Source organism: Urocitellus parryii, chromosome 4 (genome assembly GCF_045843805.1).
Source record: "Urocitellus parryii isolate mUroPar1 chromosome 4, mUroPar1.hap1, whole genome shotgun sequence".
NCBI lineage: Eukaryota > Metazoa > Chordata > Mammalia > Rodentia > Sciuridae > Urocitellus > Urocitellus parryii.
Window position 1 is genome coordinate 5,134,546 of NC_135534.1, and position 61,987 is coordinate 5,196,532.

Below are 61,987 nucleotides of genomic sequence, written 5' to 3' on the forward strand. Positions count from 1 at the left end.
CCTTACCCTAGGCCAAAAAGTCACCTACATGGTCTCAATTAATCCTCATAATAATCTTGAGAGTCGAATGAGAGGAGTCCTAACCTGAGCCACCGATGGTGAAATTTCCTGGCTAGAACCACACACTGCTGCACTAGGGCACGTCTCAGTTCGCGCTGCGGAAAGTGGGGCCCAAATGCCATGAAATTCAGAGAGGAGCTGGATCTGAAGCCAGACCCACTCTTGCATCCTCCGCCCTTGCCAAGCTCCTTTCTGCTGTGTGTTTGGCATCCTCTGTGAGATCAGGACCACCACACTCAAGCGCCAAGAAACAAGGCGGATTCGCTAAGGCGGTTAGCTCTGGGAGGCAGGACTGCGGCGGGGAGGCCAGGGAACCCGGGCGCCGGGCTGCGTGGCGCTCCAGGGCGAGCGCTGGCCCAGCGCAGGAGGGTCTGGGTTCCATCCCCAGCGCTGAAAAAAAAACAATAAATAAACAAAATTTTAAAAAGTGACACTAGATTTTCTGAAGCGAGCGGCCATCAGGCCCTAGCTGATCTTCACCTACAGGATTTCTGGCAAAGGTCTGAGTCGTAAAACTGGTAGGAAGTTGGGGGTGTGGCTCCCTGATAAGGCGCTGGCACAGTAAGCGCCAGGCCCTCCGAGGTCCCCAGCATCAAGCAAAATAAAAATTAGAAATAATAAAGTGGAAGAAAACAGAAAAACTTATTCATATTCCATGTGACTTTCATCTTATAAATGTGCACAAGATCAGAAAAAAATAAAAATTAAAAAGCCTTAGTGGCCCAGACAAAAGACAAAGGAAACGCAGAGCACGTCGAGCAGATAAGGAGATTCCAGGCGGTTTCGGGCCTGGGTTTCTTGGCTGGGCGTTTCCTGTTTTCCCAGAGGCCAGGTCCCTTGTGTCGGGACGGCTGGACTGCCCGCCTTGGAAGCGAGCACCTGCTCCCGCCCCGACGGGTCGGCCGTCCTGGGGCGCGGGGCGGAGCGCGGGGCGGTGCGAGCTGCGGTGTGGACCGGGACCGGCAGGAAGCCGCGCCCGCAGCCGAGCGCAGGCCCGGGGCGAGGAAGGGCTGGCTCCGCGGTGGGGCGCGCGGGGCGGTCCTCGACCCCGTCGGGCTGGTGGGATACCCCGGCGGGGGGGCACCCCCACCTCACTCCCAACGCCGCATGGGGCCAGGGGGCGACTTCACATCCCCGCAGGGTGACTGCGGGGTGACACGGGGTCAGTAAGGCCGGTGCCGCCGCGCTCGGTCCAGTACGACCTTGGCCAGCAGCGACCTGCGGTTGGGCGGGGGGGTGAGAGCCCCGCGGAGGCCGCTGGCCTCCTCCCCCTGCTCCCTCCTCCACCTTGAGCTCCGAAGAGGCCTCCTGCGACCCTGGACGCCAACCCCGGCTACTGCAGGCGCCCAGAGGAGCCGGAGAAGCCGGGGACATCCCGGTGCCCGCTCCCCAAGCCACTCTCACCCGAGGGAAGGACCTCCCCGGGGCTGCGGGGACCCCGAAGGAGGCCCCTCAGCGCCCGTGCAGGCAGTTGGGGGTCTGCAGCCTTTGGATCGCCCAGACACCACTAGAGGAAACGGGGCAATAGGACCTTTTAAAATTTAAACTGCTCCTCTTGGCTGCGGGTCTGCTCTCCGCCCCACCTCCACCCACGCTCCTGCCCCAGGGGACTGTCACTTCCTCCACCCACCCACTCCCACTTCCCAGGAACTTGAAAATTCCCAGCTCTTCCCGCCTCCCTTAAGGTCAGTGCCCTCCAGGAACCAATTAGCCTATCTGGTGGCGAGTCAGCACCTACCCATCCCCTCCTCTCCATTGCACAAAAGTTCTGGTGGATTGGAAAATCTCAGGGCCCTGAAATCCGGCCCTGCGAAGCTCCTGATCTGGAGTGGGCGAGGGGGGCAATGCGGGACTTAGAAAGGCAGTGTCCTGGGGCGGGGCCCTGTGGGAGGCCGCGGAGAAAGGGATTGCCAGAGCCTGGATTGGGTTCAGGTTTGCTCCCACCTCCCCGGGGGCATCTCATCCACAGCTGCGCGGCACACACAGGAAGGCATGAAGGAGATGACGTTCAGGGTAGAGAGAACAGGTGCCCAGGGGCAGAAGGAGGTGGAGTGAGGTTGGAGTGAGGTCTTGAGCCGAGGCAGCACAGTTAGGAAGGCCCATTAGCCCAGGCTGAATGCTCCCTCTGGAGCAGATCTTGGAAGCTCTTTCTGGCCTGCCCAGAGCCAGGGCCAGCTTCACCGACATGTGACTGGTGCAGTCACCCAGGGCCAGAGCTTAGAAGGTTCCAAAATTGGTTTAATGCTCTGCTGTCACTGTCTGAAATTTTTTAATAGGTTTTGAACAAGGGTCTCCACATTTCATCTCATTTTGCCCTGACAAGTTATGTAGATCGGTCTATCTGGAGGCCACAGAATGCAAAGGTGTTGAGACATGAAGGTGACCATGAAGGAGGACCCTCAGGAGCCAATTGGGGGTGGGTGAGGGCCTGGGGAGGCAAGGCCAGAAGGAAGAGCACCAGGCAGCTTAGTCTGTCATGTCCCCATCCATCCATCTGTCCTTCCACCCTCCTATCCATCCATACATTCATCCATTTATCTCTCCATTCACCCACCAATCCATTCATCAACCCACCCATCCATCCACCCATCCATCTGTCCTTCCATCCACCCATCCATCCATCTGTCCTTCCATCCACCCATCCATCCATCTGTCCTTCCATCCACCCATCCATCCATCTGTCCTTCCATCCACCCACTCATCCATCTGTCCTTCCATCCACCCACTCATCCATCTGTCCTTCCATCCACCCATCCATCCATCTGTTGCTGAGGGCCATTGCCAAGTAGGAATGACGCATCGATATTTCCTTGCCAGCGTACCCCATGTTAAATGGACTTGCCTTGGAAATTTGCTGTGACCTTGCATGTGTGTTTGAGAAAGGTGACCCTGCTCAAAGACCAGGGCGGATCCGGGTTTAGAGATGATCAGGTTTGAGGAAGTTTCCCGCTCCTTGAGTTTAAGGCGATCCCGGTTTAAGACAAGTTTAGGGCGTTCCCGGTCTGAGACAATACGGGTTTTAGGGAAGTTGTGTTAGGAGCCACAGCAAAAATATTGATACAGGCACCTTTGGATTTTATTGACTGCCAGCCAGCAATTCACATTCATATGGTAATTGGACTCATGCTGTCCAGCTGGGCCCATTTTCAGGACTCAGGTTACTCATGTCACTCTTGTAATGGGAGAGTTCCCATTGGTTGGGAAAGGATGGTAGGAGGGTGTTCCGGGGGAAGGGAAAACCCCCCCGGCTCAGGTAGAACACACACGTGGCGGACCCACCTGTTAGGGGACGCACACGGCCTCTCTCTAAATAAAACTTTGTCTCAGTTTGACTGGCTTGTGTTTTTGTGCCCAACCGGGTTGCAAGATTGCAAGCCCGTGTGCACTGACAGCTCAGCAGGGGATCGCTCAGCAGGGGTGCCGCAGGCAGTGCTCGGCAGCAGGAGCGGGACTCAACCGGCCGGGGCCGGGCAGTTTGCGGCAAAGTTGGAGGTTGAAGATTATTGCTGCTGGGATTAGGGTGGTCCTGCTGCTTGTTCCCATTGAGTTCTTGTGAGATTAAAATGGGATTTGGAAAAAAGCCTCGTGGAGTAGGTGATTTGGGGCGGCGGCTTATTGGAGATTTCACCAGAACATGTTGGTAGAGGCCGGTGTGAGTTCGGGAATAAAGGGTTGCTGTTTGAATCTACAAGGTGTGTGGGGGCTCGTGATTCTGTGCCAAGCTGAGACCTTGGCAATCTGTCATTTAGCTAATATTCTGAGGCCCTGCTATGGATCTGTTCGAGGATCCTTCCGTCAGGAGCTTCTGTTCTCTTGAACATATAGACCAGTCTTTAGCCCTTTCCCACCCATACTCTGACCCACTCTGCTTTATTTTCTCCTTGGCTCTTTTCACATGAGTCTCTTTATGTCTTGCTTGTTTCTCCCACTAGAATGCAGGCTCCTGAGGGTGGGCTCGGGCTGGCTGCTGTGCTCCCTGGGAGCCCCAGTTTCTAGGACACATAGAAATATTAAATATCGACATATTAACTGCCAAACAAATGAAGGGAAGAACAAAATGCATGAATCTGGGTAAGACCAGGGCTGGATTCAGGTCTTTCCAGGCCCCATGTACTAAAAAGATTCTGGCCACTTCTTGTTGCAGTTGCAAAGATCTATGTTAAACTGTAAAATGAGTATTTAAAACGTCCATCAAGCTTCTCACTTCCCCTTGGTGTCTATTTGCTGCTTTCTTCAGAAGGCATCTTGTGCACACCATTTTTCTCCTGTGGTCCTACTAGGCTGGTCACTGAAGCTTGACCTCTGCTGGTGGGTGACTCGGCCGCAGAGGCAATCGAATCCAATCATTGCCCAGCCTGGGGTGGGGTCCTGATGAGGCTGGGAGGGAGGATGGTACGGAGAAGCCAGTGGAGCAATGTGGGGACCCACAGAGACCCAGGCTGGTGCCAGCGGCAGGTCAGGACCAGAAGCCCAGGACCCCATCTGAGCCGGAGCTGGGGGGCAGATGAAAGGGAACCAGGAAGGCATCTGGGAACAGGTCCAGGGGAGGCGAGAGCCAGGGGCAGAGGTGACCCCAGGGAGTGGCAGAGAGCTCCCAGGAGGAGGGGGGCAGCAGTGAAGAGCAGCAGGGAGACCCACAGGACCTGCCTTTGAGAAGGCTGCAGGGGACAGTGGTCACCCTCTGGTTTCAGGACCAGAGTGACATTGGAGGAGGAGAGGCAGGATAAGATGGAGCCAGTGGAGGCTGGGAAGCATGAGTGTCTGCAGGACGCCCACACCACCCTCCAGACCTCCCATTCTGCAATCATGTTTGGCTTGTGCCAGGTACCCAGCAGGTGCTCAATAAGTGCTTCAGACATGAATGAAAGTGATGGGCTCAGACTTTTGAGGTGTTTGCCAAGGTAGAAGAGTGAGACTGGAATAGGGTCAAGGAAAGAAAAATAAACTCTGGCATTTTTGTGGCTGGTAGAAAAGGGTGGGAGAAATGGGAAGAGAGAGGGGTTTTTGAACTAGAAAAGAGTTGATTTAGGCTGGCTCGGGACTTTAATTTTTTTTTTCTTTTTTTTTTTTTTTTGAGTTGTGGATGGACACAGTATCTTTATTTATTTTTATGTGGTGCTGAGGCTTGAACCCAGGGCCTCACAGTGCAAGGCAATCGCTCCACCATTGAGCCCCAGCTCCAGCCCAGCACTTTTTTAAAGTCATTTTTTATTTGTTCTTTTTAAATACCCATGACAGCAGAGTGTATGTTGACAGCTATACATACACGGAGAGCCTTTTCCCATTCTTGTGGTGGTGCACGGTGTGGAGGTGCACTGGTCGTGTGTTCATGCGTGAACAGAGGAAAGTTTTGTCTTTCCTATTCCCACCCCCCTTCCCTTCATTCCCCTGGTCTAATCCAGTGAACTTCAGAACTTCCTAATAATGGGAGAGGGGCTGGAGGTTGGGGGCTTAAAAGTTCTTCCACTCTTGGGAGGGGCCACCACCGAGGGGCTCATTTGTTTCACTGTCAGTCCTCCTTCGTGACCCAGGGGGTCCCTCGGGTTGTGGGGGCACATGCCTGTGATCCCAGCCACTCAGCAGGCTGAGGCAGGACTCAAGCTCAAGATCAGCCTGGGCTGGGCCATCTAATGAGACCCCGTCTCCAAAGAAAGTAAAAGGGCTGGGGATGTAGTTTGACGATAGAGCACCCTCCCCCGTATACACTCAAGGAAAGGAAGAACAGAAAACTGGTGCGTTGAGCTTTTCTCGGGCTTTGAGATTTCTGGCTGTCATCGTCTTCTTTTTTCTTTTTTTAAGGAAAAGGAAAATATTCAAATTTGAACAGAGGGCAAGAGCTTTTGCAAATGGAAAGTGAGTCTGTGAAAACTCAGCCAGTGGCTTCCTGAGTGGCCTGTGCCAGTCCTGGGGGTTTGTAGGTGTCCCTAGACTGTCATCAAAGCCCCCCCCAACTGTGCGGCAGAAATGTCAGGGCTGCGCTGGACCCACAGAGGCCACCCATCCCTGCTCACTCCAGAGCACCCCTAGCTCCCACAGAACATCAGCTCTCCCGGTGATTTCTTGCTGGGCGCACATCTGTAATCCCAGCTACTGGGAGGCTGAGGCAGGAGGATTGCCAGCTTGAGGTCAGTCTGGGCAACTTAGTGAGGCCCTGTCTCAAAATGTAAAAATAAAAGGAAAAGGCTGGGGTGTGGCTCAGTGGCAGAGTGCCCAGGCAGCACATGCCAGGCTCTGGGTTCCATCCCAGCACCTGCCAACAGAAGGAAACGGAAGAAAACAAAATGATCTCCTGCTCTTGTACCTGGAAATGTGTGTCGGATGAGATTTCCCACAAGGTAAAAATGTGGCTGAGATACACTGAGCTCATGCCAGAGATTTAAACTCCGATGGCCAAGCAAGTCAAAGGAAGACCCTAGCAGCTGAGCCTAGAAGCTCTGGAAGACAGAGAGCTGGAGTACAGTGCCTCGGAAACTGGCCGATGTCCTACTGGGCGTTAAATGTCCTACAGGGCGTGAAATCTTGACTTTGGGGAATACGCGTTTTTTCCATTGATCAGGAATTGTTTAGGTTCTGATGGACCAAAGCCTGCCATTCTCACATGACCTCCTGGACCCTGGAGCCTGTCAGCGATCCATTTCCCTAGAACACATGCTGATCCTGGATAGGTGTGTTAGCCAGTGGAACCCTGCGGGGACGTTCCGACAGCCCTTTGCCCTGCTTTCAAGTTGGGGATAAGTTTTCTTCACTGTGTGGGCAGGAGCGTAAACCCATGCTTTGGAAGGCCCATGACTGAAATGACTCACTTCCTTGCATGTGCATGTGTTTTTCTGGGGAAGGGATTTGTAGCTGTCTTCGGGCTTTCAAAAGCTCAGTGCTCCACCCAAACTTAAAAGCTATAATGACTCAAGTGTAACCTGCCTGGCCCTCCACCTCCACCTGTGCCTGCAGAGGGGAGGTTTATATCTTGGCGTGGGAGGGTTCTGCCAAGATTCTTCTGAGGGTGCTCAGACACCTGCTAAAAAAGGTGCTAGTGGAGGGTCATGTCCTCCCTGTCCCTTGGGTCCCAATGTCCAGCTGTCTGCAGTGCAGTCATGGACAAGGCTGGCCTGGCTGTAAACCAGGCAACAGAATCCACTAAGTCACTGCAGGCTCTGAGCCCCGCATGCCACTCTGTGCCCACTCTCCAGGTCTGCACTGGTGGGGACATAAGGATGGCCTCTGAATTATTCTGGCCATTTGAAAGGGCCTTCGGGAGGGCCATATGTGTCTAAATTCACCTGTGTGGATCAACACAGCCAACCCTTTTGCTTTTGGTGGCAGGACAAACAGGTCTTAGCAGTCACCGTTGATAAGCAACTGATAACTACCTATTGATCATAAACTCCAGCTGATGCCTGGGTCTGTTTATGATTAATAAACAAGGAATAAACAGGCCTCTCATTAATTGTACTATTTGTAGATAGAGGTTTTTAAAAACAGGGGCTCCACAGAGGGAAAATAATAATCATAGCTCTTGCACATAGGGTGCCTACTGTGTGCCCGGAAATGGTCTCAACACTTCCTATCAGTTACTCTGTGTCCTCTTCAAGCAGATTGTGCAAGGGGGCTGGGTGTGGAAGCACACACCTGTGAACCCAGCTTCTTGGGAGGCTGAGGCAGGAGTTTGAAGCCAGCCTGGGCAACTGAGCAAGACCCTATCTCAAAATAAAATACAAAGGACAGGCAGGTGGCGCACGCCTGTAGTCTCAGTGACTCAGGAGGCTAAGTCACAAGTTTGAGGCCAGCCTCAGTAACTGGCAAGGCCTTAAGCAACTTAGTGAGACTCAGTCTCAAAAAAATAAATAAATAAAAGAGTGGGGCTGGAGACGTAGCTTGGTGGTAAACCACCCCTGGGTTCAATCCCCAGTGCCAAATAAATAAATAAATTAAATAGAAAGGGATGGGGATATAGCTCAGTAGAGAGTGTTTCTGAGGATGCATGAGACCCTGAGTTCCATCCCCAGTACTGCAAAATACATGAATAAATGAATAGATAAATAAATAAGGGAGGACACTGAGGCTTAGAAGGAACAATGAAGGGGCCACTTGGCCGCTCCTGGTCTCTGCTCTTGCTTCCCGACTATGCAGCCTCCTCAGGAAGGTGATCCCTGTGCTGCCAGGGGCTGTCGGGGTGCTGGGCACTGGGAACCAGGCACAGAAGAAATAGAGGGGGTCCTTGTCCCTGAGGGGAGGAGGAAGGGCATCTGGACAGGACACATTCTCCATGGTCCCCTGAGTATGTGTCCAGCTGTGGGCTCAGCTGGGTACAGGGCCCGCCTACTGGTTAGGGCCGGGTTTGTTGTTGGATCGCTGTGCTGGACGTGTGTTGGATCCTCTGGCCTGCCTTGCGTCACCAGCTTTGTCCTCGTGGGCCCCTGGTGATGCTGGCTGAGCAAACACCTCCTGACGTGGAACTGCCACCATGTACTCAAAACCAAGGTTCAAGTTCGGGGGACTCCAGGTTTGGGGAAGTGGGGGAAGGGCAGCACTATGAGATTACAACATTGTTTCTTATGGGACCTGGGAGCCGATTTCCCCCAAAAAACAAAAGATTGACTTTGGGATCAGAACCTGCCAGCAGCAGAGGAGGCCTGAGATTGTAGGCCCGGGCATGCCCCTCTCAGGCCAGCCGGGTGCACACACTTTGTAGCATCTGTTTTAAGTAGGACCCTAGCATTGCACTTGCTTTAAAAAAAGAGTACTTGGGGCTGGGGTTGTAGCTCAGTGGTAGAGCACTTTGGTACTTGCCTAGGCTGCCTATGACCTGGATTTTGTCCCCAACACCATAAAAGAAAGAAACAAACAAAACCACACACGCACATGCACACACACACACACACACCCCAAACCCTTATTCTTTAGAGATTCATACTAAAGAATCCATAAGAAAACCAATAGGATATCTGGATTTGTTTTAATGTAATCAGCAGGGACTGAGGTGTGATGGCAAGCACCTGTAGTCTCAGCTGCTTGGGAGGCGGAGGTGGGCATCACTTGAGTCCAGGATCTCCAAGACTGCGTGGGCAACATAGGGAGACCCCAGGTTCAAAAGGAATATGAAAGAGTGGATGGGAGCCCTAGCTGGGTAATCGCTGAACCTGAGTTTTGGTTGTATAGGCCTTTATTACACTATTCTCATTGAACTTTTAAAAAGTTTGAAGTTTTTCATAAAAAGATATTTTTAGAAGAAAAAACAAATCTCTTAGCGATAAGAAAAATACTGCATGCATCTTTTAAGTTTCCTTATTCTTAAAAACGTCTTCTCAGTAGGCACAATATTTGATTAGAATTGGGAAAGAATTCGAAAAAAAAAATCTCCAACAGAGCTTGAGAAACATAATTCTAGTTTCGGAGTCGGATACTGGGATATTTTTGGCCCCCAGGGAATGAAGACTCCAGCTCCCCAGGGTCCTGGTTCACTGGCTCCTTATTAATAGCTGTCCCTGGGAGCTGCAGTCTGCGGGGAGGACAGAAAGTCTGCGGGGAGAGAGGTGGACCCGGGAGCAGAATGAAGGCTCCCTGGCGCGCACGAGTTGCCGGCAGGCACGGCTCAGCCCGGGACAGGTGAACGCGGCGCCGCGGCGCTCCCACGGACGCCGTCCCCGCCCTGCCTCGCCTAGCCTGCGGGTGGCACCCAGGCGGAGCGCGGGGAGGGGCGCACCGTCAAGGACGCAGAGCCTTTGCAACAGACAGGGCGCAGGGCCAATCCGAGCGGGGCGCGCCACAGGGCACTGAGTGAGGGAGGAAGTGACCTTGAGGCGGGGACCTGCCATCGCTGGGGTTCCAGGGAGAGGACGGAAGGGCATTTGAGGTGAGCAGCGCAGTCCAGCTTTCATGGCGCAAGCCGCAAAGGCCCACGAGTAGGGGGAGGAGGGCAGTTGTGTCCTAGCCCAGACCACCTGCCTCTTTGGGCCCAGAAATAATCAGGAGAGGAAACTTCCAACTTCAATCTCAAAGACATGCAAATTAAAAGAGGGACAGATTTCCCCCGTACTTTTCCCCTTTTAGGATTTACAAAGATTCGAAGAATCGATCATTGAGTCAAGACCCATTCCCACGCGCAGACGGAGGAATGGATGTTAGGAAACAGATAGGCAAGTGGCACCCTAATATCGCACGCGCCTGGGTGCTTCACTTCTAGGCATCGGTTCTCCAGGAGAACCCGGCGCTCAGAGAAGGACGCCAATGGCTTTGTAAGTTTTACTTGCACTTGCGGTGGTGCAGAAGGGGGGACACTCAATGTCCGTTGGGGGTCCAGTCGAAAGCATCACAGCATATCATATAAAGAAGTACTGCCCAGCCGGTAAAAGGAGCAGGTTGTCTATGTGCCCCCACAGAGAACTATGTCCACGACAGTGACCCACATATCGTCTTCCCTTCATTTGAAACAATAAGCGTGGAACACGCAGCAACAGTTAGCAGCAGCGGGGGGCGGTGCTGCGCGAGGCTCAACCCAGAACTTTCATTTTCTCTTCTAAACCCTTCAGCTTAACGGCTGCAGAGGAAGATGGAGGCAAACTCAGTCTCCGTAACCAGGAGTGATAGAACTCTGAGAGTGCAGGTTTTGTTCAAAAAAATCAGTGCATTTATGGAGCAGCGGCTGTATGCAGAACCCGTAGCTCAAGCCCAGGAGCAGTAGGAGCCTGGGAAGGTGGCTCACCCGGCTGACCGCTCTGCCCCCTCCTGGCTGTCCCTTTGCTCCCTTCCCCCTAAACCTAGAAGCCTGACACCGGCTAGACACCCGGCCCCTCTCCGGAGGGGTCACACTGCACCGGGCTTCAGTCACTCGGCTCCTGGCACCTATCATGTTCTAGACGCAGGAATAGTAATAATTGTATTTATTTGATGTGGGATGGCACTCAGGGCCTCGCACATGCCGAGCATGCGCCCTACCACTGAGCTACACCCTTAACCCCCAATTGTTTCCCCAGGTCTTCCCTAAGTCCTGCCAGGGAGGCATTTTCGGCCCCGCTGGATGAGGAGGCGCCCATAGCGTGTTGGCTCCAAGAGTGAGGTCCGAATTGGGGCTGGGCCCGCTTCTCATTTACCAGCCGTGGGATCTTGGGCAAGTTAGTCACCCTTTTTCTGTTCGGACTCCTTGACTGTAAAAAGGGGTGGGAGGTCAACAGCATCAGCCCCGCAGGGGTGCCTCGAAGACCACCGGGCAATGCCTATAAACCGCGGGCCTAATAAGCCGGGCGCGGCGCTAAGTGCTTTCATGTGCACGGCCCTAACGAGCTGCCCCTCTGACAGACGAGGAAGCCGAGGCTGGCGAGGCGAGGAGGCTCGTCCCGGACCCCCGCTGTTAGGGGCTGCGGTGGCGTGCGCTCGCGGGCCTCAGTTTCCTCGCCGCCCCCTCCCCTCGGCGCCCCGCCCCGCCGCCCCGCCCAGGCCCCGCCCCCCGCCGCCCGCGGGGAGCCGCCTGCCCGCCCGCGCCGCAGCCCGGCAGCCTCAGCCAATCGGCGGCGGCCGGCGTCGGAGCGATCGGCCTCGCCCGCGGCCCTCCGCCTCCGGCGCCCGCTGGCCGCTCACTCATTCCGCCGCCGCCGCGCCGCCGTCCGCCGACTCGGTAAGGCCCGGGCGCGGGCGCGCACGGGGAGGCTGCGGCGCCGCCCTGCGGGCCGCGGCGGTCTGGGCGGGGGGCGCGCGAGGGCTGCCGGGACGCGGGCGCGGGGCCGCTGCCGGGTGGACAGGCGGGGAACCCCAGCGCGGTCCTCGGACGGCGGGGCTCGCGGAGAGCTCCATCCCGGGACGTAGCTGAGCCCCCACCTTGCGCAGTGGCTGCGGTCTGGGGTCCGCGCGGGTGGGTCTGCCCGCAGCGGGAGTGATGCTCGGCCCCTGGCACTTGGCTGGACACCCTCCAGCCCGGGACCAGTGGCGCCGCTGGCCCGTGTCTGCCGTCGCTCTGTTTCTCCAGCCCGCGATGGGATTGGGTCTGGGGTCTGCGCGAGGGTCGGTCTGCCGGCGGCCGAGGCTCGAGAAGCAGCGGGAGGGATGCTCTGCTCCCGGGATGCCTTTGACCCGGGGCAGAGGTGGGACCACCAGCTCCTTTTCCCCTTCCCGACTTCTCAAATGAATTGGGTCTGGGGTCCACCCAGGGTCGGTCAGTCGGCGAGCAGGTAGAGTGCTACAGCGGGAAGGATGCCTGGCCGGGACCCTTGGCGGGTTGCCTCCACCCCCTCCCCGCATCGGTCCCCGCAGCCCCTCTCCCCGCGCCCACCCCTTCCCCGTCAGTGCAGGCCATCAGGACACGCCCTTGGCGCAGGGACTCTCCGCGCGGTGCTACGGCCGGAGTGAACTGGTCGGGGTCCTCAGGTCCGGGCTCCGACGTGTGAGCGCCTCCCACCCCCCACTGTGCTTTGAGGGGTCAAGGGCAGGTGGGTGCGGAGAGGTTGTCCAAGGTCGTGCCAGGCGTGGAGGCGGCCGACCTGGGAGGGTGGGAGGCGACACGTGACCAGGCCTCTGCGAACTTGGCCCTCGACCCCGACAGCGCGGTCGGGCCCTCGGAGCAGCCCCCTGCTCCGCACCACCGCCCGGGCAGCCAGCAGCGGGTTCCTTTCGTTTTGTTGGGGCAGGCCGAGGGTCAGCGGCTTTGTGATGTAAATTGGTGCCTGGCTTTCGTGAAACCCCAAGGCTGGGAAGAGGAGGGATGATTTTTCTATTAACCTTCACAAGAGTTAAACATTACAAGTAATTACTGGATTAAATACAGAACAAACTTAATATTCCCAGCTCCAGGCAGGGAATATTAAGTTTGTTCTGTATTTAAGGGAAAGTAGTAACTTTGTTAAGTTATCAAACAAAATGAAAATGAATTCAACCTTTTGAAACGTGTATTTTGTTACACCATTTTCTTCCACGGGCGTCTGGTTTCTGGTCATTCCAGATATTCAAGCATGTTTATTTCTGTCAAAGCCACAAGCTAAGTGAATTAAAAAAAAAAAAAAAGGCTGAATAGCACTGGCCTTCCCACTGTGCCATCAACATCCACCTTTCCAAATTATCGGAAGACCAGCTGCCTGAGTAAGGAAGTCAGAAACGTGAGCCACTGTGCCGGTGAGGATGCTGTGGTGGAGGCCAGCGGCTAGGTTAAGGGGGTCTGGACACCATCAGCATTCAGACTTGGTTCTTTGGGTTGGTTTTGCCTTAGTACCAGGAGCCAGTGGGTTCTTTTTCACATGTAAATTGCTGTTTCTTACCTACAAAGCATGGCTGGACTTGATTTTGCACTTGAACTCCATCTTACAGACGCGGGGCCAGGTTTTAGGAGCGCACATACTTTGTGTTAAAGTGGTGGCTATTGGCATCATGCAGAGGCCCCGAAAACAAGCCACTTAACCTGGAGATGAAGGGAATTAAACCTGCGTCCCTTCCGCTGCTGCTGCTCCTGCTGCTGCTGCTGCGCTCTTGGCCGTGGCCCCAGACCAGTGGTCACCGAGCGGTCAGAACTGGGTCTGCAGGGAATCTTGGGGCACTGGCCAGCGCTTACCCAATACTGGCCCCGTGCTCATTCATAAAAACACCGTTAAGTTTTACTTGGGCTTCGCAGTGAACCCCTTTCAGACCTGCTCTGGGCTTGTGTGGGCACAGTGCCAGGTGGCTGGTTTGTTGGATGCCGCATCCGACAAACGGAGCTCGTAACTGTCCCGGGGCTGAACACCGGGGCTGACACCGCAGGGCTCGGCCTACCCCCGGAGAGGTGCATTGCATTTCCCGTGCTGTCGCTGGGATGGCAGCGGCCACCCGCGCCTCGCTCCGGAAGGTCTCCGTGGGCATGGCCGGTGGAACAGGATCTGAGCGCCGGGACGCGCCAGTCCGGGGGCGGGGCTCCGGATAACCTTTCCCCTACTTTTCTCAGTCGTCACGTGACGCCTGCCCGCGGGTGGGGGAAGGGGCGTGGCTTGGAAGCCGCAGTTGCCCTTCCGAGGACGAGGACGCGCTCCAGGCGCTCTAATGAACATCTTGCAGGAATCTAAGGGCGGTGGGAAGGTGGCGCCTTGGGAGGCAGAAAGGGTGCTTGATGAGGCCGGGCCGCTTTGCACTTTGATCGTTTGCATTTTTTGCTTTTGCTGGAAAACTGTTTAGTCACTCTGCATGGTTATTACTGGCAGGCCAGAGTTCTGTGGTTGGTGGAACCCTGAACTTCCCGGAAGAATTGGTGCTTTAAGAATAAAATGGTGATTCCAAGGTGAAACGTTTAAGTGCCGCGCTTCAAATCCCAGCTACTCCAGAGGCTGAGGCTGGAGGCTCTCTTGAGCCCAGGATTCAGGACCAGCCTGGGCAACAGAGCCAGACCCCTTCTCCCAAAAAAATAAAGAAAGGAGGGGGCGTACTTGAGAAGTGGAGCACTGCTTAGTTAGCATGCACGAGGCTTGGAAAAGAAAGATCATCTCAGGCTTGAATTGGGCTTCAGGCCTCAACCGTCTTAGGCTGGTTTATGCCAGTCTTGATCTTTTCTTGCAAGGATTTTTTTGTTTTAAAAATAAGCAATACAGGCACGTGATGCAAAGTTACAAAGGCCCAATTGGGAATAGAGTGCAAGTAGCCCCTCAGTGCAGTGCCCAGATGTCCAGCATTAACATGCTCTTTGATACAGAAATTGTCTAGACAATTTGGTTTTAAAAATATCTGTTACCTAATGCAAGTGCCGAATTTGTTCCACTTGTTTATTTCAAATATTTGTTGCTGTTTGTAACCTTCAACTTTAACCCTGTGCAAATATTGAGTGGACACTGGGTTCCCACAGGCTGAGGCCAGCATGCCCTGTTTGGGTAACGTGGCAGACCCAGTTCTGAGCAATGTCCACCTTTGCCTTTCTTTGTGTGTGGGTTGTGCTTACGTCCAGGAATGTTTTTGAAAGTTAATAATGAAGTCGACTGCCGTGACCCGAGTGTCCCCCTCACTGGGGTGATTGCCATCTTGGCAGTCTGGGACATCAGTGGCTACTCTTTGGTTCCCTGAGAATCCTAGGACAGGGAGCTCCTTAGGTAACAAGGAGAGGGGTGAGACATACTCCTGATGCTGGGGGTTTCTGGTACCCGTTCCTGGATCCTGAGGGTTATCTTGGAGCCTCTCTGTCCCCTGACCCCCAACCTGTGGGTGGGACTTAAGTCCTGCTCCTCCTGCACACCCACTGTCCTCGGTGTTTCCCTGACCCAGGGCAGGCCTGCAGGCCTGTGTTGAGGAAGGACAGAATGTCGGTGCTCCCTTTCTCCCCAGGGCGCTGCAACCTCCCAACATCATGGGGCTCCTTTGGGGGCATTGTGAGTTCTGTTTGCACCCCTGGAAGTTCCTGAGAGGGCAGCTTCCTTCATGTGGTCAGGACTTCTGGACCTGAGACCAGCAGCCCGCCCCTTCCCCGCACCCTCTGCTCCCAAGGGCTGGCTTCCTCTGGGCTCTGGGGCTCTTGGGCAGTTGCCTCATGCAGAACATTCTGGGCTGGGATATTGGGCGACCCCTCTCTTGAGAATACCTCACCCCAAACTAAAAAGGCAACACATGGGTTAAGGTAAACACAGAGGAATCTTAATTTTAAGACCTAGTCACATGCCGTGACTCAAACTTTGGCTTTTTATGAAATTATCATTCTTTCCTGTAAAGAGTCACCTCTAATTTTCCAAGTGTTAGCTTCTTTAGTGTCCCAAAGTCCCACTCCCCAGAGGTTTGCGTTTTCTCCTCCTCGCCACGCACGCCCCATAGGACTCGGGGGACCGTGAAGGTGTGCTGGAAGAAATCGACTAACTGCTGGCAGCGGGGTGTCCACGTGGGGGCCGTGGCGGCCAGTGTGGCAGGGAGGTCTGGCCCCGGGTGGGACCGCCAGCAGGTTCTGAGGGCCGTGGGCAACCCGCAGCCCCCACTGGAAAGGTGCTGCGCATGTTCTTGCGTCGAAGACCTGACGCCCGCGGGCGGGTGCGCGGCCCTCTTGTGGTTCCGTGTGATGGGGTGCTGGGCTCACCTGGTGTGCCAGGGACGGTGGCCGAGAGCAGATGACATCTGTGCAAGACCCTGTGTCTGAGGAAGTGGTAGAGCTGGATTCCAACCCAGATCTGCGCTGTCCCTCCCTGTCCTGCACTGCTCCCCAGATCACGGCAGCCGGGGGACGCCCAGCACGCACCAGACTCAGGTAACTGCAGATCAGAGGGAGCTCCCGGGCCTTGGTTCCTCACCTAAGGGTCAGTGAGTTCTAGGAGGCTCCAGGGAGAGACCAGACGTGGAAACAGTCTGTGCATGTGAACGACTGGGGAGCCCCTCCTGAGCGGGGCTGCGCTGCACAGTGGCGTGAAAGCCATGCACTTGAGTAGAAGCTGCACTTGGCATTGAGTTTGGATCTCCTCCTGGGCTAGTGATGGGTGGTACAGTCTTGCAGACCTTTCAACCTGCCGTGGGCTTGTTGGGCACCCCCCACTCAGTAAACTGGAGCCTCCATAAATACAGATCCTGGCAACCAGCCTTGGGTCTGTTGGTGGGTGTTATGGACACAATTGTGTTCTGCTCTCAGTTACACCTTGTATGCTGCTGAGAGCCATTACCAAGTAGGAATGACGCATCGGAATCCTTGCCAGAGTACCCCATGTTAAATGGACTTGCCTTGGAAATTTGCTGCGACCTTGCTTGTGTGTTTGAGAAAGGTGACCCTGCTCAATCACCAGGGTGCATCCAGGATTAGGGTGTATTCCTGCAGGAAGTATCCCTGTCCTTGGGTTTAGGGCGTGACAATAGGAGTTTTAGGGAAGTTGGAGGTTGAAGATTATTCCTGCTGGGAGTAGGGTGTGCCTGCTGCCTGAGTTCTCCTGGAGAGAAAGGATTTAGGACGTGAATTGTGTGTGTGTGTGGGGGGGTGATTGAGAATTTCCCCTGAGCGTGTGTGGAAGCTGGTGTGAGATCTGGAATAAAGAATTGCTGTTTGAACCTGCAAAGCTGTGTGGTGGCTCGTGATCTTGTGCCAAGCCGAGATATTGGCATTTGGCAGTATGCAAAGGTGAGGAGTGTATGAAATCGTCCTTGTAGCTTTAGGGACATTTGTGAGAACGATATCCTGGTAGAGAGGTTTGGGATCTCTCTCCTTTTTTTTTTTTTTTTTAAACTGGGGATTGAACCCCAGAGACACTCTACCACTGAGCTACAGCTTCAGCCTTTTCTTCAATTTTAATACTGACACAGCCTTGTGAGGTTACCGAAGCTGGCCTTGAACTTGCAATCCTCCCGCCTCAGCCTCCCCAGTCCCTGGGATCACAGCCATGGCTGGTGCACCTGGCTAGGTGTTTTATAGAAGTGTGGTCCTGCGTGGCTTCCCCTCATTCTTTTTTGCTAAGATCCCATTTCTCTGTATTTATTTGATGGGCCGCTGCCTGCTGCTGTGTGTGCCCCACTGATGAGCACTGAACTTGAGTCTGCCTTATTTCTACAGTCCTCGGGTGGGTGGGAGCTGTGTTGCTTCTGAGAGCTGTTGATAAAACCGTGAGGATGTGTCTTCTCACATGGACTGACCCCTCCTATTTACCCTGTCAACGTGCGTGTCTCTGCAGGAAGTTCACGGAGGGTCAGTTTAAATAATGCAAATGTTGGACGCTCAGTCAGGGGACTTTGTAAGGGAAGCTCCTTGGTGTGGTTCAGATGTGGCTTGTCCCCACCAAAACTCATATTGAAATGTGGCCTGTGTTTGGACAAGGGGCCTTCGAGAGCACGTTAGCCTCTCTCATTCCACTGGATTAGTTTTCACCAGAGTGGATTGTTATAAAGGGGTCAGTTCCTTTGTCCCCTCCCTCTTTTCTGCATGTGCCCACCCGCCACTCTCACAACCCTCCCACCAGTGAGATGCCATCCGCCCTCATTCATGGCAGCAGGAGACCCACGCAGTCAGATTAGGCTACCTGATCTCAAATTTCCCAGCCTTCACAATTGTGAGTCAAATAAACCTCTTTACAAATTATCCAGTCTCAGGTATTCTGTCATAGCCACAGAAAACAGACTGAGACATTTTCACCTCTTTTACCTGAGACCCACTCAAAGACATCAGGTGAGTTTTGAGTCTCACATCCTTGTTCCCAAGGCGTGTCCGTCAGATGTGGGGAGGGATGTTTCTGTGTGTGCACTCACTTACTGAAGAAGTACAAGATCACTGAGACACACAAATGTGTGTGAGGAAGGACACTCTTGGGAGTGCGTAGGCTGTGTTCCCTCCCACACCAGCCGGCAGGAGCCGGGGGTTTATTTTTCCTCCCATCATTTCTGGTTCTTCTCTGCTCCCCACTTCAGAAGAGGCCTGGTCCTTGCTGCACAGCCATGCCCGTCCTAGGACAGCCCTGGGCAGGCGTTAGCTTTACAGAGCGATCCTGGCCCTTTCCACGAGTCTCTGGGTAGCAGTGCAGGGGCCAGCCTGAGTTGCGGGGGCTGGGGGGGCTGGGGGGGGTGTCGTGCCTGGCATGGGTGTGCCTTCTCCCCTGAGCCTCCCCCCCAGCAGGGAGCCCTGGGCCACCTGCACTGTGGGGGATGTGGGGGATGTGCCTAGGTAGCCGCCCTGCCTTTGCCCACAGGCCACCTGCCGCCTGCTGCAGCTTCCTCCCCGGAGGCAGGCAGGCAGGCCTGTCCCTGGGCCCAGCTGGCGGCCACCCTGTGGCTGACCTTTCCTGGGGGATGCCCAGCACGTTGTTCACTGCTGGCCAAGGTAGGTGACGGGCTACTGGGCTTCAGTGGAGGGCAGAGCTCCGTCCGTGTGCCCAGGAGTTACACAATCCTAGTGGGGAAGCGGGACACAGGAATCGCTGCGGAGCTGGCGCAGAGGTGTCTGATGTCACCGTAGTTTTACTGGCGTCTGTGATGCATCCTTCTGGTTACAGGGGTGACCTGGTGCCACATGTGTTGTGACTTCAGGAATCTCAATAGATCTGCGTAGCAGCCCCTTCTCGACCTCGGTAGGTAGGAGCATGCCCGTCGCGGGTGACCCTCTGTTCTACCGCGTGCTGGCTGTGACCCTGGGCATGTTTCTGACATTTAAACCTCGGACTTTCTCATTACTCAGTGGGTGACACTAGTAACCATTGCCTAGGCTTCTAGGGAGTGTTGCAGGTCAATATATTAATAAAAAATATGCCATTGTCCAGCATGTGCCAGGTAGTTTGGTAAAATGAAGTTTCTGGGGTTTTTCTGTTTTTATTTTCAGTCCCGGGGATTGAACCCAGGCCTCATGCATGCTAAAGAACTCTGCCACTTAGTTAAATACCCAGTCCCCACTTTAAAATATTCTTTAAATTTTGAGACAGGATCTCACTATTTTATGGAGGCTGGCCCCGACTTAAAATCCTCCTGCCTCATCCTCCCAGAGGCTGGGATTGCCGGTGTGCACCATCACACCCTCCTATATATTCTATTTTTTGTTGTTAAAAGCACAAAAACAGACCTGTGCCCCCTGTGTAGGCCTCCCTCCTCCTACCTGTTTTTCCCTCTACCTCCCCACCCACCTGTCCGCATTGTGTGCTGACTGCCAGGCTGTGTTGAAACCCTTTGTCAAGCGTGGAATTTACACACATAATTTGGTTGCTGTAAAGACCATTTTCTTGGAAGCCTGTTGTCCTGTAGCGGGTTTGCGTTTGATTTACGGGACCCAGGCCATTTCCACACCCCGGTTCTCCTGGCAGGCACTGTGCCTCATGCTGCCCTTCCTCTCCTTTCCACCAGGGCCTTCAAGGATGGCAGCGGCCACTCTGAGGGACTAGGTCTCCGCCTACAGGACAGGGGCCTGGCATGAGGGTGGCGGGTGCCCACATGGCCAGTGTCAGGATTCGCGGCCTTGCCTCCCAAGGGAAGAGGTCTCTGTGAAGAGGAATCCAGCGGCCACGTTCCAACAGCAAAGTGCCCAGCTGTTTGTTGGCTGTGGCTCAGGCAGGCGGCAGGCGGGGACGTGAGGGTGCAGGCAGTGTTGCTGGAGCGGAGCAGGACGTGTCCCAGGTCCTCGTGGCTTGGTTCAGAGAAGGAGCAAGCGTGGCATTCTGGAGAAGCTCCTGGGAGGTTGAACTCCCGAGTGGCCAGCCGTTTCTTGCAGGACTGTTGCGCTTTGGGAAGGTGGGTTGGGGGCGGCCAGGGCAGGTCCCAGGAGCAGGGAGTCGTCAGCTGGGTTGGGGAAAGGGGAACGGCAGCAGGAACAGGGTGGTGACCCGGGGCCTGGCGAGGTGGAGGTGGCCAGGAGCCTGGCTTGGGGAGTGTGGGGGATACCCTGGAGCCTGTACCCCTGGGCTGGAGAGGTGAAGTTTTAAAGTCGTGATAAGTAGGTCACGTTCTCGGCCCGGTGTCTTATTTTGCATCTTGGCAGTGCTCTGGGAGCCGATTACTGTAAGGTGCTTAAGGCTCCGTGTGGACCTCGAGGTGAGTCCCTGAGGCTGCTGTAAGGCACGGAGTGGCCCGGGGGTCGGAGGGCGCGCCCAGGTGGGTTCCAGGCATGGAGGGTGAGAGTCCCTGCTCAGGTGGAGTTCTGGGTGGGCGGACCCCTCTGTGCAGCCTCCCGGGGTGCGTGTCCATGGAGGGACTGAGGGGCAGAGGCGAGAGCCAGGCCCAGGTGTCGCCTGAGTCTCAGAAATGGCTGTGGCCCTGCGGTGAGCACAGGCCCTTCTGCACCCCCCGCGCCAGGCCCCGTGGCAGAGGGGTTTCTGCCTCTGGCCTGTCGGATGCATTTCTGACTTTCCCAGCAGCTGGTGGTCACTGTCACAGCAGCCACTGCTGGTTTCATCCCGAGCCAGTCTGAGGACACAGGGCGAGAAGTGGCCTTGTGTCAGGAACAGTCCCTGGGGGCCCTCCCTGTGCCACCTGCCAGCCCTGCCTCTGGGGAGGGGCAGCCAGCCTGTTTGCCCAGAGTGTGCATCTCGATGGCTCTGTCCTGGTTTGGAATTCCAGTCCAAGGGCTAGAAGGTTTCTGGAAGCGTTGCTCAAGGATTGGAGGGCACAGGTGAAGGGCAGCGGGAGGTCAGGCCTCGCCGGCCTCTGTGTGTGGTTCCTTCTCAGTTTTGTTTCCAGTTTTTATTTGTTTTTGCCGGTGGCCATCCTTGAACTTGGAGTGTAGGCGTATTCTCTGCCACCAGGCTGGATCCCCTGGTCATGCTGAAACCTTGTCCCCAGGGCACTGCCTCTCTCCATGCTGGGCCCAGTGTCTCAGAACTGGGGGCTGCAAACGGCTGTCCCTGGGGGTGACACACACTGCTGTGGGCAGGTCTTCTGGGAAGTCCTGGAGGCTGGACCGCGGCTGTGCCAGCTGGTATGGGGCGCGGGGCATGGGGCCCCGGGGTGGGGGCATCATGCCTCCTGTCTCGGGAGGGTCCGGTGCCTGGATTCAGCGCACATGGAGAGTGGGCAGGGGCAGGTTGGCTGCCCTGGTGAGGCAGGTGCCACTGCCGGTCAGTGGGAGGAAAGCTGGGAGGGCACAGACCTGTGGGAGGGGCGGTCAGTTTTCAGTCTTGCTGCCTCCTGGGGGCTCCGGCTCCAGCACCATGAGCTGGTGAGGGTGGCCCTGTCTGTGCGTCTGGTGACCTCAGCCAGCAGGAAGGAGAAAGTGGGGCTCCTCTTGCCCCGACCCCCCAAGTGCCCCGGAGGTGAGGCCTGGCAGGGCCCCCCAGCGCCAGGAGGAGGTGGGGGAGGTCCTGCCGTGTGCTCTCTGAACCCCTGGGAGCTGCAGCCTCGGGCACCGAGGGATGAGGCAGCAGCCAGCTGGTACAGGTGGCCAGCGTCCAGATACAGCTGGCCTGCCTGAGGGAGCCGCCGGGCTGCCGTCCCCGAGGGCCCTTCTCTTCGCTGAGCTGACACGGAGCCACGGCCCCGGTGCTAGCCTGGACATGGTGTGGCTGGAACTCAGGGAGGGCCAGCACTGGTGCCCTTGGCCTCCTGCCTTGCCGAAAGGTGGCTGGAGGCAGGCAGGGGAGGGACCTACAGGCAGGTCACACAGGGACGACCTGTTCCCAGGCCCTGCAGCCAGGGGAGAGGAGAGGGAGCGAGGGACAGGCAGGTGGCTGACCTGTGGCCCCGGTAGGTGAGCCGGCAGCCTGGGGGGCTGAGCCGGGGACACTGGAAGGTGGGCCTGGCTTCAGCGAGGGCACTGAGGGCGACGGTCTGGTCACAGGAAGCTGGACCCTGGGCAGAGCAGAGGGGGCAGACGGGGTGGGGGCACCACCCCTTTTCCTGGGCCCCATCCCGTAGATAAGGATAATGCTACGCCACACACAGGTCCTTGCCAGCTCCTTGTTTGTGAAGCTGAAAGGTGAAAGCACCCCTGGGGAGGGACGGGCACTCTGGATTCTGCAGGGCCAGAGCCGTGTGGACTGTCACAGGGCCACCTCCGGACACTGGCAGGCTCGGGGACACGAGTGTGTGCCACAGGTGGGCCACACACATGGGCATGTGCACAGGCAGAGGGGGTGGGGAGCCCAGACGCTCAGCGTGCCAGGGGAAGACTCGCCCACGCGTGGGTGTCGGGCGGTGTCGTTGGGAATTTGGCCGTGGGCATCTTGACAGGGACAGCAGGACACCCTTCTGCTGGCTCCAGGAGGGGTGTGGAGGAGCCTCTCTGCTGCCCTGTGTGTGCGGTCCCTGGAGCATTCAGGACAGACGGCTGCAGAGCCCACGGCCGTCTCGGGCCCGGGAGCCTCCCCGAGTCAGGACCAGCTTCCTCCCCCTCCCCCCACCCACCCAGCGCTGCCCCGCCTGGTGCCCTGGTGCCTGCCTGGCCGAGTCTGTGGGGGCAGGTCTCCTCAGTAGCCCAGGTCTGGACGCTGACCATGGGTTCCTTCCCTCTCACCCTGTCTTTTGGGGGTAGGGTGCTGGGGCTAGAGCCCAGTGCCTCTTGCATGCGGGACAAGTGCTCTGCCACCGAGCCACATCCCTAGCCCTTTTATTTTGAGATGATGTCTAGCTAAATTGCCCAGGGTGGCCTTGATTTTGGGATCCTCCTGCCTCGGCCTCCAGAGTTGGAGTCACTAGGATTGCAGGCGTGCGTCACTGTACCTGGCCCGCCGTGGACTTCTGAGAGCCCCTCCTTAGGCCACCAGGGAAGCTAGTGGAGCAGTGCGGGTCTGGGACAGAGTGCTTCCTGATGAGAGGTGGAGAGGAGGAGGAGGAGGAGGGGGAGGAGGGGGAGGAGGAGGAGGAGGAGGAGAGGAGGAAGAGAGGAGGAGGAGGAGGAGGAGGAGGAGGAGGAGGAGGAGGAGGAGGAGAAGGCAGAGGAGGAAGAGGCAGAGGAGGAGGAGGCAGAGGAGGAAGAGGCAGAGGAGGAGGAGGCCCACTCCGTCCTGTGGCATGTGGCACGTGTTTTGGGGGATTCTGAGAGTGATCCCCACGGAGTCCTTGGGTGCTGTCCGGGAGCTGGGGTGGTTTCTCAGATCAGGACAAAGGCATTTGGCACTGGATTGTGTCCCTGCCTGAAGACCAGGGCGCAAGGCCGCTGTGGCCGCACTTGTGGGTGCTCGGTGCGTTCCAGCTGCCTCCGGGGCTGGAGAGTGCCTGTTCCTGCCATGGCTTCCTGTGTCTGCCGGCTGGGCTGGCGTGCTGGCGGGGGCGAGGTTCCCTGGGACGGGCAGGGCACCGGGGCACCGCCGTCATCTTGGGCCTCTCAGTGAAGGCCAGGACTGTACCGTGCTGGTCGCAGGATGGTGTCACTCGTGGGGACACTTGGATCTGTTCATGAAAAGCGTGAAGTCCGTTAGGCGGGGAGGAGGGACATCAGCACTGTCCCCTAACGTGGGGGCCCTCCCGGCCTCTGGTAACGTGCTCCACTGTGTTTCCCGTCCTCCAGGTAACCTCCAGACATGGCAGAGGCTCACCAAGCTGTGGCCTTCCAGTTCACCGTCACTCCCGACGGGATCGACCTCCGCCTGAGCCATGAAGCCCTTAAACAGATCTGTCTCTCGGGACTCCACTCCTGGAAGAAGAAGTTCATCCGATTCAAGGTTTCCGATATTTAAGTTCTCTCGACACCTTCTGTCCGAGTGCCAGAGGAGAATCAGTGTTTCAGCCGGGTGGTCAGCACTGGATTCCTGTCCCTGGAGTCCCCGCACAGCTATATGAGTGGACTGAATTCTTGACCACACTCTGAGAGGCAGGGAGAGAGAGCCCAGCGGCTCACTGGAGGGCAGGTGGGGCAGCCGGCTCAGAGGGGAGTGGCTGGCCCAACACAGCAGCCCAAGCCGAGACTGGGACACACGTCTGTCCCCTGCTCGGAGGCGGAATCCTGTGTGTCTTGTTGGGAAAAGGTCTCTCCAAACTGCAGTGAGTTTAGTAGCTGGCCTAGCTGAGGAGGGGTCCTCGGGGGATCCCAGCCCAGTCCTCAGCCACGGTTACCCAAACAAGTAGGAACTTAGTCCTTTTAAAGGAGGGGTCTTGATTTCTTTATTTTTGTTCTTTCTTTTTTGCGCTGTGCGGTGGAACCCCGGGCCTTGAGCACGTCAGGCAAGCGCTCTGCCGCTGAGCCACACTCCCAGCCCAATGTTAGTTCACGTATTAAAGGTCCCAGCGGGAATCAAGGGGTGTTCGAACACATTCAGGCTACGACATGGAGCCGGGAGGGAGCCCAGCCCTGCGGCCCCCCTCCCCCGCCCACTGTCCAGGGCATGGCTTCCTGGCGTCCTTCTGTGAGGGGGCTCTTGGGAGACCCCCTGAGCTAGAGCAGGGGGCAGCCAGTGAGCCCCTGGAGCCAGCCCTGCTGCACGGGTGTCCCTGGGCTCCAGGTGGCCTGGCGGTGCTCCACCCAGCACCGTGGAGGTGGGGGGGCCGCCTGTGGGAGCAGCCAAGTTTGGCCCACTGATCCTTTTACATATGTGTTTTTAGTTGTAGGTGGGCCCAATACCTTTATTTTATTTGTTATTTTTACGTGGTGCACTATTCTTGCTGAGAGCGGCAAGAGTGGTACGGGTTCAGCCACGTAGGATACACCCTGCGGACGGGCCAGCTTCTGCGCCAGGGCTGCGCCAGGCACAGGCCTCGGTGTGGATCTGGGGCTGGGCAGACCTGGTGAAGAGGAGGCGTTTTACTCTAGCACCTTCCTTCTCTGGGCAGTTGGAGGTCAGTGCTGCTGACCTGTGGGGGTGCCTGTGCCTCCTGAGCAAGTTGAGACCGTGCTGGGAGTTTGACCTTGTTCTCTGGGTCGAACCAACGCCTTCCTAAGAGGCGTTGTGGTGGGGTGGTTCCTGAGGTGCTGGGATGGAATCCTGGGCCTCATGCTTGTAGGCAAGTGCTGTGCCACCGGGAGACCCTGCTGCTGGAGAACGTCTCTTAACTGCTCCCCGAGTGTTCCAGGAGTCCTCGCTCTACGCGGGGCCCCTGCTGCTCCTCCTGGCTTCTCGGGGTCGACATTTCGCCAGTTTTATTTCAGGGGATCCTTTTCCCCTCAACGCCCCCTTCTGCCCCCCGGAGTATTTTCCGGCAGATTCCCCACGTGGAGCGAGGGCTCCTGGAACACTCGGGGAGCAGTGCAGGGTGGTTTTGCAGCTGGGGCTCGGGCATCCTGGGCAGTAGCAGGTGGGGGTAGGACCTCACGGTGGCCCAGGGATGTCCCTCACCAGCCGTGAGCCAGACTGGGAGGAACCTGGCATCTGTATGGTGAGCTAGTGCCTGGGGCGATGGGTGTCCTGGGTCCCTCTTGGGGACTGTGACAGGGAAGGTTCTGGCTGGGAACTTGAGGAAGACTGGACGCGGGGGGAGCAGCTGTGACTGACGGGCTAGCGCTAGGGCGCCCGGTTGCCCACGTCCTCCCGAGTGCCCGGCGTCCGGGGTGCAGTGGTGGTGGTCCTGGAGGGCGTGGCTCATGGCTGGCCTGTCTGTCTAGAACGGCATCATCACCGGCGTGTTCCCCGCGAGCCCCTCCAGTTGGCTCATCGTGGTGGTGGGCGTGATGTCCTCCACGTACCTCAAAGTGGACCCCTCCCTGGGGATGATCGCAAGAATCAACCGGACCCTGGACACCACGTGAGTGACCCTGCCCCATCTCCAGCCGTCCAGAAGGCTGCTTTCCTACTGTCCATGTTCCCTGTCCCTTCAGATGCAGTGACCGTCACTGCTCCGCGGGAGGGAAGCGTGAGCCCTTGCTCGCAGGTTGGCTTCTCCCACTTCCTGGGCTGGAGTGGAGGTTCCCCTGGGGCTTGGGACCTTGTGGCCTTTCCTCTGCAGACCAGGGTGGGAAGAGTGGTGGGGACCGGTCCCTGCTGGAGGTGTCTGTCTGCCTGAGGCTCCTCAGTGGCCGCGCACATGGCCCACGGTGTCCTCGCAGGGAGTTTCTGCCCAGGGCTGGTTCCAGCGTGGCCACGTCTGCAGGTGTGTGGTCAGCGCAGCCCAGGTTCAGGGTTCCTGCACTGACTGCCATGGGGCACTTGGGGCACCTCGGCCCTTAGCTCCCTCTGGAGTGGCTTAGCGCCCCCCGGGAAGCCCCTGCCAGGCCTAGACTTGGAGTCAGATTTTTCTAGGCGCTTGGAAACAGGCTCTGCTCCACCAAGAAATAAGACCCAGGCTGGTGTGTGAGTCAGTAATTTTCTTGAAAAAGTCCCTCGGTCCCCAGGGTCTCCTGCGGCCACATTCCACACACATCTCTTCTTCCTTCTGTGGTGCTGGGGACGGAACCCAGGGCCTCACATGTGGGTGCTGGGGCCGGAACCCAGGGCCTCACACATGCTGGGCAAGTGCTGACCCCTGAGCCGCAGCCCAGCCCTTGCACGCATTTCTCAGCCACCTGTGGTGTCTGTTGTGTGCCCAGTTCCCAACAGGATCCTGACCCCACACGGGGTCTTCAGGTCAGACCCTGTGCTCCAGTGACCTCTCATTTGGGTCCCCTGCTACCTACAAGGAAATACTCAGAGCTGCAGGGTCCCCTCCGGGGTCAGGGAAAGAGGTAGTGCGTGGGGTCCCTGGGATCCAGACCCAGCTCTGCCTAGTTCTGAATCTGTGCCTCCTTCCATGTCCCTCAGAGCCCTTCCCCTCCCACCAGAACCTTCCAAGAGACAAACCACAATCCAACCAGCTGCCTCAGTGACGTCCACCTGATCAGATGCAGAACACCTGGGCTCCGGCCCCTGGTGGCCTGGTGCCTGGCACCCGAGCACCTGAACGCACGTCTCTGTTCTCTGGTTTGAAAGCCCTGCGGTGTCAGGAAGGGTCCCTGGCTGTCCCCCACCAGGAGTTCCATTCGGCTTCTGCTTGTTTTTGTGGAGGAGCACTGTAGGCCGGTGACCAGAGGAGTCATGACCCAGGTCCTCCTGGGGCCCGGGCCTCCTCTTTGGGCCAGCAGCACGTGTGGAAGTGCAGTGCCCGTGGCGGGTGGGGGGCGGGCCACGCTGAAGTGGAGCTCTGGGTCTCCTTCATGGTCTCCCCGCTCCTGGCCCTTGTTCCCTCAGAAAGGGGTAAGAAATAACCTGGCCAGTGTGGCCAGGCCTGGGGCTCAGCCTGCAGGGCCCCGGCTCCGCTCCAGGTGGCCACAGGAGACAGTCTCAGCAAACCACTGATTGGGTTGTGCCGACAGTGTGCAGTGCGCTGATGAGGTGCATCAGCCTGGCCCTGTGGGCACTCCCAGGACACTGAGTGGTGCCCCGGCTCTTGGCCTCTGCTTTTTGAGGGGTCCGTGCTGGAGTCCGCTGCAGCCTGCTCCCTAAGCGGACACTCGGAGTGAGCAGGAGGGCTGGCTCATGCCTTCAACAGATAAACCTTCCAGTCATTTGGGTGGACACACGCCTGGCCTGGGCCCCGGCCAGCTTCCTTGTCTGCCAGGGGACTAGGACTGGTAGGGACTGCTGCTGTCTTGTCATCACAAGAGCACGTGGCAGACCTTGCCTGTGGCCAGCCTGCCTCCTGTCTTCCTCCAGCCAGGGGCCATGGCCCTGGGACAGCTCACACAGCTCACAGCTCATGCCAGTCAACGAGCTGGCAGGAGCTTGGCCCGCCTCCCTTCATGCTGCCTGGGGTCAGACACTTAGTGTGCTCCCTCGCGTGGGCGGACTCTCCCACCTGGGCTCGGTGTAGAATCCGCCAGCTCTTTACAGGCTTTCGTAATCTGGCCGTTATAAGATTTGTTTCTTGGCCCTATTTTGGTAAACTGGGTCATCCCTGGTCCAGATTTAGAAAGGCCAGGCTGAGGGTCAGCATCTTCCAGCCCCAAGTGCTGTCCTGGAACGTCCTGGGGAGCTCCAGTGACCCAGGCTGCTGCTTTTTCTTTCTTGGCCGTGCTGGGGGCGAACCCAGGGCCTCATTCCTGCTAGGTGGGCGCCCTTCCCTGAGCTGCACACCCTGCCCCGGGCTGCCACTTCCCAAGTGCGGGCCTTTGAACCGTGTGGGTGTCATCTCTGTGGCTCCTCGTCCTCGGCAGCCTGACAGGGAGCATGTTCCTCAAGGAAAGCCTTTGCCATCCAGGTACCTCTGAGTATGTAGACAGAATTCTGAGCATATTACTGAGTGCAGCGGTGCACGCCTGTGATCCCAGTGACCCTGGAGGCTGAGGCAGGAGGACTGCAAGTTTGAGGCCAGCCTCAGCAGCTTAGTGGGACTGTGTCTCAAAAAGTAAAAAATGGCTGGGGATGTGGCTCAGTGGTTAAGCACCCCCACATTCAATCCCCGGTATTAAAAAAAATGTACTGAGTATGTCATTTATTTATTTATGCTAAAATACTCTTTGATTTTTGTGAATTGAACCTCTAATATAGTAATGTAGTACCTAGAAATCTAAGATATAAATAATCTTAACTATAGCTTCTTAAATCCCTAAATCTAGGTTTGCTTATACATCAGATTATCAGAAAAGATTGTGTCGTTTCCAAGTAGAGACTACAGTTGAACACTAGATTTGACAGTTTATAGAAAAATACAAATTTTGAAGCAAATTTGTATTTCACCTTGAAGATAATTTGTTTCTGGGTCATTGTTGAATACATTGTTAAACTGATGGCTTCAAACATTGGATATGTTCAGGTTGTGTAGATTGTTTGTCATTTGAAACACCTTTTTTCAATATCTTGCAGTTTCTAAGCAACTAACACTAAAAGCCACAAAGTAGCTGTATTTCATCCATATTTTTTCTTGCAGTATCTGCGGTTTTGTTTCTAACTCTCCCGAGTCTCACAGTCGCACTATGTGGCCATTTTGTGAGTGGCGAATCTCCTCGACTGCAGTCCCCGTGAGGCTCGGCACCATGTCGTGTTTCAGGCCCCACTTTACCATGAAGCTCAACCTTTTCTGTCTCAAAGGAAACATCTTTGTTTTTCTGCATAGTGTTTGAGTGATCATCGTATGTGATCCAGTCATTTTTTATGCATGATAAATATTCTATCTAGACCAAAACAAGCTCTTTTGATACTAAATAGTTCAGGTAGTACTTGTTTTTTTTTTTAATCTTTTTTATTTGTATGTGACAGCGGAATGCATTACGATTCTCATTACACACATAGAGCACAATTTTTCGTTTCTCTGGTTGTATACTGAGTACATGGACACCAATCCGTGTCTTCACACATGGACTTTGGATAGTGATGCCCATCACATTCCACCATCATTGCTGACCCCTGCCCCCTCGCTGCCCCCCCACCCCTCTGCCCTGTCTGGAGTCCGTCTGTCCTCCCCTGCTCCCCTCCCTACCCCACTGTGAATCAGCCTCCTTGTGTCAGAGAACACATTCGGCACAGGTGGTCGTTGTGACAGATGGTTTTGTGTGAGCAACATCCAAAGGTCCCTTGGAGTGGGAAAAAATGATCTTGAGCAGAAGAAAAAGGCTTGGAATGCCAGTGCGCACCTCGGCTCGCCCGCCCCACCGTGTGGTTTCCCCCTGGGGGGCTCCTGTCCCCGGGGACTGCCCTGGGAGGCCCCCTCCACCCAGGTGGCCCAGATCAGCCTGGGTTTGTTTGGATCCCACCCAGGCTCCTTGTTTTAAGGGACGGCGTCTCTCTGGGGTGCCCGGGCCGCTCTTGGACTCCCGGGCTCCCGGTAGCTGGGGTGCAGGGCCATGCGGGAGGTCCTGGCCAGGAGCTGGCTCATTTTGGGGGAGAGGGACAGACTTTGAGTCTTGGAGGGGATCCTGAGCTGTCTTCCCTGTTCTCCCGAGGAGCGGCTCTGGTCCAGGCGGGCGGCCTTCTCCCGTTTCTGTCCCTGGAAAGAGCAGCTTTGCCCCGTGGCTCACCCCGTCTCGCCGCCCCTCCCCCACCCCACACTTTGGCGTCCTGTGTGGTTTGTCCCCCCAGCAACTGCATGACCAGCCAGACGAAGAAAGTGGTCAGCGGCGTCCTCTTCAGCACGGGCCTCTGGGTGGCCCTCATCGTCACCATGCGCTACTCCCTGAAGGTGCTGCTCTCCTACCACGGCTGGATGTTCGCGGAGCACGGCAAGATGAGCCGGGCCACCAAGATCTGGATGGTGAGAGCACGTGGCCTCAGGGGACCTCACGGGCGCCCCCGGCACATGGCATGCCAAGGCTGACCCCTGCTGGCCCCTCCCTGCAGGCCGGATCAGTCCTCTCACTGCTGACCCAAGCTCCGCCTGCTTCGTGGGGACTTGCTCAGGTTGGGTTCAGGCCCCCACCGGGGTCACGCCATGCCGTCAGGCACTGGGGTTTCCTTCGCTGGCCCCTGCTGCCCTGGCCCAGACCCAGCAGTCTCTACAGGTCACAGCTGGGCTCTGCCTGGGCCTCTGTCCACTGTCTGCGTGAGCTCAGTTGTCTGAGGATCACCCGTCCCCAGTGGGGCTCCTCTTAGGACTTGTCAGCCCTCCTCTTTGGGGTTCGGCCCCTGTAGGCCACCACAGGCCCCTGAGTGACCCGAGTGTGCCTGTCCTCTTGTTGCTGGGTCCGTGGGCACCAGGCTCTTCGAGCCCAACCTGGGTCTTTGGAGCTGGGTGCTTCGTACAGAAACAGAACTTGGTGGACCCTCACTGTCTGCAGCGTCCTGAACAGTTTTCTTGAACCTGGTCACAGGGAGAGTCTCTCCAAGTCCCTGGTCCCCTGGAACTGTCCTTGGTCTCCACGACGTGCTTGGAATCAGTGTGTGGGCGCTGCTCGCCCATCTGCCCCGCGGTCGGCACCCGACTGTTCTGTTCCGTCACCATGTGGCGGCCCCAGCCGTGGGCTGGGCCTGGTGCTCGGGCCTCCAGGGGGTCACCTTGGTGCCCTCCCCCGCCCCGGGCTCCACTTTCCCCAGGACCTCGGCTTTGTTCTCTGGCTGCACATTCTCTGATTGCTAGGGAAGCTGGACACCTAGACAGGAGGGGGACGGTGGCCCACGCAGAGTGGCCCGATGATGTCTCCTCGAGGGGCTGATCGACGCCCCCTACTGTGGCACCTGTGGCTGATTGACATCCCCAGGTGGCACTTGGGCCCAGCCGAGTCCCGTGGTGCCTCAGCACTGGGGCCACCCTGTCCTAGGAGCACCTTTGTTCCTGTCGGCATGAGGTGACCTCCAACAGGTCCAGGCCGTCCACCAGGCCCACTGGGAGGGCGAGTTCTTTTCCTCCAGCCGAGGGACAAGGGGACTGCATCGTCCCCCCAGGGTTGGCTCCAGGGCCAGGCCAGGGCTGACCTCAGCCCCTGTTGCCGGAGCCTGAGCTGCCCCACACCCAGGGCTGCAGGGGAGGGTGGCGCAGTGCGTGGGGCAGCCTGGCGGGGCGGGGCCCCAGCTGACCCCGTGGGACACGGGCAGCGGCATCTCCACGCCGGTCCAGCCTGGCGTGTCTGGGTTTCTGTGTGTGTTTGCCACGGCCAGCGAGGGAGGGGCAGAGCGTGGCCTGGAGGAAAAGCACATCCTGCAGGCCCTCGTGAGCCGTTGGCCATGTCCACGTCGGGAACTGGCCTTGGGTCTTCCCCGGAGCCACGTCTTTAAAATGTCACCTTTTCCTTCAGAGCATGGTCAAGATCTTCTCTGGCCGGAAGCCCATGCTGTACAGCTTCCAGACGTCCCTGCCTCGCCTGCCTGTCCCAGCCGTGGAGGACACCATCAGCAGGGTGGGTGTGGCCGGCGGTCCTGGGGTCTGGGTGCAACTGGCTCTGAGTCAGGTGGCGTTGCCTGCTCTGATTGGCTCGCAGCACTGTGCCCTGTGGGCCGTGGGCATCGGTTCCGCTGTGAGGCTGTGTCTGGAGCTGTTCCAGGGAAGGTTCCACGTTTCATAGAGAAACTACGGGGGGGGCGGGGGGTGTTTCTTCCGCAGCTTCCCCGAGATACAATTTACTTATTTAAAGAAACGTTTCTAGCTGTAGATGGACACCATGCCTTTTATTTATTTATTTATTTAATGGGTGCTGAGGATGGAACCCAGTGCCTCACACGTGCCAGGCGAGCGCTCTGCCCCTGCGCCCCGCCACGGCCCGAGACACAGCGTGCATCACGTACAGCTTCCCTGTGCAGTTCCGAGGTTTTGGAGTCTCACGTAACTGTCTCAAACGTAGCCTGTGTGTGTGTGTGTGTGTGTGTGTGCGTGCATGCGCGCGTGTGCACACTTGTGAGATACGAGTCTCTGTCTTCTCCTTCTGGAGTGTGGCTTCGGTGACGTTGGTTGTGTTCACCTGTCTGTAGGCAAACTCTCTCGTGGTCTCAGACAACCCTAAACCGTTGAGCAGTGGCTCCCGCTGCCCTCCCCCAGCCCTAGTGACCTCTGTCCCACTTTTTGCTTCTGCCTCTGCCATTCAGGACATTGCACATAAGTGCCATCTCACAGGGTGTGACTTCCTAGGCCTGGCTCAGTCCACTGAGATGTGACTTTCTGTGTCCTGGAGAGAGAACCCAGGGCCCTGCACACACTAGGCAAGCGCTGCCCCTGAGCCGTCCCCAGCCCAGCCCAGTGACCTCAGGTCCATCCATGCATGGCCTGTGGGTGCATGTTCCTTCTTTGGCTCAGAGCGTTCCTAGGTGTGGCGGACGGCAGCTCACCCTCCGTGGACGGTCGTCTGAGCGGTTGCTGCCACTTGGCTGTGGCGCATGATTCTGCTGAGTGTCCACGGACAGCCTTTTGTTTTCCGGTTGCTACTGGCCTGAGGTTATGTCCAGGAGAGGAGGAGTGTCCTCTGCTGATGGAGGGCAGTTCTACACAGACGGCCGCACGGCTTAAACCCTCGCCAGCGTCTGTGAGGGCTCCGTTGTTTCTTAAGCTGGAAACTTCTGGGAATCAGGGTTTGGAAATAGTCCCTATTTTCGGCAGGTCCCTTCCCATCTGTGCTCTCCTGAGTCCTCCCCTGTGTGGGGGCTGAGGCCGCCCCACCGCGGCACCCTCTGGTGGAGGGGCCCAGGGCTCTGCAGGCCGATCCCCCCTGCCCTGCATGGCTCAGGCTCTGCCGCACGGCATGGTTGCTGTCTCACTAAAGCGCTTGGTGTAAGCCTCCAGGCGGAGCAGCCGGCCCTTTTCAGAGGCAGGCCCTGCCCTCCAGCGCGCAGCTGGGCCCTGCGTTCCCAAGGCTGTTCTGGCCCCAGTGGGGTAGTCGGAAGTGAGCTGCTCACGGAGGTGCAGGGGGGAGTGCCCGAGTGCCCTGCTCCCCGTGCCCCTCCGTCCAGCGTCTGCTCTGTTAAAGCAGTGCCTGTCGGGCGTCTGTGCGCTGAGACCCTGACCCTGGAGCCTGGCCTGGGCCTGTCCCGGTGGAGACAGCGCTGTCCTGTCACCTGCCTGGCCCTCCCCCATCTCACAGGCACCACCCCAGGTCATCACAGACATTTGATGACAGGCCAAGCCATGGACAAGGGACTCTCCTGAGATCTCTGTTCACCTTGACGCTGTAGAAGTGACCCTGGTGGACTGGCGGTGATACAGGATTTGGGGCACTTTTTAAGCTACTGAAGGATGAAAGGGCTTTAAGTGTTTAGTTGTCATTAACCCCCAGGTCCTTCACCACCAGAGCAGTTAACTTTGGGGGCTGGCTGAGATCAACCGGGGAAGGTTTTACAGTCTTTTGAACACAGTGTGACTTCTGTAGACACAGGCGGGGGGGCGCCAGGCCTAGATGCCTGGGTGTAACTGGCCGATGTTTCCTTCTCTAACCAGTACCTGGAATCCGTGAGGCCTCTCATGAAGGACGGGGACTTCCAGCGCATGACAGCACTGGCCCAAGATTTTGCTGTCAACCTTGGACCAAAATTACAGTGGTACTTGAAGTTGAAATCCTGGTGGGCCACAAATTATGTAAGTATATATATAATGTTTCTTTTTCTTTTTTTCTTTTTTGGTACCAAGGATTGAACCCAGGGGTACTTAACCACTGAGCCATCTCTCCAGTCCTTATTTGTATTTTGTCTGGAGATAGGATCTCACTGAGTTGCTCAGGGCCTTGCTAAGTTGCTGAGGCTGGCCTTGAACTTGGATCCTCCTACCTCAGCTTTCAGAGCCACTGGGATTATAGGTGTGTGCCACCGTACCCAGCTCCCAGCCCTTTTTATTTTAAGACAGGGTCTGATTTGCTTAGCGTCTCATTAAGTTGCTGAGGTTGGCCTCAACCTTGCGATCCTCCTGCCTCAGCCTCCTGAGTTGCTGGGTTTACAGGTGTGTGCCACCACACCCGGCAACGTAACATTAACTTGATGAAATTTTTCCATATGAAAATACAGATTTAGGGGCCAGGGATGACAGAGTTGAAGTCACAGTGTAGACTAGCCGGGCTCACCCCGGAGGACCTGTGTGCAGAGGTGGTGACGGTTTGGCCTGAGAGCAGGTGTATGGAGGAGGGACATTTACACCTGTGGTCTGTGCTGCGGAGCTGTTCCTCCTGCAGCATCGGGGTGCGCTGCCCGGCCACCTGCTCCTCCCCTCAGGTGTGGTTCCTTTGCCCCTGGAGCTTCTCCTCACAGCCCTCGGGTCAGGGCTGGGATGCGGCTGGGTCCCGCCCAGCTCTCGTCCACGGGCATCTGCTCCAGGATGGCGTCTTGGCAGTCTGTGCCAGGACCCGCTGAGCTTCCTCGTAGGAGGGGAGGCCAGGGGAGACGTTTGGGGATGGAGCAGGGGGCACAGTCCAGGCTTTGAGGACCACTCATGTGCCAGAGGAGGTGTCAGAAGTGACCCGGGTGGAGCAGGGGATGGTGCCAGTCGGGCGTTGTGGCTGGGCGGGCCACTGTCGGGTGGGACAGTGTCTGTGGGTGCGGAGGAAGCGCTCCTCGGGTGACATCGGGTCGTTAATTTTTGAGAACAAGATCACGCACAGGCCTCAAGTCCAGGGCCGTGGCTTTGACCGGTGCCGGATCAGAACCAGGGAGGGAACCCAGACTGCGCCACGCCCCCAGCCCTTTCCGTTCTGTTTTGAGACCGGGTCTCGCTCAATGGCTGGGGGCCTTGCTAAGCTGCCAGGCTGGCCTTGAATCCTCCTGCCTCCGCCTCCCAAGCTGCCGGGCTCTGGGCGTGAGCTCTGCACTTGGCGAGATGCGGGCTCTTCTGGGGATACCCGGGGAGGGGGAAGCCATCTGCAGGGCAGTTTGGGGTCTTATCTCCGGTGCTGGGTGGGGTGCAGCGTCTCTGCCTGCACAGTGCTGGCCACTCAGAGCAGGTCAGCAGGCCGCTCTCACTTGTGTTTTCACGTCTGAGAAATGGAGGTGACCACCTCCTGGCTGGGCCTCAATTTGAGACAGTGCGGTTCCCACTGTCCTGCCGTCTCTGGGTTTAGAGGCTCCGTGCTCTGGATGCCCCGGGAGACACTGAAGTCTGCCAGCGAGCACCAGGGGCGTCCAGAGCCGTGGCTCCCGCTCAGCCTCTGGCTGTCCCTGTTTTATTGCCAGGTGAGCGACTGGTGGGAGGAGTACATTTACCTGCGGGGACGGGGACCACTGATGGTGAACAGCAACTACTACGCCATGGTGAGTCGGCCAGCCGGCTGCCGTCCACGGGGTTGTGGGGTAGCACGCGTCCTCCCAGGTGACCTCGCCAGGGCTCTGCTGGGTGCTGGGTGAGCTCGGGCCTGCACCCCTGCTCCTGTTTCCCCCGCCCAAGGCTTCACCCCCTGGGGACGCCAGGCCTGCTTTCCACACCAAGGACCACGTGCGCATCCGTTTGTAGGGGAGGTTGCTCAAGGTGCTGAGTTGCTGCAGAGAAGTCTGGATTGCAAATACAGGCTTCCTGCGAGCAGGACTTCCATGCCCTGTACCAGTGCCACTGTTGCGTAACTCAGCTTGATGACATCTGCCTCACTCGCCCTCCGGGCTCATGTCCCTGCCTGTACCTGGGCTCAGCCCGTGGCTTGGCTGAGAGCTTGCACCAGGTGCTGACCTGGGCCCTGCTGAAGGCAGCTGCTGAGGAGCCGGGGCTGTGCTTTCCTGCTGCAGCCTTTGCCTCTGGACGTGCGGATGACTGTGCGGGGCCCCTTGGTTTGGCCCCAGGCCTCTGTTCAGTGACCGGCTGCAAGTTCCTCCTCCTGCCCTTTCTGTTCTTGGCTTCCTTTATTTCCTCCCTCTCTTCCTTATCGCTGTCTCTATCATTTGCTTTTTCTTTTCATTTGCTTCTTTTGAAAAGTTTCCTTTCTCTCCTTTTCCTGACTGAGGAGAAGAAGTGCCGGCAGAGCCTCGTGCTCTCTCCCCACGCGGGCTTCCTGCAGGGCCAGGCCGCGCTCCGCAGTGCCCGCTGGTCCTCCGCCCTTCCTTCTGTGGAGAAGCGAGTCCGTCTCGCAGGCGAGCTGGCCACGCCCTAGACATGATCCTTCCAACCTCGGGTTCCTTCTCATTCGGGAAACTTCCCGATGGTCTAGCTGCTCCTGGCTGAGTCAACGTGGCTCTGCTTTTCTTCCTGTGCATTCCACGAGGACATAGGGACAAAATGATGCTCCCAGGGGTGCCCAGGGGCTTGTGTGCTTTCAGAGCATGAGCTGGAGCCGGCGGTGCCACCGTGAGGCACAGGTGGAGCAGGTGTGGTTGAGCCCTTGGAGGCCGAGGTGGAGCTGTCTGGTGTCCGCCTCCCATGACCCTCTCTTTGCTGTCGCCCCCCCCCCTTCAGGAGATGGTGTACATCACCCCGACTCACATCCAGGCCGCGAGAGCGGGCAACACCATCCACGCCATCCTGCTGTACCGCCGCAAGCTGGACCGGGAGGAGATCAAGCCGGTGAGTGGACAGACTGGCTCGGGAAGGTCCCCTGGCAGGGCTGGGGTGGGGCTCAGAGGCAGGGTGCCTCCCTGGCGTGTGTGAGGCACTGGGTTTGGCCCTCGGCACCACTAAAAAGGAAGGAAGGAAGGAAGGAATAAGTGGTGTTACGTCCATCCACGACTAAAAAGGAAAAAAGGCGCCTTAGCCAAGCACAGTAGCACTCGTCTGTGAAACCACAGCTCAGGAGGCCCAGGCAGGGTGACCACAGGTCCCGGTCAGTCTGGGCAACTTGGTGAGACCCTGTCTCCAATTTCACAAAGGGCCAGGGCTGGGCACTGTCGTGTGCCACTGTGAGCCCAGTGGCTCGGGAGACTGACATAGGAGGATGACGAGTTCAAGGCCAGCCTCAGCAGCTCAGTGAGGCCCTAAGCAACTTAGCAAGACTCTGTCTCCAAATAAAATATAGAAGACGATCTGGGGACGCGGCTTGGCGGTAAAGCACCTCTGGTTCCATCCCAGTATAGATGATAGCAGTGAACACACGAAACAAAGGGTCCGGCATGTTAGGCATGTTTCGAGGGCAGGGTCTGGTGAGCTCCTTGCACCTCTGCACCATCACCACGGTCGGGACAGTCTGCACGTCATCCGGAGATCCCTCTGCTCCTTCCTGACCTTCCCTCCCGGCGACCTGACCTGCTCTCTGTCCTTCCGATTCGGTATCATCACCAGGGCTCTGTGCGGAGGGAGCGGAGGTCTGCACTCCTTTTATCTGGTTTTTTCCACCCTCATGGGGTCAGTATCTGAGGGCTTCTCTCGTGGGTGTCCTGAGTGGCTCCATCTCTCGTCCCTGAGTGCTGCGTTTTGTCCTGTTGGCTTCTGAGGGGACTGACACTGCGCGAGCCGCTCAGGAGAAGCCGTGTTCTCCCTAGAGGTCCTTTGGCTCCGGTGTCAGAGTGGACGGACAGGTTTGGATGTGTTATTGGGAAGTAGCCGCAGGAGGTTGTGCCCTGGCCGTGCAGGATGACCCCCGCCCCGGGGACGATGGGAAGACGCTGGGCGAGCGAACCCAGGGCCGGGCCCAGAACACGGCCCTGGTCAGCTGTGTGGTCTCAGCAGGCTCCTTTAAAACCTCCTGTGGCATTTTTGCTTGTTTGTTTGAAAAACGCTTTTGTTGCAGATCCGCCTCATGGGCTCCACGGTCCCCCTGTGCTCCGCGCAGTGGGAGCGCTTGTTCAACACTGCCCGGATCCCCGGGGAGGAGACAGGTGAGTGGGGCCTGCCAGCTCCCTTTGGGGACCAGAAGTCGCCACCACTGGCTTGGATTAGGAGAGAACCAGGAGGAGGGCCGGGGCCCCACTGAGTGGCAGGGCCTTTCCAAGAGTCGGCCTCCCTGTCTGTGAGGGGGGCAGTGGGCTGCTCCCAGGTTCTGGTCTCTGGCGAGGACCGTCTCCTCAAGCGCCATTTCTGGGTCTTCCTCGGGCTTCCTCGGGCCCCACTACGGGTGTGTGCGGGGCTTGTTGCTGTGTGGATTGTGCTGCCCGGGAGCTGCACGGCGGGATGGGCCTCTACCACCAGCTGCTGGGTAGCGCGGAATCTACTGTCCCCCACAGGACACCTTGATGGTGACAGGGAGGGTCAGCCGGCTGGCAGCGCTCACACTGTACTGTGTGGGAGACCCCATTCCCCGGCCGTGCAGGTGGGGAGGTGCAGGTGGGGGGACATGGGCACCCGAGGAGCAGGCCCGCGAGACCCCAGCAGGCTGTCGTCCTGCCTGAGCCTCACAGCAACCCGTGTGCGTGTGAGCTCCGAGTGCCCGGCCGCCCAGGGCTGGTGTGCCCTGGGTGCCACGGGGCCTCAGTTTCCCTGTACCAAGCTGAGCCACTCAAGCACTCCCTGGGGCAGTGTGCAATCTCCAGGAGGAGGGGACGCGTGCATGGCTTTTGTGCCAAGGGACAGAGCGGGTGGGTTTTGGTATCAGCGGGGGTCTGGGATGGCCCTCTCGATACCCAGGCATGACCGTTGCAGCTTACCTTAGGCCCCTTCAATCTGGGTTTTTTCCCCTTCAGTAACTTTTTAGGTATAGAATGGAATTTTCACCAAAATTCAGAAAGAAGACAAAGCACTGTTGTCACCGTGCCAGATTCACTGTTGACTTTTGGGGATGTTTGGTGCTGGGGAGCCAACCCAGGGCCTCCCCCGTGCTGGGTGGGTGCTCTGCCCCGAACTGCCTCCCAGCCCCTCATGGTTGACAGTTGGGGAACTTTGTCAGGACCCAGGACATTGCAGGTTCCTCGGGGAGTGGCTTGCCCAGCCCGAAGGGAGGGTCCCTGGGAATGGACCTGCTGGGCTGGACGGGCGTCTCCAGTCTCATTGGCGTTGACAGGTTGCCCTCCGAGCGGTTTAGCCCACGTCCCTCGCAGGCTCAGACTCTGGTCCTCTCCTGCCGACACCAGGCTCCCAGGGAGAGCCGCTGGCCGTGCTGACCGCTCGCCTCCTCCACCGAGCTTTGTGCGCATGGCGGGGGCACTAGGGATCGAACCCAGGGGCATTTACCACTGAGCTACCCCATCCTCCAGAGCCTTTGATTTATTGTGAGGCGGGGTCTTGCTAAGAGGTTGGCCTTGATCCTCCTTCCTCAGCCTCCAAGTCTCTGGGGTCACAGGCATCACCACCCTACCTGGCCCTTGGTCATTTTTATTCCTGTGTCTCATGCACTTTAAAGAGAAAAAAAAAAAAGAGAATGGCAGGAGCCGGGGTTGTGGCTCAGGGGTAGAGAGCTCACCTAGTGTATGTGAGGCCCGGGGTTGTGGCTCAGGGGTAGAGAGCTCACCTAGTGTATGTGAGGCCCGGGGTTGGACCCTCAGCACCACATAAAAATGAATAAGTAAACAAAATGAAGGTATGGTGCCCAACTACACCTAAAAAATAGATACTAAAAAAGAACGGGTGGCATGTGTCACTCTTTGTGCCCAGTGGGGGTCTTGGCATAACGTGCAGCCACTTGGGGCAGCAGATGCACCGTCCCTGTCCCAGTCACCTCTTCTTTCCAGAGCACTAGGTCTCCATCTCTAGTCGTGGGTACGTCAGTATTAAAACTTGGGTGACACTGGTTCATGGGTCCCTGCTCTGGGGCTCCCGTCTCAGGGGCCCTTCCCTCCTTCTGCACAGGCACCTGTCTTTGCTCTGTTTGTCTGTGGCTCTCCAGGTGCCTGCATCCGGCTCCCACGTGTGGTGTGAGCTGTGGCTTCGACTCTGCTCTCTACGTGGCTGGCCGAGTCAGGCCTCACGTGGGGAGGGCAGCGCCCACGGCGGTGCTGCCTCGGGCCTGTGTGCGGCTGACTCAGTCTTTCCTCCTTCCTTCCCTAGCGGTCTTGTCCAGGCGTCAGCCTGCCGCTCCCCGCGGCTGTCTTGTTGGAATGGCCTTGGAAGGTGGAACCGGGTGGCGGAGAGTCACCCCTGCCCCGTCTGCCCACCTGCCACGGTCCTGGTTTCCTCCTCTGTTTGTCTGGGTCTTTTTTAAAAAATGGTTTCGTAAATTCTTGTGCTTTCTCCTGTGGGGTCTTGCGTGTCTTTGGCTGGAGTTGCTCCTGGGTTCCTTGTTCTTCTTTGGGGGGCACAGGATTGAACCAGGGGTACTTAACCACTGAGCCACATCCCCAGCCTCCTTTTTTTTAGTAGGTATGAGAGACAGGGTCTCCCTGAGTTGCTTAGGGCCCTGCTAAGTTGCTGAGGCTGGCTCGGAACTCACGATCCTCCTGCCTCAGCCTCCCGAGCTGCTGGGATTCCAGGCTGCCCCACTGTGCCTGGCAAGGTTCCTCCTTCTGTTCCTCTTGAGTATATTTTGGAACTGTTGCTCCTGCCTGCTGTGTTCTGGGGCTGCCATTACAGATACCACAGAGGTGGCGGCTGAAACTCCTCAGATTCTCCTCAGCTGGCTGGAGCCAGGATCCTGTGCCGCAGGCCGGTTCCTCCCAAGGCCTCTCCAGGGCTGGCAGATGGCGGCCTCTCCCTGTGCCCTCTCACGGCCCCTGTGTGTCTGTGTCCCATCTCCTCATCTTACAGGGACCCATTCCCATTGGCTTGGGGTCACTGTGGTGGCCTATTGTCCCTTCATCGCCTCTTTAGAGCAGCTGTCTCCCAGGCCGTCCAGTCTGAGGCCCTGGCAGCCTGGTGGCAGCCCAGGGGGTGAGTGTGGGGTCCTGGACGGACCTCCCGCCTGGCAGGAGCCTTGCTCCTTTGGACAGGGGCAGGCAGTTGGCTTGGGCTTCCTCGTGGCCGACCGTAGCTGCAGACGGCAGGTGTCTGTCCCCTCCCGGACCTTCTCTGCTCTTGGTGTCTCTGGTGGGACCTGGACAGCTGCGGCGCTGCGTGTCCTGTCTCTGCTGCGAGGTGTCTGCTCCCTGTAGCTGGTGGAGACCCTTCGGCCAGTTCAGGGGGCTTCCCTGTCCCTGGTGCCAGAAACCCCTTCAGAACGTGCCCGCGGGGCGGGTGCTGGGGCTGTGTCCAGGCTCTGGTGTCCCTTCCTGGGGGGCCTGGCCGTGTCTCAGGCGAGGTTGGCCACCTCTCCTGGCACTTGCCCTGCTCTTGGTGGCGGGTTCACCCCGTCCTCCCCGCCCGTCCCTGTGGCCCCTCAGCTGTGACCATGTGTCCCCCTGAGCGGGCCCTGAGTGGGCTTGAGGCCCAGCCACAGAAGGACGAAGTCCGCGGCTTTGGGGACGCGTCACTGCGTTCCTGGATGAGGAAGCTGAGCCTGGGGAGGCAGGGCAGTTTGCTTAGAGCCACACCCCAGCGGGGTGCCAGGCTCTGGGTGTCCCTGCACAAGGCTTGCAGACGCCACCGCCTGGGCTCCGTCACCTGGGAGGAGCCGTGCTGCCGGGCACCGCTGGCGGGGTCGGGTGGCACAGCTGCTGCCCTGACCCGTATTCGGTCTCCCCCCCGCACCCCCCAGACACCATCCAGCACATCAAGGACAGCAGGCACATCGTGGTGTACCACCGCGGCCGCTACTTCAAGGTGTGGCTCTACCACAGCGGGAGGCTGCTGACGCCCCGGGAGCTGGAGCAGCAGATGCAGAGGGTCCTGGACGACCCGTCAGAGCCGCAGCCCGGGGAGGCCAAGCTGGCCGCGCTCACCGCGGCCGACAGGTATGTGGCCCTCGAGCTGCCCCGTGCTCTTCCTCACCCAGGTCTGCTCCGTGGGTGCGGTGGTGGCACCTTAGCGGGACCGAGCCGTAGTGGCTCTGCCTTGCTCCATGGTGGCAGGCTCCACTCCCAGCTGGTGGCTACGGGCGCAGCTGGACTCTGTAGGGTCTTCTGCTTCCAGAACTTACTTACAGCCTGGGCGTGTGTGTGCCCCTGCCGGACGCCAGGCTTGGGTCAGCCTGCACCGGGCCTGTTCCGTGGACATTCAGTGCGTCAGCATCACGTGCCAGGCTCGTGCCCTGCCCTGGAAGCCACCCAGGGGGACAGTGAGCTGTCGGGTTTCTGTTCTCACGACTAAAAGGCTCAGGGGTCACTCTAGTTGAACTGGGCTGACCGGGCTGCACAAAATAACCACACAAGGGACACAAATACCTTTTTCTTTGGGGTCGCTGTGACGGCTCCTCTGACCTTAAGGGTCTGCAGAAAGAGAGAGCGAGAGCACACACTGACCCCTTTTATTGAGGAGAAGCTGTTCAAATGAGGCAGGGGGTCAGGTTTCAGGGGGCTGAGTCTATCTTCGTGATGTCCACTGTCAGCAGGTTGACGGACACCTGGGTAGGCCACACCCAAGGACACAGTGAGAGGAGGGGACACACACAAGGCACTTCCATGGGGAAGATTCTACCCTAAACAGGGCAAGGGGTTATGAAGGAACAGGTGGGCACAGCTTCACCCACGGGGCTGTAGCAAGACACACCCATGCACGAGACATCGAAGAAGGGTGGGGAAAGCTCTGCCACATTTCTGTGCCTGAGCGCCCCAGCACCCAGCCGGGGAGTGTGCCTCAATCACTTACAAGGTTGGTGTCCCACAGTGAGCCCCTTCCAGCACGTGGGGCAGCACTGCGGGGGGCAGCCAGGAAGGTCCTGGACAGGCGTCTGATGCAAGGGCCGTCACCAAGCTGCTGCAGGCACGGCCGTTCCCAACCCTATTTAATCGTCACCGCAGAGTACCCTGGGCCAAGTGTCGCCAGGACTATTTTGGACGTGGGAAAAACAAGCAGTCTCTGGACGCTGTGGAGAAAGCCGCGTTCTTCGTGACCTTGGATGATACGGAGCAGGGGTACAGGCAGGAGGACCCGGAGGCGTCCCTGGACAGCTACGCCAAGTCCCTTCTGCACGGCAAGTGCTTCGACAGGTACCGTCCTTTCCTCCCAGATCGGCGCTCCCTGTGTCTGGGCACCCCCTCCCTGGGTCCACCTTGGAGCAGCGTGGCTCGGTCTCCTGCCCTGCACCTCAGGGAGCTCACAGCCTGAGCCTGGCAGGTCCAGACCCCCTCACCAGGCCCCAGGCCTTCCTTGGGGTGCTGGTGAGGGGTAGTGGTTGCCCATTCCCTGGCCAGGAGCAGAAGGGGTGGACAGCACAGGGTGGGGGCGGACCTGGGAGTCAGCTTCGGCCTGACCTGCGGGTTGCAGGACCTTTGCAGGCTGCTGCCCTCTGAGTCCTCCACTCCTTCTCTGTGAAGTGAGGCCCACCACTGGCTGAGAGGGACCCCCGTCCCCCGCTGGCCTGCTCTGGTCTCCAGGACACATGTGCTCATGTGTCCTCAGCCTGGTGCGGGGAGCCACGGGTGCCTTGGTCCTGCTGGTGCCTTATCCTTGCTCCCCTGGAGCTGTCTGAGGGTGGGGACAGAGCCGCTGGCTGTCCAGAGGGAAGCAGCTTGCAGGTCCGGGTCACCGCTGTCAGGTGGACATGCAGTCCATGGTCACGTGTGGGTCTCACAGGTGGTTTGACAAGTCCATCACGTTTGTCGTCTTCAAGAACGGCAAGATAGGCATCAACGCGGAGCACTCCTGGGCGGATGCACCCATCGTGGGCCACCTGTGGGAGGTGAGTGCTGGCAGCTGTCACACAGACAGGCGCAGGTGACCAGGCTGCCTGGGAGAACCCCCGGCCCACGAGCTTGGTCCCTGGGTCTGCTCCTGCAGCAGGAGCCTGGAGTCAGTAGATGCCTCTCCCTGTGGGGACAAGCAGTGGCCCTGGGCCACCGGGCAGCAACCCGGTCCGGACTGCAGTTAGGCTTGCTCTGGAATGGTGACCTCTCCTAGTTTTAGGCAAAACAGAAGCCAGCGTAACTAAATTTTGGTTTATAAAAAGGTGGTTTTGCCCAGCACAGTGGCGCACACCTGTATCTCAGGCACTCAGGAGGCTGAGGCAGGAGGATCTCAAGTTCAAAGTCAGCCCCAGCAAGTAAGGGAGACCGGTCTCGAAATAAAAATAAATGGGGCTGGGGATGTGGCTCAGTGGTTAAGTGCCCCTGGGCCCCCCACCCCCACCCCACAAAGGCAGCTTGCATATTATTGAAAAGTATCATTTTCATTCTTAGAATTACCAGGTTGTTTTAAAGCCACCAAACCCCTGTCATCCTTTCCCTGAGCCCAGCATTTAACCACAGTGTGGGCTGGGGTGCAGCTCAGTGCAGCTCAGCGCGGGTGCTCAGCTGCTCAAGGCCCTGGCCTCCATCTCTAGCCCTGAAAAAGAAAATTGTAAATACACAGGGCTTAAAAACTGGATGCTCTCCGACTGTCCGAACTGCTCCGTGTTTGGCATGCAATATCCAGGGGGGGTGGGGGTGTTGCCTTCACTCACCGCCAGGCTCTGGCTCAGAGAAGCGCTGCACTCCGGGCCCCGCCGCGGTAGCTTTGCACGGAGGGGACAGGGCTCACGTGTTGTCATGAGTTGGGGTGACGTCCACAGCAGGTAGCCCCTTGGAGGTCCACGTGGGCAGAGAGGCCGTCTTTCTGCATCCCATGTCCCCTGCTCCTGTGGTGAACCACGGGGAATTAAGGGACCTTGTAGGCGCAGCCGTGGGGGGTCTCAGCTGGCGGCCTGGAGGCCAGCTCCTGGTCTACCCCGCACGTGCGTGAACCGCAGACCGCGTGGCAGACTTGCCAGGGCACCCGCGTGCTGCGGGTGAGCGTCCTTGACCCAGAGTGCTTGAGACCGCAAGCGTTTCAGGGTCAGTTTTCTGGGATTTGGAATGTTTGCGTCGACCTTTCGGGTGGAGCGTCCCTGACCTGAAAGGAGGAGTTCCGAGATGCTCTGGAATCCGGGACTTGCTGACCGCCCACAGGATGCGCCAGCCTCCCGTCCTAGAGGCTGGGGGGTCGGCTTCTCGGGGAGGCTGCACCGGTGCCCGCCCTTCTGCCCTCCCGTCTGTGAAGAGGCTTCGTTCGGGTCCCAGTCCTTTTCCACATGGTGCCGTCAGTTTCCTTGTGTGGAGCTCATAGCCCTGGAACCGTGCTTGGTCCCACCCTCCTGAGGGCAGGGGTCTTCCCTCGGGCCTCAGCCCACCCCTCCCCCGTTGGCTAATCTGGACCACCTGTCCTGCTTCCCTTCACCTCTCAGCTGACCTCTGGGTGGGTGCAGGACCCCGGCAGCCGCCCCACGGGTGGTTTTCAGCCTGGGAGAAGCAAGGCGTTCCAGCTTCTCCGCAGCGTGTGGCCCCAGGACCCTGACCCCTGAGGAAAAGCAGCCGGGGCTCTTCCCACCAGGCCCCTGCAGAGGCCCACTGAAGCCCAGGGCCTGTCGGCTGCAAATGCAGCAGGTGCCCCTGGCCACGGCGGCGGAGGCCCACCCCAAGTCCATGCACAGCACCCACGGTGCAGCCTGCCGGGTCCTGCCCCAGGGGCCCTCAGAGGACCCTGAGCGCCGCAGCTGCTGTTGAGCAGGGAAGCTGCACCCCAGGCAGTCTGGCTCACGGGGCACGGTCATCAAGGAGGGAATCCTGCAGGATATTTGTCAGGTCAGGGTGATTCTTCTAGGCATTCTGAATAAGGTCAGGATGAAGGAGTCCAGTCTCGGACAGGCCGATGAGAAGTGGTGTTCAGCTGTTACCGTCCGGCTGACAGAAGGGCCAGGGGCCGGGGCTCTCAGTGTGAAGGCCTGGTGCTGCATTCAGGTGGGGCTGACCCAAGCCCGCAGTGGCCATCAGCAGCAGGTCTGGTGGAGGCAGCTCCTGTCTGCTCCTGGTGCATTTCTTGTGGTGAGGTGTGGGGAGCTCAGGTGCAGCCCAGCTTGGGCTAAGCAACCTGCCTCTGGGCTTCTCAGGGCTGCAGGAGCCCCAGCCTGCGTACAGGTGGCTCCCTCCCTTCCCTTCCCACCACCTCACCTGGCGGACCACCTACTCTAGAAAGCAAGTTCCCTGAGCACAGAATTCTCTTCAAAATAATTCACTATTATTATTAGATTCCAGGATTGGACCCAGGGTGCTTAACCAGAGAGCCACACCCCGACCCCTTCTTTGTTGGGATCTCACTTTAGGACCTCTCTAAGTGGCTGAGGCTGGCTTTGAACTTGTGATCCTCCTGCCTCAGCCTCCAGGCTTCTGGGATTACAGGCGTGTCCACTGCACCTGGCACTTTTTGTTATTTATTTTATTTTTTGTGGACACGGTACCTTTATTTTATTTATTTTTATGTGGCGCTGAGGGTCAGAACTCAGTGCCTCCCACGTGCTGGGCAAGTGCCCCATCACTGAGCCCCAGCCCCAGCCCTCTTTGGGTTACTTTTAAATTCATACATAACACATAACCATAAACCCACCCTTTTTAAGTTTACAAGTCAGTGGTCTCTGGAATATTCACCAAGTGTTGAATTCTAGACCTTGTTATCCTCCCCCAAAGCCTCCTCACCCCTCTCCCCAGCGCCCAGGAACCCTGATTGCCCTGTTGGGGGATGTGCCCATTCTGGACATTCGGTAGAGGTGGAATCACGCCCCACGTGGACCTCAGTGTCCAGCCTTCCCTTAGTGTGATGTTGTCCAGGTCACCCAGGTCACGGCATGTACTGGGGAGCTGTTCCTCTTGGTGGCTGCATAGAATTCCGCGGTGCCACCGGGGCGCCTCTGTGTGCCCCGTGGGAGGGCGTGTGTCTGTGCTCGGGGGCTCTTGCGGGCAGTGCTGCTGGGAGCGCCCTCATCTCTGAGCCTGGGCCCGGGAGTGCAGCTGCGGGTCATGTGCTGCCCCGCGTTCCTGGGGGACCGGTGGACGTTGCCGCCATGCCGGCCGTGTGGTGCCCAGTGTGCCCTGAGGAGCTGCCCCTGGAGTTGCCCTGACACTCTGCCTGTGTCTGGTGGCAGCTCAGAGGAGCTGGACATGGAGGACGCACTCACTTCCCAGGCCCAGTTTCCTGCTGTGCGCACGTGGGTGTGGCGGTCACCACAGCAGGTGGACAAAGGTGGTTGAGGGGAGGGCGATGACCGCAGAGGCCCTACGTGGAGCCTGGACTAGCAAGAGGCTCAAGTGGCTTGGGGTTTGCTCTGCTGTGACCTGTGTGACCTTGACCAGCTGTGGACCCCCGGCCCCTTCCTGGCCTCCAGACGAGGGAGGGGACGCACCTCTCTGAGCCCTGGGCATGCACTGACTCTAAAGTGCGCAGCGAGTGCCCATCTCAATGCTGGCTCTCAGAGGGACAGGGTGTGTTCCCCTCGGAAGCCATGCAGCTGGTGGGACCTGCAGCCAGTGACCCCCGAGGTGGTCAAGGCACGTGGGGTCTCCCTGCTTCCCGGTGTCGGCTCCTGAAACCTCATCTCAGGTGACAGTATGTGCTTGTGAGTTGGCGGAGGCTGGCAGCCCTCAGGAGGCTTCAGGTGGCCGGCCACAGCAGAGACAGGGCAGGACCAGGGGCTGGGCTTCTGGTCCCACCCTCGCCTCCCGGAGGGGAGAGGGACTGGAGGCCAAGTTGGTCACCAGCAAAATCCCAGAAGGACAGGGCTCCGGAGCTCCTGGGCAGAGGCCACGAGGAGACGCCAGGTGGGGAGCACCTAGGGAGGGCACAGAGCCCGCACCTGTCCCAGGCCCGGCCCTGCGCTGCGCCATGTTCCTGACTGCCCGAGTCACAGGCTTGAGAGTGAGCCGACCGCATGGGTGGGTGTCGCCCCGAGCGAGGCTGGGCCCTGCGCTGCAGACCCGTGAGACCCAGGACCATGGGGACCCGTTCATAGCCAGTCAGAGGCACGGGCACAACCAGGAGCTTGCAGCTGGCACCCAAAGGGATGGATCCTCGGCAGTGGTGCCGGGACTGAGGACACCCGGCTGGTGGTCACTGCAGAAGGCACTGTGTGGCCCGGGGTCGGGGCCTGGGAGCTGAGTGCTGAGCGGGGATGGGGAGGGGCTGAGGCTGGGTCTCCACCCTCCAACGCCTGCGTCCTCCTCACAGAACGTCATGGCCACCGACTACTTCCAGCTGGGCTACACGGAGGACGGTCACTGCAAAGGGGACCCCAACCCCAGCATCCCCTGCCCCACCAGGCTGCAGTGGGACATCCCGGAAGCGGTAAGTCAGGGTGTCGCTGCCGCGGCCTGGCTGGGAGGTGGGCCGACGCAGGCCCTGGGTGCTCCTGACTCCGGGGAGCTGACCAGGGCCCGGGGCTGCTTCGTTTGAAGCTTTCTGGAGAAATTCCAGCTCCGACTTAACTGGGTGTCTGTAACCTGTCGGCAACAAAGAAGAAAAACCCGACCAAACCCAGAGTTGACATATTCTAAATGGGAAGGAGTTTTAGGGTGGAAAGCGCCGTCCGGACTCTCTCCTGGTCCAGGCAGGAACCAGGGCCCAGAAGCACTTGGCCACCGTGGACTCTCGAAGCCCCGGGGTGGCGTGAGGTCGTGCACAGGTGTGGCCCATGGCAGCCCCTGGGCTGGGAGCTGATCAGGCCACTTCATTCATTGCAAAAAACATTTTTAAATAGTCTTTATTTTTTTTAATAATTACTTTTAAGTTATAGGTGACACAATGTCTTTTTTCTTTTTACTTTATGAGGTGCTAAGGATCAAACCCAGTGCCTCATGCATGCTAGACACGCGCTCTACCTCTGAGCCTCAGCCCCAGCCCTATCTTTATATTTATAGAGCTGTTTTAGGGTCATGCAAAATCAAGAGGAAGAGACGGTTCCCGTGCCTCCTCCCACAGCCCCGCGCCTCCCTCCACCAGCACCTGGCAGAGCCAGGCGCCCTGCAGTCTTTGACCCGCGTGGACACATGTCCATCCCTGGAGCCCACCATTCACCCTGGGGGTCCCCCCGTGACCCCAGGGTCCCTTGGTGTCACGTCAGGGTCACTCAGTGACACACTGGGTCCCTCTCGCTGTCATACCAGGGTGACTCTTGCTATTGCGCCTGCCCTGTACCCCCCATCTGAGCCCCACCTGGTTAGGGTGACTGCCTGGCCATCCCCTGGCCCCGTCCGTCCCTCTCCCAGCCCCAGCAGCTCCAGTCCTTTCCGGGGGTCCTGTGGTTGGGTATGCTGCTGGCAGCCCTTCCAACTGGTGGCTTTTGCTGTGGCACACCCCTTGAGCCTCCTGCTCCTGTTCCCCTGTGTGACAGTGCGTTCTCTTCAGTGCTGCGTGATGTTCCCTTGCATGGCCGTTCACTTATGTCCTGGGTGGCTCCATTGCCACCACACGCCAACATTGGGCTGTGTAATACAAAGCCCGGACCGAGGTGCCCGATGGGATCTCGCTGGGCTCCCCGAGCCCAGACCCACCTGTGTGCCCAGACCCTACCCGGCTGGAGTCCCCACTGCTCCTGGGGTGGGCCCAGGGCCCTGGGTTGCTGCCCTGTAGGGGCTTCTGGGTCATTTATCCAGAGAAGCTGCTGGAAAATGGTCCCAACCTTCCGGGGACACCCCTGGCCTGGCAGAGGCTCCGGGGACCTGGTGCACGCCTCTGCGTCCCGCTGAGGCAGTGGATTCTCCCCTCCCTGCAGTGTCAGGAGGTGATCGAGACGTCCCTGAACAGCGCGAATCTTCTGGCAAACGATGTGGACATCTACTCCTTCCCGTTCGACGCCTTTGGTAAAGGGATGATCAAGAAATGCCGGACGAGCCCCGACGCCTTCATCCAGCTGGCCCTGCAGCTGGCGCACTACAAGGTAGGCCAGGCTGCGCTGTGCCCGGCGCCCCTGGCCGCTTCCCCAAGGCGGGAAGCTGCCGCTGGCACCAGAGGCACAGCCCCCTGGGCTGGTGTGACCATGGGCACTGGGGGTGAGTTCAGCAGACCCCTCTTGGCAGATGCGGGTCCTGTGTGGAGACAGGCGCTGGGGAGATGAGCAGAGGGGAGCTTGTCACTCCACGAGGACAGAGCTGACAGGCCCTGGAAACACTGGGTGCACTCCTGCCCCTCTGCCTCTGACAGCCCCTTCCCTAGCAGGGACCCTGCGGCCACTGGAGCACGGTGGCCGGGCCCCACGTGCACATGCTGGCTCCGCGTGGCAGGTGCAGCCTGTGCCGGGACAGAGTGGACTCGCTGCCCTTTGGAGGGAGGGCGGGCTCCAGAACGGGGCCCTTGAGGTCGCTGTGGAGCAGCGGAAGTCACTGTGGCTTCGGCTCAGGTGTGCCCTGCTGTAACTGAACCCTTTATGGTAAAATGTGCGTGGGTCACGTTGACGTGTGTGGTGTCCCTATGGGGACAGCTGACTGGCTCTGTGCCCTCCACTGGCCTAAGAGCATCAGAGGCCCCTGGAGTTTCCCACTGGTTGTCCCTTCGCACAGGTGAGAAAACGAGGTGCAGAGAGGTCGGGGACATGTCAGTGTGACACTGTGTGGCAGGGGAGAGCCAGCAGTGGCTCGCATATCCAGGCCTAGAAGCTCGACTTCTGCAGCTAAAGAAGGAGATGACTGCGTGCCGGAGAGTAGACGAGGCACCCCCAGAGGTGACCAGCTGTGACAGGGCCACGGGTGACGTAGCCGACGCTCACCTTTCTGGTTAAAGCCGATCGCGCTCCTGAAGCGTAGGCTGGGCGCGGCTTAGCAGTGGAGCCGCGGGCACAGAGCCCTGGCTGCAGCCTCACGCTGCTCAGGATAAAGCAACCACGGAGCTTGATTTTCCAAATGACGTCTCAGGTGCAGAGGACCAGGGCCTCTCGTCATTTGAGGACCTGACGAAGTGATTGCTTCCCCAGGAAACACAAACTGACAGAGCTAAGCCCAGATGAGACCAGATGCCCCAGACCCACTGTGTCCCTGGTGAGGGGGAGAAGTCACCTAGAGCCACTCGTGGGCCCAGAGACCTGGCGAGGGTGGAAGCTGCCCAGGTAGTGAGAGCCATGTGCCAGCCCTGGGGACCCTGGGGCCAGAGGCTGCTGGCCACCAGCCCGAGCTGGCAGGGCCAGGAAGCCTGTCCAGAAACCGCCTTTCCTGCAGCGGGAGCGGCTGTTGGCAGTTCTAGGGGTGAAGGCAGAGACCCCACGTCGGCTGTAAGCATTTGGCTTCACCCTCACAAGGACAGCAGAGCCGGTGGCAGCGGCAGGGTGGCTGGACGAGTGGACGGACGATGCCGAATCACATTGCCAGGTCACAGAAATAGCCGGAACAGTCATCTCAGCAGATGCTAAGAGGACATTCCAAACTTGCCGTCCCCTCCTGACGAGCACTCTCAGTCGGGGGCGTGGTGATGGGCTCTCTCCTTGATGTGACAGATGCCCTGGTGGGGTAGGGTCCAGCTGTTGCCTCGAGGAGAAGATGTGGAGCCCCTGTCAAGGCCAGCAGCTGACAGGATGATCGAGGGGAGGGTCATCTGTGACTCCAGAAGACAGGAAACTTTCACGGTTAAGCAGCGCACTCGGTAAACAGGCCTAGTGCAGAATCAGACCAGGGTCAGCGTCACGAATACCGAAGCCAGGCGGGAAGCAGAGTGGAAACCAGAGACGAAGACCCGGGGCCCCAGGCTCGGTTTGTGAAGCAGACAGGACTGTGCCAGGGTCCTGGGCAGGCTAGGCCCGGCGGTGCCCTAGTCCCAGGGACTTAGGAGATGTGAGGCAGGAGGATGGCAAGATTGAGGCCCTCTTGGGCAACTCAGTTAGACCCCGTCTCAAAAAGAAAAAAACAGCTGGAGTTGTCAGGTGGAGCGGAGCTCCCCTAGGTTCGATTTCCAGACCAAAAAATAAAGAATGAAAAGAAGCCCCACCGTCCAGCCAGATAGGCGAGGCCAGTCCCTGGAGGCATCTCCGAGGCCACCAAGCGAAGCGGGAAACCGATCTGCCAGTCCAGAGCAGGCACCCGTCTCACTCAGACCTTTCCCGCTTAGAGGTCCCTCTAGAACGAGGACAGTGCTGCATGTCACCCTCGTCCTGGGCTATGGGCCTTCCGAGGTTGCACGTGGAGCACTGTCACCAGCCTGGGGGCCCAGCCGGCCCGGTTGTCACTGACATCCATGAGGTGGCAGATGCTTGCTGGTCCATGGTCATCTCCCCTGCTGCAGTGTTCTCTCCTGGGGCAGGCTGTTGTCAGTCCAGCTGGCCAGAATACCCCCAGGGCCAGGATGTGCCTCCACAGAGGAGGCGGCTGCAGTGAGCGCATGGAGCACCTGAGCCAGGACCCCGGCAGGTCGCCGTTCCAGCCCAGAGCTGCAGGGTCTCCTGGGCCCAGCGCCGCGCAGCCAGGTGAAGCCTCCTGCTGTGGGGCCCGCTGGCCTGTCCTCAGGCCCCGTGAGTCAGTGTCTGCAGACGTCCACCTGCGAGCTGCTTCTCAGGAACTGCAGGTGTGGTCCTGGTGCCCGCAGCCCTCCCTGGGCGCTGGCTGCCACCGGCTCAGTGGGCACTCTGATGGGTCCGAAGCCGGGCCCCCTGCCCACCGGTGCACCTGCCGAGAGTGTTTTTAGATGACCGTTTTAAGTTTTTTTTAATTTTTTTTTTTAATTTTTAATATTTATTTATTTATTTAGTTATCGGCGGACACAACATCTTTGTATGTGGTGCTGAGGATCGAACCCGGGCCGCACGCATGCCAAGCGAGCGCACTACCGCTTGAGCCACATCCCCAGCCCCCATTTTAAGTTTTATTTGTTTTTGTTGTTTTGATTTGGGGGGTTTTATCTGGGGACAGAGTCTCACTAAGTTGCCCAGCCTGGCCTCAAACTTGCAATCCTCCTGCCTCCACCTCCTGAGAAACTGGGGTTACAGGTGTGCGCATCCTCCTCCAGCTTAGATGACCCTGTTTAGGTGCAACGTGGGGCCCTCCAGCTATTCTCACATTTAAAGTCTGCGCTGGGGGGTTCTGCACCTCACGCATCTCGCGGTCACCCTGTTGGACGATTCAGGCCAGTTCTCGCCCCGCCCCGCCCCCGCCCCCCTCTGTTCCAAGCCCTTGCAGTGGCCTGAGGTCAGGAGCCTGGTAAAACCTGGGACCTCCTGCTTCCCAGGGCACAACATGGGACCCCCACAGCCAGGGGGATCTGATGACCCACGGAGGAAAGAAGCGAGTGCCAGGCTGGTGGCTCATCACAGGGCCTTGAGGGCACTTGGCCCCTTCCTGGAGGACACTCGGGCTGGGCAGCATGTGTGTGTGTGTGTGTGTGTGTGTGTGTGTGTGTGTGTGTGTGTGGCGGTGCTCAGGCTGCACCCCTCACCCGGGGCCACTCGCTTTCTTGCTGTAGATGGGGGACTGATGGGAGCCGGTGCCCCAGGATGGGGGCGGCTGCCATGCTGGGCCCTGGGCCCAGGTCTCCCTGGGCTCTGACCTGCCTCTGTCTGGGCACATGTCCAGATGGTGGGCCCTCCAGGGGTCTCCAGTCCCCAGGAGACGCAGCGGGGCTGTGCTGGTGGGCCCCGTGCTTCATGCTGCTCGAGTTTGAGACTTGCTGCGTCCCAGCACGACCTTCTGCCAGCCGGGTGGTGGCCACACACAGGCAGGGTCACTTGAGGGTCTGGATCTCTGCATGAAAGTGCAGCTCCTTTGCCCCCCACCCTGCCCAGGTGCATCCCCCAGTGTCCACCTGTCCCCTGCTGGCCTCTGGAGATGCATTGGTCTGTCACCCTGGGGCCACCAGGGCCAGTGCCAAGGCACTGTGATGCCAGGATGACGGTCACCAACTGCCTCCTGTTGAGTCCTGTGGTCTCGGAGCTGGCCTGGGGGCACCAGCAGCCCAGCCCCACACTCTGCCTCCTGGGGAGGCACCAGCTGGCTGCAGAGGCCCTGGAGACCACTGTCCCCTGCCCCCAGTGCCGTTCCTCACCTCTACCTGCCAGCAGCCCCTCCCCCAGACTGCCAGGGGGTGACCCTTGGTGTTTCATCCAGAGGAGGAGCTTTCCAGGGCCCTCTGTGCCAGCCCCGGGCACTGCTGTGGCTCCAGCTCCAGACTCCAGGCCTGCCCTCCTGTCCTCCTGCCGTCCTCCCTCCCCTGCTCCCTCCCCCTCCCGGACCCTTCCCACTGTCCCCCAGCCCCAGGGCACTGAGTCCCTGCAGCACTTCTGACGTTGCCTGCAGATCCTGTCCTAGTCCCTCCCTGAGCATCCGCGCGTGGTTGGGTCAGCACGGGGACTTGAGTAGAGGTCACAGCACCAGTCACATCATGGAGTGGAAACCTGGGCAGCTGGCCCTCATTTCCTTCCAGCCCTTGCAAAGCCACACAGCCCGCTGCACCCACTCCCTGCGCCCCGCCCCCCGCCACACCCCCTGGTACAAGGTGCTCTCCTTCCCCAGGACATGGGCAAGTTCTGCCTCACATACGAGGCCTCCATGACCCGGCTGTTCCGAGAGGGCAGGACAGAGACCGTGCGCTCCTGCACCACAGAGTCCTGCAACTTCGTGCTGGCCATGATGGACCCCAGCCAGACGGTAAGGGGCTGTGCCGGGAACGCGGTGCCCTGCAGGCCTGCCTGGGGACACAGCGCCCAGGCACAGCCTGTCCCCTCCACACACTGATCCCCTCCCCGCCTCTCCTTCCCTCCCCCTCCTGGGGGAGCAGGAAGTCCTAAGAGGTGACAACAGGCGCACACAGAGCTTCTGTCACACACAGCTAGAGATGATTAGAGTGGCCTGAGACAGGCGGAGGAGCAGGGGGATGCGGGGAGCCAGCTGGAGCTGTCACTAGAGCCCACGGCCCTGGGAGCCACGTGCCAGGTGGGGGCTGGGGTTCTGAGTGGCACCTCCTGCAGCCCCGACAGCAGCCCAGTGAGGCGTCACCCGTCCCTCCTCAGAGACAGCGACAGGCCCCTGGGAACTCAGCCGACTGCTGGGCCCGGAGAGCTAGGGGCCACGGTCAGCTCTGTGCCCAGGCCCTTGGCCCCACAGCGCAGGTGCTTACCTCTGATGGATGGACGGAGGGGACCCCACCAGTGGTGTCGGGCAGGGGCTCCAGCCGTCCCTGGACGCCTTCAAGGCGAGCCTGGCAGGGAGGCCCTGCGGTGAGGTGGGGCCAGACCCCGGGCGAGGGTGTCGCATGAGCCTGCTCCTGTGGCTTCCATCGCAGAGCCCAGAAGAACCTGCAGTGGCCCTTTTGGGTCAGATCCAAAGGTCCCAGAAGTGCCATTTTAGCAGCATCATTGGCCAGACCCAGGGTGACCTGGGGGACAGTGCCCTCTGACAGTGGGCACTCACAGCCAGCGCCCCCTTGGTGATCTCGTTGTGTGGCAGGAGATGTTGCGGGTGGGCTCTGGGAGGCTGCCCACCCCCACCCCACAGCCCTCTCCAGGCGGGAATCTGGGGGGGTGTGGTCAGTGGAGCTCCAGCGGGACGCCTAGGCCACCACCAGCCCTGGCTCAGAGCAGCAGGTGCCCACAGCTGCCCGCTGACCCCTGGAGGGAGGTGGCAGTGTTGGAAACGCAGATCCAGGTTGCTTGCCGGAGACATGGATGCCCCTCCTTGCTGCCTTTGCTGCCTAGGTGGAGCACAGGCTTAGGCTGTTCAAGGTGGCCTCCGAGAAGCACCAGCACCTGTACCGCCTGGCCATGACGGGCGCTGGCATCGACCGCCACCTCTTCTGCCTCTACGTGGTGTCCAGATACCTCGCCGTGGACTCCCCTTTCCTTAAGGAAGTAAGTCGCCCCCAGGGCAGCTCGCCTAGTGACCAGTGCAGCCTTGCACATCGGAACGGCAGATTGGGCCCAGGGTACGGCTGTCACACAAGGGGACAGTCACCACAGTTCCAAAACCTTGCAACTTGCTTTGCTATCGGATTTACCTTCCTGACTTAATAGATGGGAACACCCTCAGAGCCAGATCACAGGAAAACACGTGACAGCGGGAGCTGAGGGTCTGTCACCTTGGTCCTTAGTAGGATTTCTTTAATTGAAAATTTGTAAAATTTATTTATTTTTTTTGCACTGGGGATTGGTGCTTGACCATGGAGCCACATCCTCAGTCCTTTTTATTTTGTTTATTTTTTTCTGGCCTTATTTGTTAAACTTTTATTTATTTTATTTTTTTCCTTTTTATGTTTTGAGACAGGATCTTACCAAGTTGCTGAGGCTGGCCTCAAACTTACTATCCTCCTGCCTTGGCCTTCTGAGCCTCTGGGATTACAGACCTGCACTACTGTACCCAGCTGTAAAATTTAATTTTTTAGCAGTGGCTTGTATTTAACAACTAGCTTAAAAAACCCCTGAAGGTGTACCCTTCAGCTCTTGGGAGCTGGTACTGATCTGACAGCACTCCCCCATTCTAGATCTTTCAAGACTCTGCCACTTCTGTCTGGGCCGCTGGCTGGTGACCCCTGCCCAGTCCAGGGCCGCCCCCACCCTGCGTCCTGTCGGGGAGACACTGCCTAGGCCACACCGCCTTCAGAACGTAGGCCTCCAGTGTCCAGAGAGTCTATGGGCCAGCAGAGCAGGTCTCCTGCCTTCCCTCCGGAGGTGTGAGGACAGGCTTTGGACGGCGTCCCCTGGACATCTCCTTGTTTCCCTCCCCAGGTTTTATCTGAGCCCTGGCGACTGTCCACCAGCCAGACCCCTCAGCAGCAGGTGGAGCTCTTTGACCTGGAGAAGAACCCAGAATACGTGTCCAGTGGAGGGGGCTTTGGGCCGGTAGGTGCAGCCCCAGGTGTCACTGATGGAAAGGGAGGGACTTGCCCGGCCTCCGCCACCCTCCAGCCCGCCTCGGTCCTGCGGCCCTGGTCCCCGATCACCTCTGCAGGAGTCCGCGGCCCCGGGCAGCTGTGGCCGTCTTGGCTGGACTGTGAGGAGGCCCTCGCTCACGCTGCTCCGTCCGCTCTGTCCTGCAGGTGGCCGACGATGGCTACGGCGTGTCCTACATCATCGTGGGAGAGAACTTCATCCACTTCCACGTCTCCTCCAAGCTCTCCAGCCCCGAGACGGTGAGTGCCGAGGGAGGGAGTGGGAGCGCGTCCCTCTTCACCACTCTCCCCGACTCGGTGGCCTGTTTATCGGGCCGGGTGTTGTGTGAGTGGGTTTCAGGTTCTCTTAACCTGTGGGGCCGAGGCCGCCTTCCTCCCGGGCCCGTCTCTCCTCGTTCAGAGTCTCCTCTCCACGCTCCGCGCGGCCCCACAGAAGGCCGTGTTCACTGACTTTTTTTTTTTTTACTGAAATAAGAGGAATTTACTACTAATGTTAAAGTTTATCAGGAAACAGGAAACAGGGTGGAGGGGAGATGCTGCGACTGTTGTTGGCATGACCACAGAGTGGCATCCCTGAAGACGAATAGATTTCTGGTACAAGAAAGCGCCTTCGACCCCTGTCCCGTGGGAAAGCCCCTCCCTCGGAGTCCCTCTCTGAGGTCAGCCCCTCAGCAGCTGGGCCCCTGCGGCTCTGCACGTCTCCGTGGCCCTCTCTGGGCGCCCGGTGTAACTGACCATTGGGTTTTCATTGCCGTGAGACATCTGAGGCTTCCAAAAAGCTGGCATCCCTCTGTAGCTTGGGGCTGGTCATTCTCCAGAGTGGGACATTAATGTCCAGAGCGCTGCCACCAAGTGCCATCCCGGCCCAGCAGTCCCCTCTGGGGAGCACCGGCTTCCGCTCACACCCAGCTTCTCCTGTGCTGTGGTTGGTGGCAGAGGCCGTGGCCCTGGGTCTGGCCCCTTTGCCCCCTCCTTTACTTCTTCCAGAACATCTGCCTGTCTGGCTTTCAAAGCACTTTTTTGGGGGGGTGTGGAACAGGGATTAAATCCAGGGGCACTTGACCACTGAGCCACATCCCCCGCCCTTTTTATTTATTATTCATTGTTTTGAGGCAGGGCCTCACCCAGCTGCATAGGACCTTGCTAAGTTGATGAGGCTGGCCTCAAACTTTCGACCCTCTTGTCTCAGCCTCCGGAGCTGCTGGGATGACAGGCGTGCACCACCTCACCTGGCTTTAAATCACATTTTTCACTGGGTTTCGTGGGTGGCGGCTGCAGGTGGACAGTTTTGGTAGGGCAGGCCAGCTACGAGTTCACGTCCTGGAGGCCAGAGCCAAACAGGTGCCCAGGAGGCGTCCTCCAGCAGGCTGGCTGGCGGTGGAGAGGGGCACTGTGTTCTTCACGGGAGTGTGGACTCCAGGAAGCCTCAGGCTGCACCCACCGCAGCTCCAGGCCTTCCCTGGCTCAGCTCAGGGACTGGCAGAAAGGAATTTGAGAGACGTGAAGACTTGAAGTGTGTGCAGGGGGTTCTTCGTCTTGATGTGGTTTGCTTTCTGCTTTCAAACCCAAGGATTCCCACCGCTTTGGGAGACACCTGAAGCAAGCCATGGCAGACATCATCGCCCTGTTCAGGCTCACGGTGAACTCCAAGAAGTAGCCCCTCGGGCCACCCTGGAGGAACGTGGACTCCTCTCCACAAACCAAACGAAGAATAGGATTAATCCTGGTCGTAGTTCAGGACGAAAATTGCTCTTAGAAAACTCAGAAATTTTCCTTCCAAAAAAGGTTTTGTTGCTTTGTTTCCCCAGCATGGCGGGTGGCACCACGTGAAGCGTAACCCACTGTCCCCAGGTCCTGGCTTCAGGAAGGGTCCACGTGTCCCCAGAGCCTGTGCCGCAGCTGGTACTTATTAAGGGACTCAGACGCCACTGGGTGGGTGGAGGGGGAGTGGGTAGCACTTCACACACTTGAGAAATGGAACCATGCCCCTCGGGGTGACCCAGGACCCGGTCCTTAAGGCGTTCAGCGTCATCACAGCAGTTCAGACATTTGATTTGTGAAAAGGAAATGTGTGGTTCAGGTCGGCAGTGGTAACAGTTGCAGCTAACACGGTCACGCACTAACTAGAACCCACGCTTGGGGGATCGGCTTTGTCACTGTGGGTAACTGTCCTGTCTGGGTTGCTGGTCTGTGTTTGCATCTCTGTGTTTGACCCATGCAGCCTCCTTAGTGTTACTGACCTTTCAAGTCTCCAGAACCCAGTGCCTTAAAGTGGGAGGCCCTCTGGGGGTGGGTGGGGATTGGGAGTCTGGGTGAACTTGTGGGGATGTGGCACCTTCCTCAATATGCTGGGCGCAGAGGACCCCAGGTCAGTGCTGCAGTGTCCCTACCCCAGAGGACCAACTCCCTCTTGGGAGCAACCATGCCGGGTTCCCCTCATGGGTGTCCTTCCTGCCATGATCAGGCAACAGAATAACAGGGATGGATGGTCAGATGGTAGCTGAGAATGAGGCCTGGTGCCAGCCTCACGCGTCCTGCTCCCCCTGCTGGCGAGACGGTGCCACTGCAAAGGGAGCAGAACCTGGGGAGGGGAGGGCAGGGCAACACCTCCCTCGTCAGGACTCCTGATCTGGGACCCCAGTGGGATTGCCTTCTCATCCCCCCTGGTCGGAGAGAAGACCCGACCTCATTTCCAAAGGAGCCCGAGGGGGCTGGAACAGCAGTCCGGGTCACTTTGATGAGAGACCAGAGTGGCCCAGTGGTGGGTGCTAGGTTCACAGCCTGACCTTCGGGTAGGAGTGCCTTCACCGGAAGCGCCTGCTTGATCCCGGAGCACTTGTGCCCTCGGTCATCCTCAGTATTGAGTGCAGATGCAAAGCATCATGGGGACATCCCGCTGCCTCTGGTCTGTCGCCACGAGCTTCGCGGTCCATTTTTTACATCGTGTATTTATTTTTCTGACCACTTTATCCTTGCCGGGCTCCCCCTTCCTGCTTCTGCACTCCAGTGACAAAGAGCAAGGGCTGGGCAGTTGCCCAGACAGAGCACTTGCCCGACATGTGCATGTCTTACTTCTGTGTGTTTTGTAATGTAGAAATCCCACCTCCATGGGCCAAAGATCCTTTCCTATTAAAATCAAGAAGGAATGTCAACAAAAGGCAAAAACAAGAACAGTAAACTATTACAGTAAACAAAGCCCCATTCTGTGGTATTCAGTGGGTCTGGGGGAAATTGCCCCTGCCCAGGGCTGTGGAGCTCACAGCCAGCAGGCAGCAGCCACGGGAGCTCCTCCAGAGTCACCCAGGTAGTGTGCTGGTGACCACTGAGCAGTCGTTTCCATGTGTCCACACAGGAATCCGAGTGTGGACGTGTTAGCACTTGGGCTTATCTCTCAGGTTTTATATGTTTCAGATGTATTTGTTGCTAATCAGTGTGCAGTTATCAATGCAATTTTATATTCCTTAAAAAGAGGAAGAGTGGGTTTTTATTGTACATGTCAAAAGGGGGAGGTGAGAGTATTATGTATCTAATTTAATTTGGAACAAACTAGAGTCGTAACACAGCCATGGTTTAAATTGGTTATCCTGATCTGTCCACTGCGTGTAAATACAATGTGCTCTTGGATGTAAATCTTAGAAATGCATGGTGTGAATGTAGATGATCATTAATAAAGCATTAATCCTGTCTACTACAGCACTGTCTGTCTCTTTGCTATGCCAATAGAGAGAATTATGCAGCAGGCAGTGACCTTGGAGCAGGCAGGGTAGATGTCCCCAGGTTCCTGCGCTTGACTCGGGAAAGTATCTCAATGGAGCCTCTTGATTTTCACTGTATCTACTCAGACATCCCTTCCCTTGTCCGAGGCCTGACACACCGCAGGTGCTCGACAGATTCATGTTCCATGAAGGTCAGATGCAGTTTCTCCGGCAGGTCTTCTTGAGCATCTATTCTGGGTCCTGCAAATACAGCAGGGACCCCACCAGGGTCTGGCTGGCCCTTCCGGGTCCTGTGAGAAGAAGGGGAGGGTCCAGCCCACCATCCGAGAGGACCCCCAGGGCAGGGCAGTGAAAGCAGGCTCAGGGGGGTTCCTAGTTAGAGTGGTTTGAGCTTTGACCGAGCCAGCTTTGGCCAGGCTGCCAGGGCCAGCAGAGCACCTAGAGACAGCATCAGGAATGGAGGTCCCAGGCTTGATTCTGACCAGCATGGTGACACACCTGGGGCTCTGTCCACCGCAGAAAGAACAGATGGCACAGACTTGTGTGCTGACCTCCTACTCCAGTTCCCCAGATGTCTTCCCCGTACTCTGATGTGTAACAGCTACCTTCTCAATCCCTGCCATTTTGGGAGCCCGATGTGGACTCTCAGACCTGCCCCTGAACTCAGTTTCTAAATTCCATATGAGATGATTACTGCAGCCATAAAGAGTACAGTCACCCACACATGGGTAGGCACCCAGAGAGAGGACTGGACAGGCAAAGGGGTTGGGCTGGGGTGCTCAAGGAAGCCTCGGCTTCATCTGTGCCATGTAAGGACTTCAGCAGGAGAGCCATGTAGTAACCAAGGGGGATGGCTGTCCTGATTCTCATCTGAAGAAGCCTTCTATGGATTCCTGCCCATAGGTAAGCAAACAGCACAGGTGTATAGGAAGCTTTTCTGCTAAATTCTGCTCCACTTTGCAGCGATAGGACCAAGAAAATGATTCAAGTCCTGTGTGTTTGCAGTTAGCCGGTTGCCTGGGCTATATTTTAGGTTGTTCACATGGGAACATTCCCAACAGGGAATTTAGTTCCCTGTTGTCAGTCAATTCAAATGCCCCAAAGTAATTTTTCAGACAAAGAAGTCCTAGTTGTTTTTGAGTGCTTCAAACTTGCCAGCCCAAATTTAATAATTCTCCACTGGATAAAATTTTCTTGGGATTTTCCGAATATCTGAATGT

General features: G+C 58.2%; 1 protein-coding gene across 2 annotated transcripts; it reads left to right on the forward strand.

Annotated features, from left to right (window-relative positions):
• The first annotated feature begins 11,568 nt into the window (after positions 1-11,568).
• Positions 11,569-60,739, forward strand: Cpt1a (carnitine palmitoyltransferase 1A). Of its 2 annotated transcripts, none has more exons than XM_026396424.2 (19): positions 11,569-11,668; positions 23,867-24,020; positions 25,895-26,034; positions 30,279-30,450; positions 31,928-32,029; positions 34,054-34,191; positions 35,772-35,849; positions 36,979-37,086; positions 38,246-38,333; positions 42,017-42,212; positions 43,218-43,406; positions 43,993-44,098; positions 48,427-48,543; positions 49,970-50,134; positions 54,681-54,815; positions 55,862-56,014; positions 56,888-57,001; positions 57,199-57,291; positions 58,622-60,739. In XM_026396424.2, the coding sequence occupies exons 2-19, from the start codon at positions 23,880-23,882 to the stop codon at positions 58,706-58,708; spliced, it is 2,322 nt and encodes a 773-aa protein (XP_026252209.1). In that variant the 5' UTR covers positions 11,569-11,668; positions 23,867-23,879; the 3' UTR covers positions 58,709-60,739. The 2 variants fall into 2 exon arrangements, with proteins under 2 accessions (XP_026252209.1, XP_026252210.1); XM_026396425.2 differs by lacking the exon at positions 11,569-11,668 and adding an exon at positions 11,829-11,902.
• Positions 60,740-61,987: the final 1,248 nt, after the last annotated feature.

What these genes read in the sequence shown, in the direction of transcription:
- Cpt1a (XM_026396424.2), top strand. Translation starts at nt 23,880, where the DNA reads ATGGCAGAGGCTCACCAAGCTGTGGCCTTCCAGTTCACCGTCACTCCC. An exon ending in GCGCTCACCGCGGCCGACAG is followed by an intron (nt 42,213 to 43,217) that starts GTATGTGGCCCT and finishes TCGTCACCGCAG; the next exon opens with AGTACCCTGGGCCAAGTGTC. An exon ending in ACTCCCCTTTCCTTAAGGAA is followed by an intron (nt 56,015 to 56,887) that starts GTAAGTCGCCCC and finishes TTCCCTCCCCAG; the next exon opens with GTTTTATCTGAGCCCTGGCG.